Source organism: Lampetra fluviatilis, chromosome 10, assembly GCF_964198595.1.
Source record: "Lampetra fluviatilis chromosome 10, kcLamFluv1.1, whole genome shotgun sequence".
In the NCBI taxonomy this organism is placed as follows: domain Eukaryota; kingdom Metazoa; phylum Chordata; class Hyperoartia; order Petromyzontiformes; family Petromyzontidae; genus Lampetra; species Lampetra fluviatilis.
In genome coordinates this window covers 14,081,260-14,135,517 of record NC_136284.1, presented here as the reverse complement: position 1 = coordinate 14,135,517, position 54,258 = coordinate 14,081,260, and the positions used below count along the sequence as shown (strand labels likewise).

The following is a 54,258-nucleotide window of genomic DNA, read 5'->3' as shown; positions in this document are numbered from 1 at the left end:
AGAAAAATATCGGTAATCGCTTTATGCGCACTGTATGCCAGATTACCGTGACCGGTGGCAGTCCATGTAGCCTGCACACGCGTTCCTAATTTTACCACCTCCGATCAGATAACAGGCAAAGTTGGCACCCGAATGGTAATTTGAACTCCCCTTACCCTTCTGATCGCGTGCCAAGCGCTCCAACCATTGCACTCGAACACCAACCGAGCAGCAATTTGCCAAGTTTGTCACTCATTAGTGATAACAAACCGCGGTGCGTACAGGTGTAGAATTAGCAGATTCTTTATTAGGAATGCACACAACCATAGGCTTTACAAACTTAACAAAAGCAACAGAAAAAATAACTAAAATGGCATTTAACATACCATCATCTTTTGTATCAACATAGAGGCAGATAAAACAGAATTTTATATAAAACCCAAAAGTCACCTCTCTAAAATCTGAAAGCTTTCCCAAGATACATTATTGGTAGAGTCCACGTAACAAATATTCGTCTCTTTGTCTTAATCCAAGAAACTGCGCGGAGCATCGATTCCGAGTGATGACGATGACCTCACGCTCCCCTGGAATGGAGACGTTGGGCGACGTTTTCACCCAAAAACTGATCACCTTAAAATCCGGCCTCTTGTCTGGGAAGGCAGTGGCTAAATGCACTCATAAACTAGCACGTTACACAACAAAAATAAACTCCAGAAGTGCCCCAACAACATCATGACCCACGAACAAAACCGGCCCAGAGATCGATTTTGTAACTACACGAACGCGTCCCTTACCCCACACCCCCTATTTTGGTGTCCAAAGCAACTGCATTTGTGCTAAAACGTTATTACGGCAAATTCCACGTGATGCGTTTGCAATGCCTAAAGCAATCTGGTGATAACAACAAAAAATAGCCCGCGAAGCCCGACTAATATTCTCGCTGGCAAAAGGGCCCAGTCAACTGGTTCCGTTTCCTGTTCCACGTTTCATGATTTACCAAAACAAACTGCCGAGTGGTGCTGTGGTCAAAATACTTCACCTGCTAGTGTTAGGTGGTGGTGGTGGGGGGGGGAGACTTAGTCCATCTTTCCTCCAGCATCCATAAAATAAGAACCACTTCATGGAAAGTCAATCGTGGCCATGCTTTGGAGACCAGGCCACCCATCACCACCAGCAACTCCGGGCCACGGATCGAGGCGAGCGCCACCCCCATCCCTTGCTTGAGGGAGGGGGCGGGAGGGACACTTCGTTTTTTATTTCATCTCAATTGTGCTATCGGCAAAAAAACGAGTGAAAACAATTGTCCTTTACAGAGCTCCCTCTACACAGAAAATCCATGTCATATCATAGATCTTCGCTTGATATCCTTCAAGGGTCTATCTCATCCAAATCTCAAGATTGTGCTCTTGAGCTGTGTGGACAAGTGACTGATCTTCTATGGGGCTCAGGACCACTATTCTGCGGCTAAGGCATTTAAAATAGCAGGCGAGTTGAAGATAAGACATCTGCAGTGATTGGTGACTGGGGGATTCCACAGGCTCGCTATACATGAAGTGCCTTGTTCAATAACAGTTGTTTGCCGGGATGTGAACCCAGGATGTCGGCGGTGCCGACACTGTGCTCTGACCGGCATGAGCCCAACTACAACACTCGGACAACTCCGTGGCAAAATTCCCAATATGGTACTCATGTTAAACTTTACATATGTCCAGGAACATTAGGAGGCACACTGCCTGCATTTTTCGTCATTAGCATAACCACTGCAGGCAACAGATGACAGCTTGCAGATAGCATTAAAAGTGCAGAGGATATTATTGTACAATTACAACTTGTTTGGCATTTTCAGGAATGCAGTATCACATTGCACGAGCAATCCTGATGCCATTACCTGCCAAATATATCTATTACAAACAAGCTTTTGGAACGAAAGTCGTGCTTTCTGAATGCCAAATAAAGGCCAATTCAATGCTGCAGCGTGCAGCAGAAAACACTTCTGGTTGTGAATGCAGGTGTGCGTGTGCATCCTAATATTCGAAGGCCCCCACCCCCCTCCGCTGATTGAATACCATTCACAAGTGTCTACTGCATGTTTGATTTTGCCATGGGCGATTATGGTTTTTATAGTAGCAGGAGGGAGACCATTCATTTGGGTTGCAATCGTGGCCAGATCCGTCCTCTCGTCCTCGGTGGTCCGTCCAGTGCCCTCCTCACCACGCCTCCACTTCACCTGCTCGAGAGGGAGACACTCGTGAGAGCCCTGAAATAGTTGTGCGCGTTCCCTTCACCCGTCACGTCGATCTCGCACAACGAATGGACCGTGCAGCATAGAGAGGAGCAGCTCACATTTTGGATTTAGCTGCACTTTGCGTTTTGATCGTGGAAATGTTGTCACCGCTTCAGCTTCGGCAAAATATTTAAATGTCATACGGAATCTGGATATAAGCACACCTTATATTAGCACAGTTCTGGTAAGCAACATAGGCCTGCATTGCAGTGGTAGGGGAAGGCAAAAGGCCACACGTGGCCTTACTCCCAAAGGGTTGTGCTCATATTCAGCTTATGCTGTATTTCTATTGAACCTTTTTAACTTACTGGTATCGACATCTTCCTAACCTTTTATATCGATTGTAACAATGCCAAGAAAACAGTTGGCTCCCTCCATAATGTGTCCTCTGCTGTATCCAAAATAACTTGATGTTACTCAGATGTCCCAATGGGCTCCAATATGCATTGAACAAAATATCCATAATAACCATATCGAACTATATAACCATTGTGAAATCTTGGACAATATGTGAAAATTACCAACATATAGATCTTAGCAAATGTATGTATTTCGAACTTCTTTCGCACCGTATGTAGCCAACCCTGCCAATCGGAGGTAAATATTGCGCGCCAACGGATAGAGATACAAATATCTATTCTGAACCTTCCTAAAGACTAACACAGTGACTCTCCGTTGACTCTCTGTTGCTGAACCTATACGCTGCGCCGTCATGAGACTCCTCGCAATTATGCATCGATAATTTACAGATGCAGTCCAACTGCAGCATCGGCATCATCACAGAAAAAGTTGTTAGTACGGTTAAGAGTGTGTGATGCCACCAGCAGTAAAGACTGCATATGTAAAGTATTGGGCCTTGCCTGATTTCCTCATAGGTTTTGACATGTTAATAGCCAGTAATATCCACAAGACTCGGGTCATCGTCACAGCTTCGCGTGTAGCTATCAATGTTTCCTTCATTGTTTAAAGGAACTCGACTCGTCTCGATGACGAAAGGTTAAGAACGCATCAGAAAATGTAACAATTGCGAACGGAGTTGATGACACGAGGTCTTAATCCGACCGACGGTCATTAAGCAAAGAAATAAAAGCCCATTGGGATGAATGACCTATCTTCTGAGAGTAAAACTGCCTTTTATAGTGGGACTGTAATGCGAGTATTTAAATTCGTCGATTTGTTTTTCATAATGTACAGGTTGGAGCCGTCGTCGCCGTGCACAATGACCTCCTATTGTCAATTGTTTTCATGGATTTTGAAATAAAATGTTCAGCCAACAGCACACACACATATATATATATTTCAATATACCATTGGGTAACTGCAGAAACTGAATCACCAAACACTGCAAACCTCCCCAGGGGAACACACGCACCTGTACCTTCGAAGCTTAGCCACACCGTGGGCATTCCACAGCCACTCAAAGCTGCAGTAAAGCATGTGTATGTCATCCCCAATTACACAGTCATGAATTAAGGTGATGGAACGTCTTGCCAGAATTCCTTGAGCCAGTCAGGGCGATGCCTCACGTCAAGGAAAGACTCGTGAAGACGACGCCACAGAATTACCTCTGGAGTCAATTCAGTCGGTCTCTCTCACCCAACGCCAGACGGCACTCGCCCAAGCTTAAGAGTGTTCTTCTTTGCAATGTTGAGAGAGCCAATACCATGAAATTCGCTGCACTTGACAAACTGATTTCATTGCAAATAAGAACTTGGGGCGCCGCACTGGCGAATGGGTGCAAGCGTAGATCGGGAACCACCTCACCAGCATCATTAACACAGCTGTCTAATAGTACAGCGGGGTGACTGTTGCACACAATGGCGCTCATTTAGGGCAGAGAAGCAAACTAAATCTTATTGAAATGGGGCATTTGCCTAAGACATAGGCTAACTCCAGATTCTCTGTTATGAATGAAGAAGTCATCGAAATCAATTGTGCTGACATTTACATACCACGCCATTACTTAATCTCTCCGACTGCACCACACAGCTTTCGTAAGACAGTGTTAACGATGGTGGTGCGGCGCCGACTTTCATCCGAAATACTCATGGGAAATGAAGCCTGGATTTGAACCCAGGCATCTTGGCCATTATGAGCCCAGGTGAGCAGCACTGCAGTGAGAGTGCTTGACTCAAGAACTCAGAAGTCGGGTTTCAGTTCCTGATAGTGGAAGTCAACTCAGCCCATCATCTCGACAGGGTTGAGAAAATCACTACCACTTTGCGGGCAGTCAAACGTGGTCACCCCAATGTTGGAACTTTCCCCACCACGGGAATGCGGAAGTTCCACCATTGGCTCATGACCCACAGTGATGAGCACCGTCCCACGCGCATCTCATCCCCATGGCAGTGTTACCAGATTCTGGAGGAGGCTTTTGTCTTTTAATAGACAACAAGGAACCAATCTATTTCTCGTAGCGTTAATGTGGAAATCGCGCAGGAAAAATAAACCCACTGCATTTACAATTTACGATTCATCTGAACGAGTTAATCCTGCAAAGAAGGCATCGCTCTTTGTTAAAAGTGAAACAAATTAGACTAAACTTTGTACATAAACTAAAATTAAACTATTTATTTCCTAAAGTATTACAAATGACAAACTTTGCATTCTAACCAAAACAAATACAATCCAATTAATAACGTCATTTATTTATCCAGAAAGCCTCATAGAATGCCATACATTTTACATCGGGACCTTGCACTGGGATGCTTGGCCAATCCCACGGCAACGAGCGAGCGCTTTGCATGCAGAAGGGAACCACAGCACCTGGAAAAACCCCATGTGCACGGAGCGCAACACTGACGAGGCCCGCACAGATGGGTTCACAAACCAACTTGCTGTACTGCCGTCTCGAGGCTACCTCGTAGCCCAACAGGGTTTGGAGATTCACAAACCTACATAGACGACCAGCTCCCACCTCCGCAGCAATGTGCCACCGCGCCGTGCGTGGAAACTAAAATCAACACAACTTCCAACTCCGATCTGGTAACACTGACACCCCGCCACCTTGCAAAACGACAATCAGAACGATCGCTTGGGCTGATTGAATCGACGGGAACGTCGCACGCGAGATTGGAGCGATCGCTTCATTCGATTGGATCGACGGGAGCGCCGCGTGCGAACCAGCGAGCGAGTGGAGGGGCCGCTAGTAGCCGTCGTGAGGCAAGCCCTGGCGATCGGGCACGGCCTGGGACGCCGGATCGGCGGCGAACACGCTGCCGGGGGTGGGCGGCTCGGAGGGGCAGTTGGGCCCCGCGCGCGTCAGCTCGGACATGGCCCAGAACAGATCGCCGTCGGAGAACCTTCCCCCGCCGGCGGAGGGATAGGCCAAGCCGTGCTCGGAGCCAGCGTGGGAAGAGGGGTAGGGGGTGGCACCGGGGGGAGGGGCTGGAGCGTGGCTGGGGTAGCGTGCGGGGAGCAGGGTACCTGCGAGGGTTAAGATGAGCGGTTGAAGGGTTTTGAGGTTTTTACGTCGAGGTCAGGGAAATGGATGGGAGGACAAAAAAAGGCGAGAAACGAGGCGAGGCGCACGGTAGGGAGAGAGGGATGGGGAAGGAGACGACAAGCTCGTCGGTGGAAGGGGTTGGAGAACGTCGGTTGAGGACGAGCCAAGGAAGGAAGGACGTGGTTCAGGGACGACAAAGCAGAAGGGAGACAAGGAGAGGACATGGCAGAGGACAGGACAGGGGATTCGTGAGACGTTGGACGAGGGGAGCCGTGGGAGACGGGGCAGGGGACGAAGGCAAGGGAGCGACGTGCAGCGCAGGCGTTGTTAATGGGGGGTAAATGAAACAGATAATGAAGCAGAAGGACGATGAAGGGAAGAAAGCAGAGCAGGGCAAAGAGGCAAGGGGGTTAGGACAGCCACGGCCTCTCCACGCATTTCAAGGCCCCCACACCGAAGGCATGCGAGAGGCAGAGCAGCCACGGGTTAACGGGAAACGAGCTCTGTTAACATCTCGGTTGAGCGCATCGAAGCCAGTGGGGATTGGAAGGGAGTCGTCAGCGCGAGGAGCAAGCGTTGCACGAAGCTCTCTCGTTCGGGAAACAAGACGGCACGCTCGGCCGTCTTCCCCCATCGTCGTCGCCGATTCAACTGTGGGTTGTGACTGAAATGGCGCTCCGAGATCCATTGCTTAAGGGTGCTTTGTAAACGTAAATTGTTGTTATCACTAACTCCTGATTGATCGGTGCTCATTGTTTTAAACGTTCATAATCACTAAATAAAACATGTTTTTATCTCATTCTGTTTAAACCTAAACAATAAAAATGTAAAAGGCATTTAGAATGCAAGTTTGAACAATGCACCTTATACTAACAGGATTCTCAATGTAAAGGATCTGAATTCACAACCACAAATAGACGATCGGTGTGCAAATATACAAACGTGTGTGTGTAGGTAGCTTAGCTCTCTCACTGAAATCAATCCTTCAAATGTGAGCACAATTAAGAGATGTGTGGTTGCTTTGCCCTAATTAAAAGGTTGCAATCAACATACCTTCTTGATAATACTCAGGAGTCATCAAGTCGATTTCACCGCCCTGCAGAAACAGAAATCAGCTCTTGAGACAGGAATTGGCAACGGCTTTGGAAGGCGTTCATCATTCACCAGCGGATTGATCACGGCCGCCGATAGTGGCGATGAATATCATAATACACAGAACTAATAGAGGGTGGCTGAGTGATACTTTGTTCCTGATATGATGGAGCTCTCATGTTTGGCTCATCAAATGATGGATATGTCGAATGTGACTCTACATCCAAGATTCCGCAATATTTATTCAACATTAAAAACATTGAATATTTAGATATACAAGCACAATCGTGCACGATGCAGGACGCTCAACTCTGTTGATGGCCCTGGGCCAATGGTGGTGGTTCCTCATTTTTCTGATGGGGCAAATCACCGAGAACAATCCCTCTTGTCCGATTACACAAAGTGGTAGCTATTTTATAGAGCCCCAAAATATCGTGGGCTGACATTTTGATTGCAAGTTGAGTTCTCTAACCACAGCGTCATAGGTGCTCCTCGCTAACAGCACTTGCCCCCTACATTCTGCGAAGAGTACAGGGGGGAATCGTTGTCTTTGCTTTGTTTGGCCGAGCGGGGTCTCACTTCCTGCTGCCAGCTCTGGTTGTCCGGCCGGAAGAGCGAGCTGGACGAGAAGCGGTTCTGGAAGTCCTGCGGGTTGTCCTCAGAGAGGCGGAACAGCACGGCGGCCGCGTACGTGGCTACGGGGGACACGGCAGGGAGGACACGACGGGGAGAGGGGGGGGGGGCGAGAGTTAAAAGTACTTCACGCAAGATTGATTTGCATTGCTGCTCGTAAAACCTCAAGGAAAACTCACTTCTTTAGAACAGCTTTTTGTGTTTAGTGTGTTGTCCTTCCCCCGCACCTCCGATTAGCGCGGTTGGCTACGTACGGTGCGAAAGAAGTTCAACATAGATGCATACATTCGAGGAAATCCGTTACCAGAGGAGGTACACAGATCGCCGTTATCATCAATCGTCACGTGGCGTGGCAAACGTAAACCTCGTTGAGGACCCGACTGGAAGCAACAGGCCTTCTCTCTCCCACGGCGACTATGGACCTCGCTAAACGACGCTCGAGCGCAACGTGGGAAATGCGCGTTCACTGCGACTCCGAAGTCCAAGCGATCAAATTAATCGGCAACGAATGCACCGTCCATGCGACATGCTGGCGGCGTCACTGCAACACACATAGCGTCTACTGCCGCCTTGGGTCGGTCTAAACACTTCGCATTCAACTACAACACGTTTCAAAACGGTTTATTTTCTCTCCTGCCACACGAAAGAAGAATCATCAACAGCAGCCGCGATCTATGCACTGCTGGATCAAGTTCTCCACCCAGCCGTCAGTGGTAACACTCGTGCCTCATGGCAAGAAGCGCTCCGGCGGGTTCTATTCTCAACTCGGGCACCTTTCCGCACGTTGTGAGTTTGTTACGCGTCTCCTACCGACTCCCTCGTTGCGCGAGTGCAGCAGCTCGGTGAGGATGGGGTTGGGCCCCTCGGCGTCGATGGCGTCGGCCGCGTCCTTGTCCTGCGCCATCTCGCACAGCACGCCCGTCGCCACGCGCTGCACGTTCTCGTTCGGGGAGAAGAGGAGCTGCGCACGGGGACAAGGGGGAGCGGGGGGCGGCACGCGTTGGCTTCTGCTGCTGCTGCTGTACATGTCCACGTGTCGATGATGACGATGATGATGATGACAATGAGCCACTTCGTTGAGCTGCTATCATTTGTGGCCAGGTCGCTTCTGAAAACGAAGCTAATAACTCAGTGGGCTTTACCTGGTAAGATAGAGTTTAGTTTCATTTGCATACTTTGTTTAAGTGATCTGTTTACGGTTCCTACACCTTGCGCTCCTATCGTGTTTTTGTGTTGTTTGTTGTTGTAACGTTCTGACCTGCACCCCAACTGGACATCTGTGAAAAAGAGCTTTATAGCTCATCGGATTCTCAAGTATGAATAAATATTCTGATTCTGAATAGTACGGTTGGCGGTGGCACAAGGCAGTGGCACAAGGCTCGAAGGCAGAGATGAGTGCTACCCCATCAACAGAGTCGGCACGCATATCTACAAGGTAAAGGTGCTGTCCTACAATTGCCTTCTCGTGCCACTCCTGGCAGAAGGCCCTCCACCAACCGTGCTAATCGCACCTCCTCCGATTGCCACAGTTGGCTATATACGGTGCGAAATAAGTTCTACATACATACACACAAGGGAGACACAGACAACATGCACGGGCAGAGTGTGGGTGTTGATTGTTTCAGCGCTGACTGTCCGTTAATGTAATTCCCATATAAATCTGGAAGGATGGTAGAGATCATCTACAAAGCGCCAATGGAATAAGGAAGTAAAATTGCACGGAACAATGCGCGTAGGCGACAAGCACACATGAATTTTTATTCAAAGAAAAGCTATGACATTTGTGGTTTTGCCCCTTTGAAAGAGCGCTTGAAAATGTATGCAAGTTGAACTTCTTTCACAGCGTGCGTAGTCAACCTTGCTAATCGGAGGTGCCGGAAACTTGATTGGATAACATTGGGGTTGTACTGTGTGAATACTGGTGCCTGCCATGTGAATGTGGAATTTCCACTCCTGGCTCAAGACCAACACTGGAGACTCGTACCACCCGATGCTGAATTCAGCACAATCACAAGGCCATGAGAGTTCAGATTGGAAGGTCGCGAGATAAAACCGAACATTTGCTCGGTCAATAAAATAAGTACGCCTTTGAAGGAAATCAATAGTGGTTGTCCAATCAATAGATGTTCACCACTGACTCAGGACGGCCAATGGAGATGAGCACTACCCAATGCTCATTAGAGCACAGTGGCGACACTCTCACCATGTTTAAACCACATACCACCTCCCACACACATGCACAGCGCGAACACAATGCACCATTAGCTCCTCGTGGCCTTCCACAAATCAAGAAACTGCTTAAAAAGCAGGGTGCGCAGTGACCCAGTGACACAGGGCAGCCTTAACAAGTCCAACTCTAAATAGGCGGCTGTCTGTTGTTGACACTCTCACGCTTTGAAGTTTCCCATGAACTGCAGTGTGGAGGAGGGGGGGGGATTTTCGGGAGGGATTGGGGTTCGGTGAGCGAAGGGGGAGTTGTGGACGAGAAGTCTCGATGCTGACGGGCTTTGGGATGAGACTTGCGGAGTTGTAGCTGAGGATGCTGGGCACATTTTTAAGTTTGCATTCCAGAAATACATTACCCATGAGTCTATTGCATCAGAGTTAATTGTAAGCAAATGTACGAGTCGAACGTCACAGCGTTCCCCTGCTAGAACTAGCGTTGTTGAGTGGTGGGCATTACCATTGGCAGACCTGAGCCTGAAGCGGAAATTCCATATTGGCATGGCCGGGTCTGATGTATCTACTGGAGACCCAGTGTTGACTTAATTGTATAAAACCACACAGCAAATAACGCCCTTGTTGGCCAACTCTACTCGTGCGTGAAACAAAAGCGCCTCCCCGTCACAGCCTGGCATTACGAAAACGCCAAGAAAAAGGAATTTGTGGCCACGGAGGGCCGGCGGCGCACCCCCTGTGGACCAACGAAGCGAGCGGCCGCACCTGCACGAAGATGGGGATGACGTTGAGGCTGGTGATGAGCGAGCGGCTCGTGGGGTCTCGGGCGAGGATCTGCAGCGCGCCCGTGCAGCCCTCCACGATCTCATCCATCCGGATCCCGTCCTGCACAGAGGAGCGCACGCGGCCGTGAATGCCCACCGCCGCTCAAAAGCCACGCGCGAACGCGGGACGCTTCAAGGAATCGGCCTCCCCGTGCTCTTACGTGAAAATATACACGGGGCGTTCGATTCATAGACAAGCCACTGAAAAAGGTAAAAAGGCAAAGGTGCGGCCCTGCAGTTTCTTGCTCACGTTACATTTTAATTCAAAGCCTCCGCGTGTCTCCCATGAATCTCAATAGACTCATTACATCCTTAACGCTCTCCGAATAAACAATGATGAAGATGAGTGCTCACCACGGCCTGGGGGAAGAGTCCCCGATGCCGCTGTGTCTACTTCTGTCGAGAATGAAATTTAGACGATGGCGATGACGGTGATGATGACGGCGATGATGACGACGATACCGATGGGTGCTCACCACGGTCTGGGGGAGAGTCCCTGAGGCTGTGCGCATGTCCTGGTGAGCTCGAATCAGCAGCTGTGCGAGACGATGGACGACGCCCTCGTCGCGCATCGGAGCATGGTTTGCCGAGCTCAGCGCCAGGTTCCGGATCAGCCCCACATCGGCCTGCCGAGCCAACGCACAGGCGCACACACACACACGTCAACGCACAGACACGTGCATACACACTCGGGCACACACACACACACGTTAATGCACAGACACGTGCATACACACTCGGGCACACACACACACGTCAACGCACAGACACGTGCATACACACTGGGGCACACACACACACACGTCAACGCACAGACACGTGCATACACACTCGGGCACACACACACACGTTAATGCACAGATACGTGCATACACACTCGGGCACACACACACACACGTTAATGCACAGACACGTGCATACACACTCGGGTACACACACACACACGTTAATGCACAGACACGTGCAAACACACTCGGGCACACACACACACGTTAATGCACAGATACGTGCATACACACTCGGGCACACACACACGTTAATGCACAGACACGTGCGTACACACTCGGGTACACACACACACACGTAAACGCACAGACACGTGCATACACACTCGGGCACACACACACACACACGTTAATGCACAGACACGTGCAAACACACTCGGGTACACACACACACACGTAAACGCACAGACACGTGCGTACACACTCGGGCACACACACACGTAAACGCACAGACACGTGCAAACACACTCGGGCACACACACACACACGTTAATGCACAGACACGTGCAAACACACTCGGGCACACACACACACACACGTCAACGCACAGACACGTGCGTACACACTCGGGCACACAAATAAACGCACAGACACGTGCAAACACACTCGGGCACACACACACACACATAAACGCACAGACACGTGCAAACACACTCGGGCACACACACACACAGACGTAAACGCACAGACACGTGCAAACACACTCGGGCACACACACACACACACATAAACGCACATACACGTGCAAACACACTCGGGCACACATACACACACGTAAACGCACAGACACGTGCAAACACACTCGTGCACACACACACGCATGCGTACGTATGTATACGGACATACTGTACATACGTATACACAAGCGTGCGTATGCGTTCGACTGCAAATGTCTATCATCCTAATTATTTTTCTATTTGGTAATCAACGTTACAAGTGAATTTAAATTCACAACTCTCACAGTGAATGCAATGAGATCACATTCTTAGAAAACGGCCCCCAGAAGTTGATATCACAGAACTACCTCTGAAGCCTCTCCAATAGGCCCCTTATCGACACCAGGTAGCATATGTTATGTATGCCTTGAAAATAATGTTGTTTGCGTGGCTATAAAACTAAAATGTTTTCGTCATTATACTAAAAATAAGCTGAATGAAGTAACAAACGAAATTAAATATCACAGTTATTACTGGCGAATTATTGGTGACTGGGCTGAAACCATCAACTCAATACATGTATTTATCTTTGTTTAATCATGGGCAGCGAAAACACATGGCAGAATGTAATATATCAGCAGTGTCAGTGGTGCTCAAACACAGCAAATTAGCCCGTTGAGAAGTAATTCAATGATGGATTAATTAATTGGTTGAAGTCAATTCTTAAAACACATGCATTCAATGATGCTGGGAGATAATTAATTATTTACATGGTATGTCAATTAAATGCAACTGATATATTAATGTTACATTCTGTCGAATGGACAGGACATAACAGAACAACAACAAAAAAATGAGACCGTATAAAACAAGATATAAAAAAGAAGACATCAATTCGTAAACTCGAATGGTCGAATCAGTCGGGGCTGAATCGTTATATAGCTACTCCTGAGCCATTCCGTCACCTCTTTTCGCAGCTGTAAATCGCTGACAAAAACCCCTGTGGAGGTTTTTCATGGCTGCGCTGCTCCATCGCCCCGCCATGCATGCTCGGGGTTGAACCGGGGGGGGCGCGTGCCTTCGACATTTCTCTCCACACGCCGGGAGCTTCTTGAGTAGCTACATTTCATTTCAATTCTGGCCCTGAAGAAGCGCCCAACACGGGACGCTATTCGTCGGATGTCATCCCAGACAATGCGCGGCACAACCCGAAAAACACGCACATCGGAGCGTTGGCAAACCTCGTCGGCTTACAGCCACCGGCGGCTGAATCAAACCAACGCTCGCTCCGATCTCTGCTTCCGCACCTTGATCAGCGGCCAGTTGGAGGGCGGCTGCAGCAGCTTCACGACGAGGGGCAGCCCCATGCTGTCGCGCACGGCAGTCTGGGCCATGTCGGCGTCCTGGTGGCGGCTGGTCAGGTGACGCAGGGCACACACGGCCGGCTCCAGGATGTCCTCGTGCCCGCCCATGTGCTCCACGGTGTTCAGCAGAGCTTCGATGCCGCCCATCTGAAAAAGGGGTTCCGCAGTTACTCTCTCCTTTGGCTGCTACTCCGTCATTTGTCTCGACCATCGACGGTCATCCCTTTTCATCATAACGCAGTGGTTATCATGTTTGAAGGTGTTGTTCAGTTTTATATACGAGGAGTTAACTATGTAAAATGATTTTTCTCGATTTAAAGCTTTCGTGACTGCAGGGATTCATCTTCTTGGTTCTTTCGGTAAAGTCACGTAGAAGGGAAATAATAAAATAATAAAAATAAACCATAATAAAATACAATTATCACCGGTGTTCTTCATCTTAGGACGGCTGCTTGCGTTGTGGCCGAAACGTCGTGAGAATTGTATTTTATTATGTTTTATTTTTATTATTTTATTATTTCCCTTCTACATGACTTTACTGAAAGAACCAAGAATATGTAAAATTAACTTAATACAAGAGGCTAATGAGTCAGGCTGGTATGGCCAGCACGACACCGAGATGGCTGCCTTTGTCTCCCTAGTGCTACTCTCTGCACATGCATGCACGCACACAGATGCACACATACTTGGACGCACAAAGACCAAGATCCCCCATATAGCCTGAAGAGACTGTTGGGGCAAGTGCTGTTAGTGAGCACCTATGAAGGCTGGCACGGCACACGAGAAGATGGGTGGTCAGCACCACGCCCAGCTGCCTTTGTCTCCCGCGTGTCGATGTTTCCACATCGCACCAGGTACTTATTTCAGGCTGAGTTGACCGATTCAGATAATCGTCACTGGTTTTCACCGTGAGCGGGAATCGAACTCGGGCCGCCACGTTCGTAGCGCAGCGCGCTAATCGCTGCACTGCAGCTCCCCACTACTTGCGAGGCACACGCATGTAAACACACGCGCGTGAGACACATGTTACACGCAGACACCCACGTGCACACGCACGGACGCACGCGCACGCGTGTGTCCGGCCGTACCTGATAGACTGCGAGTTTGTTATTGGAGTTGTTGCAGGTGAGGTTGGAGAGCGTCCCAGCGGCGCACGTCACCAGACTCAAATCCCGAGAGCTCAGCGCTTCCACCAGCATGTGCAGCAGCTCCTGCATGTCCTCCTGCACAGGTGACAGCAGAAACACAGATTCCCAGTGTGGCCTTTAACCCTTTCCGATGACGCACGTGTACGTCTTCAGTTTTTCTTACGATTCGAGTCTCATGAAGTACGTCATCACAGAACTAAGACTACAACACTCTAGATTTAAGACCACAATGCAAAGCAGCTGCGTAAAGAGGTGACTGGGTGGCTAAAGAGTAGCTATACTAACCACCCGTCCCCACGGTTGAGGAGTTGCCGACATGAGAGTCTAATCCCCGTACGGACGAGACAACTTGCTCACCTGTTTTGTGGCCGCGTCGGACAGGTTCCTCAGGGTCCAAAAGCAGTTTTGCACGAGACGTGGGCTGGGGTTGTTCATGTGCAAAGCCAGGGCCTGCATGCCTCCTGCACGGACATAAATACACCCTCAGCAACGCCCGATGGAACCCCACACACGCACACGCAAATTCGACTACGCATCCACCATTCGGCACAGAGCTGCGGCGATGTAGCCGCGGTGCCTGCGCCAGGCCGGGTGCCCAGTGACACCATGGGAAGTGGCGAAGCCTCTCTGATAGGGAGGCCAACGGGACAGAGAGAAGTGATGTGGTCACGAATGTGAATAAGCTGAGCTGGCTGCACTAACAGTGACAGGCAGTCGCCGCGTTACCGTTGCGCGACGCTCTGCTCGCTGTTGTAAGCATTGCTCCAGCCACCGTACGTAGAATCTGGAGGCCGACTACTTATCGCCAGCTGCCAGTGGGCATAATCACAAGCCTCTACAAATCGTAATTTGAGCTGGTAATGTTGCTGTAATTGTGCTTATTATTGACCAGTGTCTGGTGTTTGGAAGCACCATCACTTGGACAGCTTCGCCTAGCGGTGCCGTAAGACTACAGCGAAAAGGAACGAGCAACAGAGAGAGCCAGAATAAAGATGGTACACGAGAGTTGACATGCAAATGGTGTAACGAGAGACGGAATCATTCAAAATCAGTGCCGCGCAAAGAAAGGAAGAGTAGAAATACATTCCGAAATGATCGTAAAGCGCCACGCCAGGTATTCATTTTAGTCCCAAGTCAACCTAGGGGAGGCCCAAGCTTGATGCACATACAAATGTCTACCGACATTATACATAACCGTGGATCACATCTGGATGTTTGGGCTTATAAGGCAATATCTCCCAAGTTAATGTAAACACACAGGCAGGAGTTTTTTTCTCCTGGCTGAAAGGCAGACCTTTGTCTCTGTTTGCACAAACGCTCGTGGTTTAAGATTTTGTGAGCACAATATCAGATAAAATACAGGGATTAGCATATCTAAACGCGGCAGCATTGAAATAAGAATACTGACACTTGGATGATCTAAAATAATTTTTAGTGGAGGAGAGGATGGGATCGATGTGGTTTTACTCTAAAAACTGGCCTTTGCATCATTATTCATTGTTGCTGTATTTTTCATAGTTACATTTGATCATCCCATGGGCAGACTGGCCCTTGCCATAGGAACCGGGAATTTAGACAACTTGCTCAGAGGACCCAAAGTATACACCAGCACTTCTCCATGCTTACGTGAGCACGGAGACACTTCAAATGTTAAAATCCCAAATGCATGACACAAACTTATCCGCCTTTACGAGTCAAGTTATTGTAAGCCGTCTTGGCAGGTCAACAGCAACGACATAAATAAAACAAATACGGAATAAATAATCAGACAACGGTCCGTTTCACTTGAACAAAAATAACATTTTAGACTTATCAACCCTTGGGTCCTTCCACCTCCGATTAGCGCGGTTGGCTAGATACGGTACGAAATAATTTCAGCAAACATACCTAGATTCTAGGACTAATGTTTTCTCACACCATTTGTTTAATCACAGGCTGGATGTGTTGTCCTTCTTATAGTCTCAGAAAAGACAACATGGGTTCAGGGTTCACGTTGCTCAAATAAGTACATCTGGATGAATCCCATTGATGGATTTCGATAGACACTATTGTATGTGTTTGCGTGATAAAAAAACCTAACCTCATTTGTTCATTAACTTATTCGTTGACGCTTCTGCAAGGTGGCAAGGTGTTCACGGCTGTGTTTTAACGGCTCTCTATTGTGTATTCGGGTTGTACCGCGTGTTGTTCAGCACGGTGTCCGACGTTTCGGATATGGTACCGAAGAATGCAGAGTACAACCCAAAAACACGTCGGGGAGCAATCGGTTGATGAACGGCGGCTGGCACCACAGTTTCTAGCTTCCAAGCGGCTCCGCGTGCCCTGTAACTTTGACGTAACTCCCAACAGCTGTTCAACTTCGTGTATGTGCAGAACTTCTTTCGCGCCGTACCTAGCCAACCGTGCTAATTGGAGGTGCGGACAAGGACAACAAACCAAACACAAACACACGCAACAAAGAGCGCGGTGCACGTGAACCCACCAACTCGTGCTCCCCCTCAACCCAACGGTTGGCTACGTACGTTGGGAAAGAAGTCCAACATACGCACACGCATACAACATACGTACACGCACACAACATACGTACACGCATTCAACATAAGTGAGCCGTGCGTGCACCCACCGGCCTCCACGATGGCTGGCTTGTTTTGGGGGCAAACGGACAGGACCTTGAGCACGCGGCTGGTGGACCACAGCAGCTTCTCGTAGGTGTGGGTCCGCAGGATCTGCACCAGCGCTGCCGGGCCACCGCTCGACAGGATGACCAGCTGCACGCCAACGCACACGGTCGCACAATCGTATGTTGAACTCCTCTCGCGCCGCACCTAGCCAACCGTGCCAATTGGACTCATCATCTACGCCGGCGGTCGTTAAAACGAGGAACCACTTTGGGGGCGATCAACGGCGGTTGTCTTACGGAGAGAATGGCCCCTGCCTGCCAAGGTGCAAATTCCAATGCTGGCTCATGGATGCCAAAAGATGAGCACGGATCCCATGCTCATTTGAATATTTTTTGACTTATCTTGGATTTTCTGGATGGGTGGTGCTATGGTTAGAGGAGTTGACTCCATTGAAAGGTTGGTAGTTGAAATCTTGGTTGTCGGTCAAAGAAGCCCAGCCATCATCACTTTAGTGTAAATAAAATCACCTTTTCGTAGCATTTTTACAGCGGTTGTCCTTATGGAGAGACTGGTTCCCGCCATGAGAATGTGGAATTTCCACCAATGCCTCAGGGCTTCCAATAGATATGAGCACCACCCCCTATGCTCGTTGAAGATTCACACATTTTAACTTTGACCAGACCTAAACACTACGGTCTAGATAGTGAAAAAAACTGCGGTTTTACACTATTTGTCTAGCTGTTACAGTGCATTCCGATCGTGCTGTAGGCCTTTAGACACACTCGTGAATCATCACGTCCATCCAAAACACCCCACGATAAAGAGTCAAATGTTTCTTTGTGGAATCGTCGCAAACCTTATCTAAGTTTTCTTCAAGGTTCTCATGTATAAAATCATTAAATTGTGCTGCATGCCTTGATGCCAAAGAGGTTTCCATTGTTGCTTTCATAACAATGATTTAATAATTGTCTTCTTCACCTTTATGAAACCACATTGGCTGTTTTGTGGACAGACTGGCTACATTCAGAGTAATGTGGGATATTTGCCACTGGATAAGGGCCAACGATGACTGTGAAAAATAACTTTATAGCGCATCGGATTCCTTCAGTAGATTATGATTCTGAGTGACGTGAACATTTCCAAATACTTGATTGAGTATGGTGATAAAACGTGGCTTTTGAAATATGTTTAGCATAATTGTTTCTGCTTAGCCACTGATAATTTCATGAAAGAACCATGACTGTTAAAAGCAGTAAAACACAATACTGTAATCAAGAATAGGCTAAACACTTTAAAAGCAGGGTCATTGTGCAGACATATTATTATTAATTTCAGCATCACGAGAGGGATGCTGATGGGCTGCATTTATGGCGAAGAGGGATTTGAAGTCGTGACCTTCTGATCGCAGGGTTGAGCACTCCAACCCAGCCGCGCACAACACAATGCATGTCTACACAAACGTGCTCTTATCACACGCGGGAACCCCAAACCAAAGGTCTCAACAGTCCTGCCCAGTGCTGTGACACGGAGACACAGTCAGTGTTCGGAGGGTGACTTTTGAAAAGTAATGAGTCACTGGTAACAGATTTCCTTGTATGTATTTCTGTTGAACTTCTTTCACACCGTATGTCGCCAACCGTGCTAATCGGAGGTGCGGGGGACAACAAACGAAACGCAAAAAGCAGTTCTAAAGAAAGGAGCTTTCCTTGAGGTTTGAAGCGTAGAAATGTAACCTTGCGCGAAGTAGTTTTAACGTAACGTCACCCGCTTACTTTAAAAATTCTCACAGAAAAGCACGAATTCAATGTCCGAAGTGAGGGCACCGGGGCTATGACTGTAGGCTCTGTAGCCGGGTCCGCATGCACTGGCTGCTGTTGTCCTCTCACTAACCCAAGCCTGCTGGCACATTCGCCGCTCCTGAAATTATTGTGCACGCGTTAAAAAAGACAATTATCTCAAAGAACAATCGACATGCACGTGATGCATGGTAATCTGTCGTTTTTGTCCATTGAATATGTTCGTCGTTTCAAATCGACGAACATATTCAATGGACAAAAACGAATCTTAGCCTTTAGGGTACGTGCCTCGAATCGTGCGTGCAATGATTATAATTAATACATATGTGGTGCACGTTCATTGGTTTCAGTGATCCTGCATCCACACGTGGCGATACAATCACCACAGCGTTAAAGAACAACAACCGATTATTAAATCCAATCGTGATCCCAAATCACCACAATTCAATGAATTATGAGAGGGGGGGAAATCCTTGCATGCCTAGAAATCTGATTACACATTTAAAAGAGTATTCATGTGGCCCCAGGGCCACTCGTCTTCCCCCAGTATCTTAGTTACCTTCCCCCTCCCCATATGAATCATGGCCCTGCACGTGGCCCCCACTTGGGTGGGGCAGCGAGTCCAATGGTGCTGCCGCGCCCAAGTCGGCTTGCCGTTCGCGGACTCTCCGTCCCCCTCCGTTTGCGATCGGCGTACTGTACCGCGCTCACGTTGCGGTGTTGCAATAAAAACATTAGAAAAGTAATCAAATGGTTTTACCAGTACCCAGCCCTTTGGTAATGTGGCCACATTGACTCGCTACTCTGAATCAAACGATATAGAAGATATACAGCTGCAGCCGCCGCGAGTGTGCCGCGAGTGGGCGGGCTGGCCACCTTGCTCTCCTGGTTTCCGAAGGCAAGGATCTGCAAGCAGTCGGTGGTGATGGCCAGGAACTTCTCGTTGTTGCGGTTGAGAAGGGCCACCATCTTCTGGAGGCCGCCAGCCAGACGGACGGCCATCTTGCTGCCCTCTTGGTTGAGCAGCAGGTGGTGCAGGGTGGTGATCGAGTAGAAGACCACCGACTCCACGGGAGAGCTGCACGCACAGCCGAGCCGCGATCGGTTTCAGATAACAGCGACGAGCACCGTTATCCGAGATTCCCTCATCCTCTAATTCCTATTGTACGTGAGATCCACGACTGCCACCACGATCCACGTGATTTTAAGTTGGATGCGGCTCGAATGCAGTGGTTGACCAACACCAACCAAATTCTACAAGCCTAGCCCACAGCACTTCAACATTTTGGAGGAGAGTGTTGCTGGATCGCATAGACTTGTGAAACTTCAAAAATAGCTGGGCTGTGAGGTCACCGGAAAATAGCAGCACAGCAAATTACTTCTTGAACACGTGATTGCATTGAACCCTTCAATGTTATTCCTGCACGCAAGTCTCCCATGAAGATGGGAATGGCCAAATATTCCAATGCAGGAATCTTCCAATAAAGTGTCTTTGAACACCTTTGAGGCTTTCTTAGATAAATATATGGCATTACAATCATGATTAGGACAAGCCATTCCTCTTATTATTTTCTTTGTCAATATCCATGTTTTTGATTCCATGTCACGGCAGGTAATGTTCAGTGATTTTAAAACTTTCTTATTTGGGCACACAGCAAGTGGGCTTGGGCAAGACGCGTCGCTAGAAGGGATGGTGGCCGCTGGGCGAGACTACCAATGGAATAGCAGGCGGGACAAACCAAAAAATATTATCAATGCACAAGTGGAGCAAAGTAATCAGTTCACGGGCAGAAAGAGACGGATTGATGCATCGCGGGGCCATTCGAGGTGGCGATGGCTTTGAGAGGCCTTCATTCAGTAGTGGATAGATCATGGCTGCTGCCGATGAAACTTCCCTCCTGCAAAACAGAGAGCCCCTCCCCCCCCTTCACCTGAGCATCTTGACGAGGGCGGGGATGCCGCCCGACTTGAAGATGGCGAGGCGGCCGGGCGTGTCGTGCGCCAGGTTGTGCAGCGTGCCGGCCGTGTGCGTGGCCGTGTCGATGTCGCTCGTGTTGTGCATGGTGCGCACGAGCGCCGCCACCAGCGCCGACGAGCCCACCATGGCGCGCTGCCCGCCGGCCTTCTGCGACAGCTGGTGGGCGATGAGGGCGGCCTGCCGCACCACCTCCTGCAGGCACGCCGGGCGGAGACGGTGGCGGCGGCGACGAGCGTGCGCAGTCCATCGATCGGTCACACGAAATAGATTTTATTATTTACGTTTCCTTAAATTCGCGGTTTTGTTTGACGTTTTTTTTACGTTGATGGCTTATAGCTCATTCATGTCATTGGCAACATGCCCATAGAGTGAACAAATGTCGGTGCGGGACTCACACAGTCAACAGTGCTACATTATTATATACAAGCTCGTTATGAGTTGCCGTGCAGCATTGTGGGTAAAACAAGAGGGCCCCGTAGTTTTGATGCGGTGCTCTTGTCAATAGCATTCGCAAACCAGCGGAATTTGTTCAACAAGCCTGACTCTGCTGGTGAGACCCTGAAGGCGGAAACAGGTCCAGAGTTTGCACGCTTAAGAAAATGCTGCTTCAAATAATATTGGTTGTGATTAAGTCAAACCAATTCACAAGCCCACTGAGACAAAGTGTGGCATCACTTGCAAGGGAGGCCTGGGCGCAAGTGCAATGGAAGTACGCGGTACAAAGAGTGCTGCAGTGAAGCGCACAAGCAACACAAAGGTAAAGAAGAACGGCAATGTAATGAGCAGAAACAAACAGCCGGATACCAGTAACAGAGACAGACTTACACAACGCTGCGGGATACACAGAACACAGTTGAATTTAAAGTATACCTACATAACAAAGCCAGATAAACATGTAACCACCAAATATCTATAACAGCCTCACACACACATCCCAGCCTGACACACAACAACACAACCTGACACCAACACAACAACACAGTCTGACAATACACAACGGCAACGGCACACCCGGGCTACACCGTAACACAACGGAGCTGTGTGTGGGCGCGCGTGCCTGGTCCTCGTCGTTCAGCAGCTTGGTGAGCTCGGGGATGGCGCGCGTGCCCAGGTCCGGGTCGTCCTGGTAGCTCAGCAGGTTGTCTACCGCGCTGCGCATGGCGTGGCCCGGCTCGCCCAGCCGGTGGCCGCTCGAGGGGCTGCTCGCCGCGTCCAGGTGGCCGCACGCAATCTGCAGGCCCTCCTCGTCCGGGAAGACGCCGCCGATGCCGCCGCCGCCGCGCACTTGGCGCGTCATCGAGTACGTCTCCACCTCTGCCGAAGCAGAGAAGCCGCGCGGTTCAAGCGTGGGACGCGCGCCCGGCACCGGAAGATCGCGAGTTCGAATCCCGATCGCCGCTTTGGAGAATGGCGCATTTGCGTCAATGTGTACACGTGCTTATTGAACTTTTTTTCGCAACGCACGCGGCGAAACCGCGTTGATCCGAGGTGCGAAATGAATGAGCGACCGTTCCGCCACCGCCTCCTCTCACCATGACGGCTGCTGAAGCCCTGCGGCTGCGGCTGCCCGAACGCAGGATCCCAGTCTTCCCCGTCGTCGTCGTCCATGTGCCGCATGGAGTGCACGCGCGTCCCCGCGCCCGATTGAATACCCGAGTCCATGTACGACTGCTGCTGCCACTGGGTCACCTTCGCCTTGCGCTCGGCCTCCATCTCAGTGTCTGTTGAGCCGTTCGGACACTGCGATTAAATTTGGTGGGAGTGGTGGCGACTGCCGTAGCTGTGATTATGGTCGTGGCTGTGATTATGGTCGTGGTTGTGATTATGGTCGTGGCTGTGGTCGTGGTTATGGTCGTGGTTGGGGCGCACGGGGTCACGTGCTCCGGATCTACGCAGCAACGGGCGGCACGAGATTCAATGTCATTTGGCAAGATACAAATGTTGCGAATCACGCACCATGTCGCTCAATCCCATCGGACCTTGGATGTTTAGCAGGGCTGAGCCTGGATAGCGTTTGGACGGGTGACCACCATGGACTATGCACAGGTGTGGTAGGCATTGTGGGCAGGTGAGGGCACTGCAGAGAAATCCCCAATAATCTTCACCAAGCTGCACCGGACTAGTGTGAAGAATAGTTGTCAAACAGCCCCCACAAATCACATGGCATTGGGGAGGTCTTCATACAGCAGTGGGTTAACAAATGGGTTGTAAATGTTTGTGTTAATTCATATGGCATTGATATTTCAGCTATTTTAGGTAATTGCTGCACATATATTATGGTGAGTAGTAAAGGGTAGGACAGGCCGAATAGTGTGCACCCCACACCCTATCCGCCTCTATTTCACAGACACCACAGCCTACGAATTCATTCAAGCCAGGCAAGATGTCTCGGCAAGGATGTTTGGTCAACTCAGGATATGGATCGTAAATTAAATGGAGGCATGTTCCAGGGAAATTCAATGAGGGCAAATATTTACAGTACCTTTATTATTAATATATAATAATCAAATTACAGCCTGCCTTTGGTAAAAGCTATCAAGCTTTTACATGCATGAGTCCAATTTGATATATGAATAGTATATTGTGTTACAGACCGATGGAATTGAATGTCCTCTGTGATTTATACGGTTATATTTAGTACCCAATCTCAAAGCACTTAACAGCCAAAATTATGTTTATGAAGTCAGACAAACCAATTAACCAATAAAACATTTAGGGTCAAATATGGCCCGGCCAGAAGCACAACATTACAGCACGGCATATCAAACATAATTCAAACACACGCAACATTTAAATCATATTCCCTTTTTTCCTGCAACACAAAGGAGTAGAAAATAAACCAGAAGTCAAAACCTGCCCAATTTAGGCACATCGTTAGCTTGAGGCGCACACACATGCTTGGATCAAGTCGCGGTAGCTGACGAGGCAATAACGCAGCGAGCGGAGCAAGGAGCTCCAACGGCCTTTAAAATGCAACGCCGCCGCACAGCACAGCGTGTGGTCTTTGCACACAGGACTTGAAAGACAGACGTCCCTTGTACCTGGGCATGAAAAGGGAACTCGCAAATGGCACCCGCTGGGATGGCTGCTGGGCCCGTGCCCTCGGCAAATCGCGCGGCCACACGCGCTTTAGCTTTTCGCTCTTTCAGCGGGGCAGCTGCGGGTTTTGTTTATGACCCCGACGTCAGGAACTCCGCAGTGATGAAAAGGCAACGGGTTTAAACATCAAATTTAAATTACGGGGGGGGGGGGGGGGGGAGAAACATGCGTGCGACGAACCTAACACGTCCGGTAGAGACCGAGTGCGCGTGCAAGTTGTTAGGTATTCACCAGAGGTGTGGACTCGAGTCATGTGACTTGGACTCGAGTCAGACTCGAGTCATGAATTTGATGACTTGCGACTCGACTTGGACTTGCATAACAATGACTTTGTCCCACCTATGAGATGTGGACTCGAGTCATGTGACTTGGACTCGAGTCAGACTCGAGTCATGAATTTGATGACTTGCGACTCGACTTGGACTTGCATAACAATGACTTTGTCCCACCTCTGGTATTCACGCCATTATGACATCGCATGGGTATGCGATGTCATAATGGCGAGTGTACAAGTGTGATGTTCTGTACATCGCACTTGTACACTCGCCTTAATGCCACGATATGAGCAGTGCTAGCTGAGTTACTCTTGAAAAGTAATGTGTTAGTGATGAATTAGGTTTGACAAGTAGCACAATGCAAAAGTGTATTTCGGACTTTACAAGTAAAATAAACACATTCCTGCGGAGGGAGCTGGTAGGAACATTGGGTTTCTCGGTCAATGGCCAGGGTCAACGGCGGCGTGGTGTATTCCGCAAATATGGCGGACTGTGAGGGAGGGCACAAGCCGGCGTGAGTAGGTTAAACGTTGAGTTTTATAAGGGCACTACGGGGCGACCAGCCCCTCCCCACCCAGCCCCACCCCTCCCACCCCCCACCCAGCCCCACCCTCCCCACCCAGCCCCTCCCCACCCCACCCTCCCCTCTCCACCCAGCCCCACCCCTCCCATTTTTGGATGCACGACGGACGGACACAATAATCCCCTGTGGGCTGGTGTAACCAGGAGGTTCCTACCAGTATAATTGTTTACCCGACTCTACCTAGGCTTCGCTGCAGGTTTGCTGCTGTGTGCAAGGTGGAAAAACTCACCAATAAATCATCACTCAAAATGACACAACGGACAACCACGGTGCACCATCTGCTGGGAAGAGCTCGTTAGAGATTCTGTAAGATTAACACAAGAGTTGGTCGATTGTGTTTCAATGTCAAAACCCGCAGCAAGTGACTTGCCGTTCATTGTTTGAACGTGCAAAATATGTACTCGGATGTTTATTTAGCTAGAAAGGCCAGTGAACAAAAAGGAAGAAAAAAAAACAGGCATGTTCATGGACTGTAATACTTTCCCAAACGTATTTGAACTCTTAAGTATTTCATTAGCGGTTATGACGATTCATTCCACGGTGAACAACGAGAATATCACACGGGCATGAAATCTGACGTCGCGAGATGATGTCATCGGGAGGAGAGGTAAGTGCATGACGTGTGATAATTGTCTGGGTCGACAAGGATGATCCTTTAAGTGATAGTTTAATGGTGCAGCTTTGGGCATCCCTTTCATTAATCTGGCCAGTTTGCGATCAGGTAAGTCCCTTAACGTCACGCAACTTTATACTAAAGCTGTGTGTATACTGAATCTTCTGTACGAGATGTATCATGACCCCGCGCTGAAGACAAACGGGCAGAACTAACGCGTTAACACTCTCAACCTAAGTTGTAAGGCGTTAAAACAAGCGCACGAGATCAGCTGCGTAATGTGCGCACATAATAGTCGAGTAACTTTCGTGCAAATGACCGCTTTAAATGATTGAAACGTGGTTTAAAGCAACACGAAGGGAAGGAAGTGCTATTTTGTAGCCGAGCTGCAAGCAAGGGGGAGTACAAGGGGGTGGTGGTGTGCATTAATTGGTGCGCACATCCAAGCCACAGCCTTAACGCACAATCCTGCAGGCAATCCACGGCTTTTATTCACCTCCAAAATCCCGCCTGCTGTGCTCGTACAGCGTGAAGGCCCGCCTGTGTGTCCCTCCCAGTAACAGACATTTAAATACTGAAATAAACTTTGGGGAAAATCAAGAAATGTACGTATTCATCATGTAGTTAAATGGATTCTTACTGCAGCACAAAAGGCTCAAAATAGTGGTAAATGTGCAGCCGCAGTAATTGCTTGCTCATGGCAGAAGGAGCTCCACTTGCAGAAGCTCCAGAGAGCTCGTCCAGAGGGTGTTTTTGGCCTACTCTTCCATGCTGGCCAGACATCTTAACAAAAACCGTGGAAGTACTCACGTTCACGTCGCCACACGCTCCCCCCCCCCCCCCCGACTAACTGCGGTGTTCATTTATACCGCTGCGTGGAAAGCACCCGGGTTAAAGAGACGTGTCTATTGTTTCAACTGCCATGCTAGGAGACGGAATCGAACGGCGATTGTAAATCGAATGTGCCAATCCACCATATCGCGGCAGCATCGCCTCCAAAGACGAGCCACAAAACTGAAATGAACGTGGACACTACTACCACTGTGAACCGAAACAAAGCGCCGTTTTAAATTTCCAAATTAAATCTTGGCAGAAATCCACTGCAACCTAAGCAAAGCATTACTACTTAGTCAAGGTGGACCACCTGTTTCGTTTTATAGCTTCTACTGTAAAATATCTCGGGTCAAAGTGCTTCCCCCCTGCTCAAACACACACTGCGGGAGGCATTCATCTCATCAATTCTGAGTTGGAGTAGGAAACTCCACATTCCTATGGAGACACCCACAATTCGCTGTGCGCAAAAGCGGCGCTCGCTCTCTTGCTCCGGGAGGGTCGATGGAATCGTCACCTCTGAAGATTCACAAACCACCTGGGCTTGTACAACATACAAGCCCAGAGCACAGATTTAATGAGTCGTTCTCGTTATCGGCATCGTATGACAGCAAACACAAAAGAAAACGGGAAGGAATAATACAAATTACGACTCAACTGTTGCCGTGACTCACCTGCACAGCCTCATCCATCACACCCACTACTCCACCACCCCACCCGACCCCACCCATTCGACTGTTTCGTGTTTTTTTTTCACTTTTTTGCTAAATATGCCACTCTGTGGGCAGCGCACCAATGGTCGTCTCATGGTGCCTTGCGCCCTGCCAAGTCATTTCTAATTTGTATCTCTGGAGAGGAGCTGCAAGCAGATGCAATACGCAATGTGGCCATGCTCGTTTAAGCAGGAAGTGAGTGACATGTCTTTCATTAATGTAACCCAATATCCATTGGTGGTTTTTATTATGAGATCAGAAAGACAATAACTATTTAAGCTTGGACTTGTGTTAATCGGTCAAATAAGTCCATATTCGCTCATCTGAACCATTCTGTATTTTATGCAAAGACGTATTGGCATTTGTGGATGACAAGGCTGAGACCACCAAACTTACTCCACCTTGGGAACTTGATTTCATTTTGACTTGAAGCAGGGAAATCTCAACATCGCTGGCTTTGTGCAATGGCAACAGATTCAACATCTGGTTCCTTGGCCAGCCACCCCAACATGACTACACCACCTGAGGCACCCCGAACAGAGACAGTAGAGACGTAAAACCAGTCTTTGCACACACGCACGGTAGCGATCACGCCCACGATCACCACGCCCACGTCTCTCAAGTCCGGACAAATTTCTCGATATGCCGGGCAAGCCAATTTGGTACCTGGGGCTTCGCAACGAAATGTAAAGTTAAAGTGCAGCGAGCATACACCTCCCCCTCCCCCAAGCAGAGCTCCACATCAGTTGAATTAGTGATCAGAGCCAGTACAGTATATGATGTATCCAACTGTGAATCATATCCAATTGCATGATTTATACTGAACATGGGGAAACACATGATAAATACCTCTTTTATGTATAACATGTTGGTGATGTCACTGAGAACAGGATTAACATATCACTTAACTTTTCTAAAAAGAGCACACGTAATGAAGAGTGCTAATTACGTCATACCTCTGAAGTACCGGTGAAGACGCTGGACACCCAGGTTGAGGCACACGTATATTTATTTCAGCTTATCGGTACAGGACAACACTAGAGGGGGTAGCGGCCCCCTCACCCGGATAACTGGAGATACCCCCTAGCTAATCTCACCTATCCCCAAGTCCTCCTCTAACGAGCTAGGGGAGGCTAACTGGCCCGACACTGGTGAGTCGGGCTACGGTCTCCGGAGTCCCAGGGTCTAACCCTGGTTCACGGAACCACGCCTCTGGCTCGCTCCTCTGCAGCCCTGACAAGGGCGGCGTCGAGGGGAGTCCAGGGCTCTAGCTAGAGGATCTTCACTCTTCCTCCTTCGTTCCCAGACTGAGCCCCGAGCTCTCTTTGTCCTCCCCCTTTATACCCCCCATCAGGATCCCAACCCCCCAGGCTGCCTGATGCGGACGTCGCTGCGGGCACCCCCCCCGTGTACTCCCGTAACTCCGCCCACTGTGTTTGTTACCCATTGGATCGTATGCACTTACAGCCCTCCCGTAACAGCCCTACATCACCCCCCCCATTACAGCTCGCAGCCGTCCCGGCTGCAACAATTCCAAATAAAGGAACAATTACCCCTCGACCCCGTGTGTGCCTCATTTTTTCAACAAAATGCAAATAGCAGAACAACAACAAGAACAACAACCATACCCCCGAAGGGAATGTCCGACGCACCCCCCCCCCCGCATAAATACGAAATCCGTAAGCACGTATGTACAACTAGCCAGGAACTCCCCCATCACACACAGCACACCCACGACACACAATGCACCCACAACACACACACCGCGCCCACACAACACAACACACTCAGTGTGCAAGGAGCACACCACCGACGCAGCATACAGTAACCATGACACGTGAAGGAAAATAAATAAGAAAAGTTTTTTTTTTTTTTCTTTTTCTTCCTGCTGTATATTATAAGAGTCTGCGCATTTTAGCGCGCGTCCTTGCCGCAGGCCCGTCACACGGGGCAACCCCGGACGGCGGACCATCCGGTGGCGGCTGTCCCATTCGAGGTGAGGTCGCGATTGAAGTCGCGCGACTGTCGGCATCACCTGTGGGGGTTCCAGGGCGTGAGCCCGTCATTCCCGGTACACCTGTGGGTGGGACAGCCGGCAACACATCAGGCGAGAGCAGCGACGGACCCTCCGAGTCGGTCGACCCCCCACATGCTTGGCCTCGCGTGCGTGGCGTGGGCCCCCGCACCGCAACAAACGGCTTCAGCCTAGAGGGGTGTACAAACCACCGGCGCCTCCCCCATTGGATTCGAACGCACTGAGGCCTCAAAACCTCAATAACCTCGACGGGGCCCCGCCACGGGCGTACGAGTTTAGAGGAGGTCGCGAGTGGTACCTGGGGACAGTGCAGCCATGCCCTGTCCCCCGGCTTCCACTGCAGCACGTGCGCGCGAGCCAGTCTGAGGCGCTCGTTCGCCTTCTGACGCCTGTCAGAATTTAGCCTCGCCGCATCCCGCGCCTCAGTCAGTTTGTCAAGGTTAAATTTAACGTGATCGTCCAATTTAGATTTGCCCAGCGGCACGTGGATCTGCAACTGTGCCCGAACAGGTGGGTCGGGTTCGCGGCCATACATAAGAAAGAAAGGTGAAAACCCCGTCGCAGCATGGGGAGCCAATCTGTATGCCGCTAGAACCCCTTGAATTTGTAAGTCCCAATCAGCCTGTGAGTCCGAAACTTGCTGCGACAACATAGACGTGATGGTGCGATGCAGACGCTCGACCATCCCGTCCGTTTGCGGGTGATAGGGGGAGGTTCGAATTTTTTTCGTTCCCAGGAGATCACAGACTTGTTTTAGGAGTTTCCCCGAAAAATTTCTACCCTGGTCGGTCAACAACCGCTCCGGGGCACCTTTGTCCATGACATAACCTTGGACAAAGGCGTCGACGATGGCTGCTGCCGACTGATTCGCCAGGGGCCAGGCCATAGGCCAGCGCGTAAAATATTCGACCCCAGTAAGCAAATATTTATTTCCCCTGGAGGTGGCGGGGAATGGCCCCAGAATATCCAGTGCGACCAGTTCATTTATTCTGGAGACCTGGATGGATTGTAAGGGCGGGTTCGACTCCCGTGCCGGTGGTTTGCGCTGCGCACACTGAGGGCATGCCGCCAACAGATCAGCAACATCCCTTGTCATACCCGGCCAAAAAAAATTCAGCTGAAGCAAGGCGAGTGTTTTCTGGGTACCTAGGTGGAGGAGGCGCTCATGAGCAGCCCACACCACCTTACCTCGTAGGCCAGAAGGGACCACCAGCCGGTGACGCTGGGATTTCCCGTCCCAATGCATAAGCAAGCCCGCATGGGTTTCCCATGCGTCGGCATGACCCGTCACACGCCCCCTCTCCCCGGCGCGACGACGCAACGCGAGGAGGGAGGCATCCTCCAACTGGAGGCGCCCCCATTCATCAACGGGCAATCCAAGCAGGGAATCTCTCCCCTGTTCGGCGATATCAATGGGGACTACCGTTTCATCGTCGGCGGCCGCCGCCAGGACCGGAACCATCACGTCCCCCACTGGCTTGCAACGCCCCGACCCCAGGAGACATGCGCATTCGGAGGCGGTTGGCATCCGTGACAGAGCGTCAGCGTTGGTGTGGCGAACGCCCTTACGATAAGTGGTTTCAAAACTGAAATCCTGGAGGACCTCCAGCCATCGGGACAATTGTCCCGATGGCTGTTGAACCTTCAGGGCGTACTGCAGTGCCGCATGATCTGTGCGGACGGTGAAATGCCGACCGTACAGATATGGGCGATACTGTTGGATGAAATAGACAATTGCCAACAGTTCCCTACGGGTGACACAATATCTTTGCTCCGTTGGAGACAACACCCGACTGCCGTACGCGACCACCCGTTCCACGCCGTCAACCACCTGGGAAAGCACGCCTCCAATACCCGTGTTGCTCGCGTCGGTGTCGAGCAAAAACGGCCTCGAAAAATCTGGGTAAATCAAGGGAGGAGCCTTCACCAGCGCGTCCCGAAGGGAGCAGAAAGCAGCTTCCTCATCCTGACCCCAGTGGAACCGAACCCCTTTAGATGTTAACGCGTGTAGGGGTTTGGCAATTGTTGCAAAATTAGCGACGAAGCGTCGGTAATATGATGCGAAGCCAATAAAACTCCTGACCTCTCCCACCGAGGTGGGAGTCGGCCAGGAGCTGACACACTGCGTTTTGGCGGGATCGGTAGCAATACCCGAGCGCCCTACGATGTGCCCCAAATAACGCACCGACTCGCGTAACAAATGGCATTTTTGGGGCTTAAATTTCAAATTAGCAGCCCGCATCTTTAGGAAAACCGCCCGCAACCTCTGGAGATGTTCATCAAAAGTTTTACCAAAGACAATAACGTCATCCAAATAAATCAGGCACGATTCCCATTGCAATCCAGCCAAAACCAATTCCATCAATCGCTGGAAAGTTGCCGGCGCTGAGTGTAAGCCCATCGGCAACCGGTTGAATTGGAACAGGCCGTGCGGTGTACGGAAAGCAGTTTTAGGCTTAGAATCATCGTCCAGAGGAAGCTGCCAGAATCCCGAAAGTAAATCTAGTGTGGAGAAGAATCGCGCTCCCGCCAAAGCGTCCAGCGATTCGTCCATCCGTGGGAGCGGGTATGCGTCGGCAACCGAAATTTTATTAAGGCGCCGAAAATCCACGCAAAACCGCAACGAGCCGTCCTGCTTTTTAACCAGGACGATCGGCGCTCCCCACGGGCTGGTGGAGGGAGAAATGATGTCGGCGGCTAACATGTCATCAACAGCCGATTTGACATGGTCCTTTTCGGCGGGACTTAACCGAAACGGATTTTGGCGAATTGGCGCGCTGTCACCCGTGTCAATATGGTGACGCAGCAGGTGAGTGCAACCCAAATCATATTTATCACGACTGAAAACGTCGGAAAATTCCCTCAGTAGCGTTCTAAGCTGTTGGCGCTCTGAATTTGTCAGGTCCGTCGATCCCGCACAAAGCGCGTCGATCCACCCTTCATCGCTGTCCGAATGTGGGAGCATCCGGGAAGCAGTGCCAACGTGGTTCGCGACAGGTTCCTCGCAGGGCATTGGCGTCGCGTGAGCGAGCACCGTCCCTTGAGGAACCACCACCGTCTGCGATCCCACATTTAGGACCGCGATGAAAGGGTCCCCGTCCCCTCTTACGACGGTCTGGGCCGGAATCAAATGAGGCCCATTAACCCCGGCCCTAGACGGTCCCAGCAAAACACCCTGATCCCCTATGCCCTTAGCGAAGGGCTTACGAAGTTTCAGAGGCACTAGCATTTGAGCTCCCGGCGGCACACGAACAGTTTCAACGACGAACGCCGGTACCGTCGCGAACGCCGACCGAGCCGCCGCAGGGGATGGCAGGAACGCCATGCGCCGCCCCGATGGAAGCTCAATGCATCCTTGGTCGATCAAAATACGAATGGGCATTTTACCTAAGAAATCCGTCCCCAGCAGGCACGGAACCGCCAGCGAGGAGGAAACGAAAATCGGCCCCGACAATTTGATGTCCCCAATAGAAATTTGCGCTCGAATCTGTCCCATGATGCCGAGAGAGCCCCCGTTAGCGGCATAGAATGGGACGTTAACCGGCAGTAAAGGCCGGCTTTGTACGGGCAGAATATTGTAAATTAATTCCGAAATGATTGTCGCCGATGCCCCCGTATCGACCAAGATGCGTACTTCTACCCCGTCAATGTGTCCGACTACGGCCGACGACCCTGACGACGCGGCTACCACGCGATGGGCCAACACGGACCACTGTTTGGGCTCGATTTGAGTCCCCGCAGTGATCCGCGTTGGCCCCTCGCAACGCGACATCGGCCCCCCGTTTGTTGTGGTGCGAGAGCGTGCAACGGGTAGGTGCTTTGGCCAAACATGTGTGGTGCCGCGACTCGCCGGGTCATGTTGCTGGAGCTTGGGAGGAGGAGGCCCGGCGTCCCGTCGAGCCGTCGTCCCGCGCTGTCGAGGAGAGCGGCACCCCGAGGCGACGTGGCCCCGGACGCCGCAGTTGAAACACCGCGGGAGCCCCGGTGGAGACGACGGGCGGTTGAAACGGCTTGACCCGTCCCGGGCCGACCGTACTTCTTGCGCCTGTTGCCGTCGATGGTCGACGGCGAAGAGCTCCTCCGTCGGAAGGGTGGCTGCAGCCACCGCACGCCCTGCCGATGCCCTGCTGGCTTTCCGCCGCAGGGACAGAAGGTTGGCGTGAAGGAGGCGCGCCGCCTGAAGAGAGGTCATCTCGGCGTCCTCCTGTGCGACGACAGCGATGTCCAGGTCGTCTGCCAGGAGGAGTATTTTCTCCGTGACCATCGCGTCCACGCCATCGTCGTCCATACGGGGAAAAGCCGTCTTAGCCAGCGCTAGGAGGCTCGTCCTGTATGCCAGGGGCGACTCCTTCTCACCCCGCTTGCGCTCGTAGAACCGCTCTCTGCATTCCGCTGAAGGTCCATAGACCCCGGCCAGCAGCTGTAGTGCCTTCGGCAGAGTAGACCGCTTCTCTTTCGGCGCCGATGTGAGGGCGGCGAGCGCGTCTGCGTCGAGGAGCGCCGGCAGCGCGCAGAGGGCTTCATCGTCGGACCACCTTGCCATTTCTTGGTGGGCGATGAAGCGTCGCTGGAAGCCGCCCCAGTCGCCCTCTGCACCAACAAATTCTTTCAGCGGAGGCAGCCGTTGTTGTAGCGCAGCGTTCGCCTTGGACGTCTGTAGGCTGCTATCCCCGGGACTCGGCTGTGCGTCGGCGCGAATGGCAGATGGAATCGCCTGTCGCGGATGTGATGACGCTCCCTCCGCTGGAGATGACGCAGCTGTCCCAGCGAGAGCGGTGTCGGACCCAAGGTTGAGCCCGGCCACGCCCTCCGCAGCTGCCGTGACGATGGCGGGAAATTCAAAGTTTGAGTTTTCAGAAATGGCGGGAAGGCGCTCAGGTTGACGACTCCCCTCGCCCCGTGGTGGACCACCAGCCCCCAGCCGCGTGATGTTTTCCAGCGTGGCGGCAGCGGCGTACAGTAGCTCCGCCAGTCTCTCGTGAGCCAGCCGTAGCGCGTCTGGCTGCGGCCCCTCTTCATGCCGATGCCCCGGTAGGAACGCGTCGGCCCCCGGCTGCGCCATGTCTTGGTGAGCCGCCTCGGGCTCAACGACTTCAGCAGTGTCCTCCTCCGGTACTCTGGCTCGAGCTGTCTGACGTGTTTCCATGTCCGTAGTACTTCTGACACCAGATGAAGTACCGGTGAAGACGCTGGACACCCAGGTTGAGGCACACGTATATTTATTTCAGCTTATCGGTACAGGACAACACTAGAGGGGGTAGCGGCCCCCTCACCCGGATAACTGGGGATACCCCCTAGCTAATCTCACCTATCCCCAAGTCCTCCTCTAACGAGCTAGGGGAGGCTAACTGGCCCGACACTGGTGAGTCGGGCTACGGTCTCCGGAGTCCCAGGGTCTAACCCTGGTTCACGGAACCACGCCTCTGGCTCGCTCCTCTGCAGCCCTGACAAGGGCGGCGTCGAGGGGAGTCCAGGGCTCTAGCTAGAGGATCTTCACTCTTCCTCCTTCGTTCCCAGACTGAGCCCCGAGCTCTCTTTGTCCTCCCCCTTTATACCCCCCATCAGGATCCCAACCCCCCAGGCTGCCTGATGCGGACGTCGCTGCGGGCACCCCCCCCGTGTACTCCCGTAACTCCGCCCACTGTGTTTGTTACCCATTGGATCGTATGCACTTACAGCCCTCCCGTAACAGCCCTACACCTCCATGGTTTAAGAGCAAAATAAACATCGCACTTTTGCTGCGCTAAAAAAAATGAAACTTTAGATTCGTCCTTGTTATTACCAACCTCTGATGAGCACGCTTGGCCTACGTACTGTGCGAAAGAAGTTCAACACACAGTGTGCGAGGTCACCTCGAACGCGGCATAGAAATTATCGCACAACACTACGAGCCCGCTGATCCGAGTTGGAGTGGGCCTGTCGTGCTCCCACCCGCACCCCATAAACGCACATCACCATCATCATCATCAGAAACGCGACGAAGGCCCAGCTGCAGAAATCTTCCTTGCAAGTCTTCTTGGTTCTTTCGGTAAAGTCACGTAGAAGGGAAGTAATAAAATAATAAAAATAAAACATAATTCAATTTTTTTATTATGTTGTATTTTTATTATTTAATAAAATTATTTTATTATGTTTTATTTTTATTATTTTATTACTTCCCTTCTACGTGACTTTACCGAAAGAACCAAGAAGATGAATCCCTGCAGTCACGAAAGCTTTAAATCGAAGCTTCCTTGCAAGGTCAGACCGAGCGCCACGAGCGATCTCGACGAACCCAACAAGTCCCTCGGCGGCCGACTGGACGGTGCCACCGTGGATTTCAGTTTTCAGTTTCATTTATTAGGTATAACCCTGTGAGCCATGCGGCTCTCAACTCGGGTGCAACCACAACAAACAGAAAAATCCAGGAAAAAACAGAATAATCTGCCAGTGGGTGGAGAAGGTTGCGAGCCACTCATCGCCCTGGCAGCGTGGTCCTCAAGCAGATACGCCCGGCGTGGTGGTCACGCAAACGAAATCCACGGCCGACGGGAGAGGGCCCTTCGTCCGGCAGCAGAGAGTCGGGGTGCGAGAGAGAGAGAGATGCACCGGGAGAGACGAGAGAGTACAATTGTGCTGTGATGTAATTGTGAGACTCCCCCCCCCAACACGATCTACAACTGCCATCTGTGCAAGGTTCCGTAACATTATAATTACTTTGTTTTATGCTTTCATGCCAATGGTAAAAGTGAGCTGTGTTGTAATTTGTTAAAAGTGAAATAAATACGCCAACGAGGTCAGCGTGTGCTCGGATCAGAAGGCAACCGCAAACATTAAAAAGTAGTGAAAGAATACAATACATTTGGATACAGAAAACAAAATCCCTTGTTAAAGGCATGTACGCACCAAGGTACACTGCTTGCATGTATAATACATCTTGTGTCTAACAGAGAAAGGTCCACCGCACAGAACAACAACAACACCACACGTGCCACCGCTTCGTGTCGGGCACAGTTAGTCTCGAGCAACATATGACATCTCTTTGGCTCTGAAATTTTTGTAAGAACTTTACTCAAAGTCTCAATTACTCTTTTAGAAAGAAAAAAAATCATCTAGTTTAGTCTATCTTCTTGGTTCTTTCGGTAAAGTCACGTAGAAGGGAAGTAATAAAAAAATAAAAATAAAACATAATAAAATAATTCTCACGACGTTTCAGCCACAACGCAAGCAGCCGTCCTCAGGTGAATACCAGGTCTGTCGAGGCGACAGCGTCTGAATGAAACAGCACCATGCTTGGAGCATATATTTAAGCTGGGTTGGAAGGGGGGGAAAGGGCGCCTTGCTCCAAGCATGGTGCTGTTTTATTCAGACGCTGTCGCCTCGACAGACCTGGTTTTCACCTGAGGACGGCTGCTTGCGTTGTGGCCAAAACGTCGTGAGAATTATTTTATTATGTTTTATTTTTATTATTTTATTACTCCCCTTCCACGTGACTTTACCGAAAGAACCAATAAGATGAATCCCTGCAGTCACGAAAGCTTTAAATCGAAATTTAGTTTAGTCTAATACCACCAGCAGGTTTTGTCTTCCAATGCTACCCTAACTTTACTGCCACACCCATCCCCCACAGGGGGAGCAGCAGCAAGATGAGATGCGTGAGCGATCACACAGGCATGCAGTATTTCCAGCCGGTCTGCTGCTGCTGCTGCTGTGATCGTGCTATCTGGACGCTTCTGGGCAAATGCCGCTTCTGTGTCAAGGCCCTTTCCGAGTCCAGTCTTCAAAACATTCTTATTATCACCGTCCAGCGAGCCCACGCACGCTGCATTTTACGATTCGGCGATTAAAGGCGATTCTTACACTCGCAGCGGTATAAATGGTTACCCCGCAGTTCGTTGATCGACAGATCTTGTATGGCGTGGCGAAGTGTGGGTACTCCCACCCGTATAGGCCCAGGTACACTCTGGAGGGGCTCTCTAGAGCTCCCTCTAGTGGACGACTTCCTGCCAGTATGTGTGTACGTTGAACTTCCTTCGCGCCGTACGTAGCGAAACATGCCGAGCGGATGTGTGCTTGCATGAACAATGCATTGCGGGGGCTGCACCTTGACCAATCACGCTCACAGGACACACATCGAAGCTGCAGAAGCGGCATGTGTTAAGAATTGTTACCAATTCACGCAAATGATGTGCAAATTCCGTGCAAGTGTTACATTTGGCAAATGAAACAAGCGAGACAGAACAAAGGAGACCAAACAGGGAGCATGAGATATATACGGATCAAATTTTAACTCTGGTGCCCTCCCCCCAAGCCTCAAATTATGACAATTCATCAAATCCCTGGGTGTGGGTCAATCACTTAAAGCCGACGACTCCCTATCACCCGCGAGGCAGAGATGTTTGTACAGCCTAGGACTTTGGCAAGGGCTGCGGTCCCTCGGAGCACATTTGTCGAGGTCGTGGGGCTTATAACAGCATTTGGATTGACGTAGTGCAGCGTCAAAATACGTGGCACAGAGGTGGGCTGGTGGGTCAGGGCACGGTAAAAATACGTGGCACAGAGGTGGGCTGGGTGGCTCAGTGCAGCGTCTAAATAAGTGACACAGAGGTGGGCTGGGTGGGTCAGTGCACGGTCAAAATACGTGGCACAGAGATGGGCTGGGTGGGTCAGTGCACGGTCTAAATACGTGGCACAGAGGTGGGCTGGGTGGCGCAGGGCACGGTCTAAATACGTGGCACAGAGGTGGGCTGGTGGCTCAGGGCAGCGTCAAAATATGTGACGAAGTGGCGGCTGGGGGGCTTAGTGCAGCGTAAAAATACATAAAACTAATAGTTTTTACAAGTAAGGTTCATTTAAAACAACAAAAATGAATATGCAAAGGGAGCAATGTTAGGGATCAATTAATTGTATGTTGAACTTATTTCGCACCGTACATAACCAACCCTGTACATGCCCAATTGTAAAAAGAAAAACTTTGTATAAACACAGCTAGCTTGTTCATGTGCTTGGTCGGCCTCTAAATTGTCCATTGTTCAGTTCCCTATGAGCTTTGTGAACAGTTCATATAATGCGTCAATGGAGGCTACTGGGTCTGTAGTTTTTCAAATCAATGTTGTCTCTCTTTGTGAATGAGGGGAATGATTTGGCTTGGGGAGCTCCTCACGGTGCCTGTGTCAGACAGCACCAAACCAGCAACACCCAGTTGACGAGTTCTGAATCTGTGCCATGGCGAGTGAGTAACCCAGGTTTCCCACTGTAGAGACGTGCATAACCTCGGCTTGGTCAACACTCGATTTTTATTTGCTCTCACTCTCATACCTACTAAAGTCACCCAGGAATGTCTGTCCTTAACGCTCGTGACGTCACTCCACATCGACCAGCCCCTCTCATTAATAATCATTATAAGGTGGCGTCATCCAAATGGACACCCCCCCCCCCCCATTCATAATAATTAGCGGCTGACGTCACTCCACATGGGGGGGGGCGAGGCGCCTCCTCCCCCCTCCTCGGCGTCAACTCACAACCCTCACTACAAAGGCAGAACCCTCACGTCACGTGATCTCCGTGACGCTGTTGAGACATCGAAGTAAAAAGGACGTCATGATGAACAAGGGATTATAACCTTAAAATTAAATAGGTCAGTGTCACCGCGCCCTGACAAATTGCACACGAATGGATGCAATGAATATCACGTCGCGGTCTGCTTTTCGCTTGCAAGTTTCAGATTTACTGCAATACACACGTCCTTGGAGGGCCAAAAGGCTAGTGACTAATATATACGGTTAACTATACGCAGTATAAATACCGTATTGTCACAAGATTGACATGTGGTGAACCACTCTGGACAAGGCACGTAACAGAGCATTGATTTAAAGATGAATATAACTTCTTATTCTCACGAAACATGCAACACATGGCATGTAGGAGCATCACTGCCTTACTTTCATGAGAATTATACGCTATTGGAACATTTAGGCTCATGAATAAGACAATTATACAAACGACACAATAATCCAGAAAAATATGAACGGGATGAAAAAAACGTGAAAAAACAAGCGACTCTTGAATCAAAAATCAACAATCCAGAATTATAATGCATCACACTTAATAATTCTGGACTGAGACACGATCTGTTATATGTTCCGCAACTCATCTTGTTGCGTAATGTTTAGAGATCCCTGGTGGTTGGAGAAGTCCAGTGGCACATCCACAGGCCTCCTAGCAACCGCTGAATTACACAGTCAGGAGCTAGGAGTGGGGAGCTGACTTTTTGAGGATTGTGCCAAACTGGGATCCCGTGGGTTTGCAGAGGAAAGTGGTTGCTAGTTGCTACCATGCTTGCTCTGCCTGGGCGTGAGTGTTTGCGAGTGTGTGAGTGCTGGGAGCGGTAGTGCAGTGGTTTGGGCACCGCACTAAAAACCGGGTGACCCAAGTTTGATTCCTGCTCATTGACAACACCGGTCGACTCAACTCCTACATTGACTCAGCCTCAAATGAGTACCTTGTGCGATGTGTGAACATCACCACGAGGAAGACGGAGGCACGTGGTGCTGCTGGCCACCCACCCCCTCGTGTGCTGCCCCTGCCTTCAAAGGTGCCACTCGCTAACGACACTTGCCCCAACAGTCTGATGTCTTTGCTGCCAAACTGAACCCTTCTAGACGCACTCTCTGACACATGCACGTTCAGTCCTTCACCAATCCGCTGCGGGATGAGGGCCTCCACATACCGTGGCGGTAATTTGACCACGCTTGCTCATGCTGGTCATTGTGGATTGGTGAAGCAGGGCAGCATGTAAATTTAGTACAGCGATGGAATGTTCTGCACTGTTCCTCTGCTGCCCACAATGTTAATCGTGACAAGGCGCGACTTAATTCAGGTTAACTGAAACTATGAGGATCAAATGTTTATATACATCAGTGGACTTTATTATATCAGACAAGGTACAAGGAAAACTAAACTGCACCCAATATGAGCAAGTGATACCATGTGACTGTCAAAAACAGGCTTCATTAAAATGCTGGACGGGCAAGGGTTTTCTAAAAAGTAGTGGCTACTATGTTTTGACTTTCAATTTCTTCTTCTTCTTAGATAAACCTAGGACCTATAAGAAGATACGAAACAATCCATGAAATGCACGAAAATGGCAGCAGTGACGACGGTGATTAAAAATGGCAGCTGGCGGTCATCCGCATGTGAAGCGGAGAGAGATTGTTGAATTGCCCACGGCTTAATTCACCCTGAAATCATGTTTTTTGCCAGAATTTCAGTCTCGTACAGTACCTCTCAATGGTACAAGAGTCACCACACAAAGGCGGTGGTCACTGCATCGCACGCGCTTTCAGATGCGCTTCTGCGGCCGTCTGGGATGCTATTCCTTCCGATATTAGGAAACCACTGGTGCCGTGCACTTTTAAATCATCTAGATTGAAAATCACATTTTTAGAACTGCTATTTATGTTTAGTTCGATGTCCTTCACGCGCACGGTTGGCTACGTACGGAGCGAAAGACGTTTCACACACGTGCATACAACAGGGAATGTCCATTTGGCTGCGAGGAATTTCCCACGTGTCCATTGGGCGATACACTTTACTTATGTACATACAAATGTAGCCCTCAAAGCTTGGGCCAGGCGTAATTAAATGAAAAACCATATTTACATAGGCACAGCTATAGTCCCCTGAGCCAGCCGTCCATTACGCACTGCTTTGAAGCCTACTCTTGATGTAGGGGCGTTCTGAGAAAAAGGGAATGTGGGCTCTTTTCTGAAAATATTTTTTTATTCATATCCTACAGCTGTGGCTAAAATTCGTTTGCGCTCGGTTCCTTGCTTGAAATAACACAGCCGGCTGGGGAAAGAAAAACTGGGGATCCATTTTCGGTGACAAAATTTGACAAGAATCCAAATGATACGAAAAACAGCGAGGCTCTGGCAAAGGGCGGCACCCTTTGCTTGTGCAACCGAGTGAGAGGTGTGACTCAACTGCACTTGACAGTCTTTAAGCTCTGCGGAAGACTGCTGCCAAAAAATACTTTATTTACGTGAATATTTCTGCGTCTTTATTTTAGCTCGCATTCCAATCAGCATGGCAACAACGGGCATCTTCGGGAGTAACTGGCCTCTGCCGTAAAAATGTGGAATCGTCACCACTGGAAAAATGCCACGAAAAGATGTTCGCACCACCTATGCCTCTTTGAGCATGACATCACTGAATCTATTTCATCTATAACATGGTCTATGGGTGACAGCACTTGGAAGAATGGACCCCCTGAGTATTGATTTGCTATAAACTGTTTAAACTGCTTTAAATCTTCAAATATCTATTGGCAACTGTAATACACAGATCATCATCCCTCCATAGTGAATAACATTCTCTCCATAGTGGCAAATATGGAGAGAATGGTCTCTGCCACAGGAACGTGGAATTTCCTAAACTATCTCACGGCTCACCAATGAGGACAATCACTGACCCAACGCTGGGTTGATGAGGAACACATTCATGAATATTTACATCAACAGTACAAAGTGGCAAATGTCAGAATATTGCAACGTGTAACAAAGAGGGAGAAAGTGTCAACCCTCAAGTGCCGACTTCGGTGAAGGAGGGTGTGTCATGGAACACAGTACAGTATGTTTTCAGTTGTAAATGTTTCGGTGCCATAGAAACTACGAGATATTGGCAAAACGCCACAATGTACCCCGTCCAGAGTGTCCCAATTATTCAGTCTACCTGTATGTTTCAACGTAATTACAGTTAACTCTTAATTGTCCGTGGGAGAATTATCCGAGTTGCGGATTAACCGTGCTTGTGAAATAAATCTGTCACACGTGTGCTGGTTAAATTATGAGCTGCTCCTAGCTTGATTCATTGCCCACGTGACCCCAAACATCGGCAAGTAAACCGATTACATTAGCAAACAAAAAGAGATGACACATTCTACATCTTCACCGCCATTCTCCTTGGAAAAACAATTAATATTTTTATCGCCAGATTTACCAGTGCTTTTCATTATCCATCTTTCTGCATCATCTGGGCCAACCCTCCCATCGCCATGACCCCACATCTGTGAGAGTGGACGGTGCGCAGATCCACAAAGACAAAAGGAGTCCCACTTTGCAGCAAGTCAACAGCGGTGTTGACAAGGAGAGGCCGCACGTTAGCAATGAGGCATTCATAGCACAGGTGGAGGCCTGCCAAACGAGGTGAGCACCACCAGAGACAAAGATCCCCCGTGTAGCCTGAACAGACTGTTGGGGCAAGTGCTGTTAGCGAGCACCTATGATGGCCGGCACGGCACACGAGGGGGTGGGTGGCCAGCACCACGCCCGACCGCCTTCGTCTCCCCAGTGGCGATGTTTACACACCGCACCAGGTGCTCATTTGAGTCTGAGTCGACCTAAGGGAGGCCCGGGAATGGTTCAGATACCGTAATCGTCACCGGACTCGGGTGGCTGGGCTTGGTAGCGCAGACCGCTGCTACACGACCGCTCCACGCAAGGTGAGCAACCACCCCACACTCAGGCAGGCAGGCAGACACACATTTTGACTTCTCACACGCGTTCCAAGCCGACACACACAGTGACCATTCACGGTGCACGACTAAGTTCACTCCGCTACGTTTCTCTGCAAGATTGCGATCGTCTGCATAAAGCGCGCGGCGTTAAAAAGAAAGAATGAAACCTCCTTTACCAGTGGCGAAATATAGTAACAGGTTTTTACCCTTTCAACTGGTACAAAAACTGACACCTTTATACAAGGCATCATGTTTGCAATAACCACAACACAAGCAGTCAAAATGCAAACAAAAAGAAACAACTCTGATGATGATAATGAGTCAAGCCCACTGCGGCAGCCTGTGCCACTCACCGCAATAGATACTCTATCGCGAAACGGCACACTTCACGAAGGTTATGTATGGGGTGGCGGCAAAAACTAGGAGCCTTGCAGATGTCGTTCATTGTAACGGTGTATAGGTTGGCAACACGCAGGTATGATACTCGGGTCAAAAGGAGGTAAAGGTGCAGCCCTGCAATTTCTCACACGTGCCGTTGCTTGGCAGAAGGGGCCTCGCGAGAGAGTCTCTGGACAACTCTTGCACGTCGCTGGGCAAATGTCTCGGAGAAAGTGGGAGCACAAACACTGTTGATACCCCCCCCACACACACACAGCGCACGCATGCTGCCCGGTCGTCTCAAGGGCTGTCCATAAATGACGTCACGCGATTTTGGACGGTTTTTGACCCCCCCCCCCTTCGTCACACGGCGTCACAAAAAGTCAGATCCCCCCCCTCAAATATGACGTCACGAAGCTCTGCCCCCGCCCCCCAAAAATAAATAAAACGTGCTTCAAATCGCTTAAAACTATTGTCATTGTAGTGCGTATTTAATGTGGCGCTGCACTCTGATTTTGTAGGAGAAAACATTTATTAAAAAGTCAATTTAATTAATTAGAATGTGTTGTCCATATTTATTTAAAGTTGCGCATTTTGATGTGACGTCTCATTTCTCAACCCCCCCCCCCCCTCGTCACACATCGTCACAAATGTCTGACCACCCCCCCACCCCTAGGTGCGTGACGTCATTTATGGACGGCCCCTTAGTTGCAGCTGTACCCCTCATAGACCCCGCTGGGTAGACGGAGAATTGAAGAGGCTTGCCCGATTGGGTCAACTTGCTGCACCAGGAGATGGAATCGCACAGGAGGTCTCTGATTGTATAGAGTGCAGTGTACAGCTCTCGCATCGAGGCTGGATGGTCTCGATCAAGGGCGACAATTCCACATTACCATGGTGGAAGCAGGTCCCTCCCATATGACCACTTCTTCTTTCGCATGGCTGATGTAGACCACAATTTTACATTCAGGTGGTCAAACCAGACAACCGAGTCAGGGAGCAACGAAATCGCTGCGACGCCTCCTTCGTATTCGTTGATTTTGGCATTGTAGACACATCGCACAAAATGACACTCATTGCATCCACTTCAATAGATTTAGTGGGTTGAGTCGACCCCTGGCAAGGATTTTCAGCTTCTGTTTTTTTTTTGACAATACAGTACTTAGCCAAGCAATCTGAAGGTGTGAATAATATATGAGAGGCATAGTACTCTACGGTACCGGAGAAGAATGAGTTTCGCTGCACTTCTGTCACCCACAATGTGTAGCCCTGCATGCATTGGATATTAATATCGAAATATTTAGACAATTTAATTCATTACATATTTAGCCAGTGATAGGGCCACTCAGTTATACACTACTATTGGCTGACGATGGCATAACAGAATCTACACCCACCCACAACACCCACACTACTCAACTATGAGCAATGCGACCTGGTGAGGCTGTTCAACAATCGTAACTCACATGTTACTCAAACAGCTCAACCATGCACTTTGAACCTCACGAAGAGCCCTCACTGCATGCCTTGTGCGAGATGTTTTTTTTACACTTGCATGAGATATTTCATACTCGGCCCAAGCAAACAGCCTATACAGTACTATATAAACTGTCTTGACAGTCGTCAACTGCCTTATTTGTACAATATTTTAAAGGTAAATCACTTGCACACATTCTGTAGTACAGTGCTAGATATGTTTGTAAACATACTTTTTCAGGATTCTGTATGAATGAAATGCTGAGCGGTATTAATCACAGATCCTTCCGATATTGGGAAGCCAATGGAGCTATGCACTTTTAAATCTAGATGTAAACTAATTTCTTTAGAACTACTTTTTGTGTGTAGTATGTTGTCCATCCCCTGCATCTCCGATTTAGCACGGTTGGCTACGTACGGTGCGAAAAAAGTTGAACACACATACATGCACGTCTTTGTATTAAATAGTGAAGAATTATATATGTTAAGCAACGTTATCACTGCATTGAAATCGACTGCTCCTCATATGTAATGCATGAAGTCATTTATATGAATGTTTAGGAGCCCAATGCGAGCATTAAATCACGTGTCACAATCAATGGTTTTCGTTGTTTTATGTAATGGGGCCACTAAATTCACCACCACGACGTTACAAGAAATACATGGTATTTGAATCAACCACATTACTGAATCACGAAAATGAATTTGATCGCAAAAGTGGAGGAAATTATTACCCCCTATTATTTTTAAATCAAAAATGTGTACTCGGGTTGTTAAAACTGTTTTTTTTATGATTACTATTTATGGTAACCTCATAAAAAACGGTACGTACGGTGACTGGTTTTCCGTACGCATACAAATAAATGTCTATGGCAATGAGCACAACGTAGTGTTGTGTTCAGCGCATTTCAAACAATGGCAAAGTCTATTTACAACTCCCACCTCTGTCCACGCAGAAGCATAAATGGGGGTTACACCACAGAGAGTCGATCGGCAGGTCACCGTGTGGTCGGGTAAAATGTGGGTATGCCCACCTCTCCCAAGACTTCTGATCGGTGTGAAAAAGTAGACCAAATACACTTTTGAGCAAACCTCAAGTGCAAGCCTTCTTCTGTCAACAGTGATATAAAAAATCGAGAACTTGCAGCAAGAAAGATGTACCACACGGTGTTTGCATGTATGTAAAACTTATTTTGCACCGTATATAGCCAACCACACTAATCAGAGGTGCGGTGTTTGGGGCTGCCGTACTGTTTGTGTGTTTGCATGTGCCAATCAGTCCATTCATTCCTAACGTTCTGGTTTACCGGTTATCGTTTAACAACCCTAATTCGTACACATACACTCGGTTGAACTTTTTGTATGGGATGCTTCGCATTCCTAAGGTCACAAAAGTCTGGATCGTACCAGAAACGCAAAAAAACACACGACAGCAAGAGTGGGTATCCATCTCAGACGAGCTGAAAGAGAGCCGACCCAGATGGCTAAGGGCCATGTCATAATCGATGAAATCCACATCAGAAGAAAGGTAATACACATGGAAGTACTACGGCAGACGCCGAGAGGCGAGCCTAGAAAGTGGTGTTTCTCAGTGGTGAACCGGGATGTGAAGGACATTGGAATCGGATGTGGAGATGATGGCCCTCTCACGGGCGGGGGTAAAATACCAGAAAGAAGCTTTCCGAAATTCCACAGCCCACGTTATCAGGCATCCCTGCGTAAACATGTGACTTTGGCACAAGCTACGGGAGAGAACGGAAAATCATTCACGGACAAAAATGTGCATTGGAAAAATGGGATGCAAAATTGCCAATTGTTAAGCAACATCTGTTCAAATGTCGTGTGTGCCTTGCGACAAACGATTCACTCGATTACAGGAAAACAATTATAAGATTTTGGCAATGAAAACACAACAAAGGCACACTAGAAATGCATCGTATAAGTAAGGTATTAAATGTACCTTAACACCATGCTACAGACAGCCACAAGTCTTGAATTCCACAGATTCAAGCATAAAAGCAGCATTGCTGTTATTTATGTCCCGAGTACTGAAATACTTTATTCATGTTTATTTTAGTGACATGTTTACCTTTTCTCTATTTTGCACTCCTATTGTTTTATGTAATGGTTTCCATTGTCATTTGGTGACCCGCCCCTACTGGACGCCTGTGAAATAGAGCTTCATAGCTCATCGGATTCCTCTGGTCTCAATAAAGATTCCTATTCTGATCAAAATTCTAGTCACATCGGTTGGGAAACCACTTATATTTTCATCTTTTTTTGGCAGAGACCTGGGTAAATCTGGTTCGAAAGTAATGTTTTTTTTAAATATTTACATCGTGGGTACTGCACTTTTAATTTTAGAATTGGCACGAAGACACCCGCACACAAGGACCAATATTTGTGAATTTACATCGTAAAACTTGTGACGCACGCATTTTCGCCAAGCGGGACAAAAATTGGAGCGCAGCTCGGGAAGGCAGGATTCCCAGCTCAGAGTCACTCAAAGACATCGCACAGTCTTTAACACGATTATTTCAAACTAAGCACTTTGGTTATTCCAGTAACAGACAAAAAACATGACCACGCAGCAGCGGGAATCAAACCGTTGACCAAAGGAAGCAGTGGCCCAGGAATTGTTTTTAACAAAGCGTACTTGAAACACAACACCAAAGGGTGCGACTGAACACCCGATATACCTGAAAAATGTATTTACAATGCACGACGATACCCAGCTCATAGTCCCTCCACATAACACAAAGCTGTCATTCTACACATGAGCGACACTTTGGGGCCAGGCTTGCTTCACTTTGAGAGAACGTAAAGTTGCGAAGGCCTTTCACATGGATGGTCGCGACGGGACTGATCGATGTATCTATTGCCGGTTAAAAACATGTTTCCTGAGCTAAAACATCCCATGTCTTACGGTGTGACTTACAAGCACTGTGCGCTAATTCATGCAAAATGCCACTCCCCACATAACAACCGCCACTGGCGGTCCATAAAAAATACACCTTGAGGTACACACACACACCTATCTGCAATGCGTAAGCAACACAGTACTCTAATACTTCTTTCGTATGGATAAATACTGATATACGCGCTGTATTGCGGTGGCTGGGTGGATCAGGGGTCAGAGCATTGACCCCCGAACTTCTCACATCCTGGGTTTGATACCAACCGTGAGTCTCAAGATGTAGTGGTCTATGGCTCCAACAACAACAACAAAACAATCGCGTTCATTAGTTTTATGACAATGTTGCACAACCATATTGCTTGCCATGTGTCCAACGTGTCCCTCTGTGGCACAGCGTGCGGGGAAAGTGTGCTGCCCAGTGCAGAGTCAATGCGACTCGTGGAGACACCCAAATTTAGAGTTCAATAACGACGTGGTGCCATTCACTACTCAAGAGTTTCAAATGGACGATGCAAAACGTGCACACACTGAGTACAACACACCTGGCACGACTCCCACAACACCACACACAAGATACTGGTGGGTCTTTGTAGCATTAATACAGCAGATGACGTAAAACCAGCAGATGATGTATACCCAGCGGATGACGTAAACCCAGCAGATGACGTAAACCCAGTATGTCCATGAAATGTGGTATCTGTTCGTCCAAGGAAACGCAGACCGAATGATTCCGCATGCACACCTGCGACAACACAATTCTCCGCGTACTATATTATTATCTATGTAGAGGTACAAGCTGTGGATTTGGTTTATACGGAGAGACGAGCCCGATAGATCGTGGAATGCCAACGTAGAGACACTGCACGTGTTTAGAGAGGTAGGCAGACGGACGAGAGAATGGCGTCAGCCTCATCCAGCAGTAGAATGGTGATGTGGGGGAGGCCCTCATCCAGAAGTGGATAGATCATGTATCACGATAATAATTTAGATGATAGTGGAAAACTAATTATGTAGACCTCAAAATTAAAACACCGACATTACAGTATTGAACACTTGAGGATAACACAGTATAAACACACAATATAGTACTGTGTGACATTGTATGCACTGTACAGAGGCGTGTCCACCCTAAGGCGTGACACGCCGCGGTACAGTGTGTATACACCTTGCAAGGGACACGTTGGACCATCAACATCATAGTGTACGAACCCTACACACCACACACACACAGACAGACACACCACCCACACACACACTCACCCACACACTCACCCACACACACAGACAGACACACCACCCACACACACCACACACACAGACAGATACCACACACACACCACCCACACACACACTCACCCACACACACTCACCACACACACAGACAGACATACCACCCACACACACCCACTCACCCACACACTCCACTCTCACCCACACACACTCACCCACACACACACTCACCCACACACACACTCACCCACACACTCACCCACACACTCACCCACACACACACTCACCCACCCACACACACACCACACACTCACCCACATACTCACTCACATACTCACCCACTCACTCACCCACACTCACACACACATTCACCCACACACCACTCACCCACACACACACTCACCCACACACACACTCACCCACCCTCACCCACACACTCACCCCCACACACACACGCCACACACACACACACGGTGTGTACGACTGTGGGTGACACACACACTCGAGAAATGGTTAGCCTGTTCCGCGTACACCCCTTAAAGCACTCACCTCCTCAGTTGTTGTCGAGACAAAGTGTGTCGGGATCTTTCACCCACCTGACGTAACAAACAAGGTTTGGATGCACCTTGATAAAACACAATACCCTGTCCACCTTGACATTCACAGGAGGAGTGTGGAGAGAGCTTGTAGTATGCAGGCAGTGGGTGAGTGTGTGTGGGTGGGTGTGTGTGTGAGTGTGGGTGAGTGTGGAAGTGTGTGGGTGTGTGTGGGTGAGTGGGTGGGTGGGTGAGTGGGTGGGTGAGTGGGTGGGTGAGTGGGTGGGTGAGTGTGGGTGAGTGAGTGTGGGTGGGTGTGTGTGGGTGAGTGTGTGGGTGAGTGAGTGGGTGAGTGTGTGGGTGAGTGTGTGTGTGTGAGCGTCGTGGTGACGTCACCGCCACTTAGTGGCGAATGGCGGTTGTTGTTGTTGTTGTTGTGAGTGTATGGGTGAGTGTGTGTGAGTATGTGTGAGTGTGTGGGGAGTGTGTGGGTGAGTGTGTGAGTGTGTGGGTGGGTGAGTGTGTGGGTGGGTGTGTGTGTGAGTGGGTGAGTGTGTGTGTGGGTGAGTGTGTGGGTGAGTGTGTGGGTGAGTGTGTGGGTGAGTGTGTGTGTGTGGGTGAGTGGGTGAGTGTGTGTGAGTGTGTGTGAGTGTGGGTGAGTGTGTGAGTGTGGGTGAGTGTGTGTGTGAGTGAGTGTGTGGGTGAGTGTGGGTGAGTGTGTGTGGGTGAGTGTATGAGTGTGGGAGAGTGTGTGTGTGAGTGAGTGTGTGTGGGTGAGTGTGTGTGTGTGTGAGTGTGTGTGTGTGAGTGTGTGGGTGAGTGTGTGAGTGAGTGTGTGGGTGAGTGTGTGTGAGTGTGTGTGTGAGTGTGCGTGAGTGAGTGTGTGAGTGTGAGTGAGTGTGTGTGTGAGTGAGTGTGTGTGTGAGTGTGTGTGTGTGAGTGTGTGGGTGAGTGTGTGAGTGAGTGTGTGGGTGAGTGTGTGTGAGTGAGTGTGTGAGTGTGAGTGAGTGTGTGTGTGAGTGTGTGTGTGTGTGAGTGTGTGGCTGAGTGTGTGAGTGTGTGTGTGAGTGTGTGTGTGAGTGTGTGAGTGTGTGGGTGAGTGTGTGAGTGTGTGGGTGAGTGTGTGTGTGTGAGTGTGTGAGTGTGTGGGTGAGTGTGTGAGTGAGTGTGTGGGTGAGTGTGTGTGGGTGAGTGTGTGTGTGAGTGTGTGGGTGAGTGTGTGAGTGAGTGTGTGGGTGAGTGTGTGTGGGTGAGTGTGTGTGGGTGAGTGTGTGTGTGAGTGTGTGTGGGTGAGTGTGTGAGTGTTTGGTGTGTGGAGCTCGACTCACGCGCTGCTGCCCACCTCGTGCCCCCAGGTGAGTGCGGCGCTGAGCGTCGCGCGCCACCACCTCGGGGCGTGGCCTCGCGGGGGGCGTGGCCACGCGAGGGTGCGGTGGGCGGGGCTTCACAGGGCAACGCCCCCTGTCATACCCACTCCCTCCCACCCTCAACAACCGCAGTCGGTCATTTTTTTGTTATTTTTAACTCAACACATTCGTCAATGACACTTGCGTGTGTGGCCTTAAATGAAAAAAATAAAGTAAACGATATGCGACGTTTCGGGCAATGGCCCTTCTTCACATCACACCGAGAGGCCATGTTGCCAGATCAGAATACTGAGTTAATTCTAGATTTGAAGCTTTCGTGACTGCAAGGATTAATTCTCTTTACCTACGTGACTTTACCGAAAGAACTAAGAGAATGCATACTGAGTTAATCTGTGGACGTGTCAGCGAATGTCTTCTTCCTGTGTGCAATACCACGTGATGTTATTATAAATGCAATCCTAATTATAACAATTCTCTGTTCATGTTTTATAATCCAGCAAAGCCACGTTGAGTCCCAAGACACTTTCTTTCATCTGCGCTGTTGTTTGGCCACTTGTTATTATACTGGAATGAGTGTTGCGTTATGCGAGGCAGGAAACCGGGGGCCCTGGAGAAATCCCATACTCTCAAGAGGAACACAGCAATCCCATACATTCAAGGGTCTTCACACAGGGATCACAAACCCACTTGCTTTCAAATCTGGATTGCTGAGCAGAGGGCCCAAAAAGGTCCCAAAATGCCAAGTGGCCAGGAGCAAACGGCGCTCCTGAAGTTGTTCTTGATAAGTGTGAAATGCACGTCTTAAACCTGAGCAGGGTTACAGCGGGAACGTAGGACAAGAGGTAATTCTAGAGTCTTGCAGTGCGAGAGAAGAAGTGGAGAGATTATAGGTACTTTGACCTAACATTCCAGTGTGGTGGTTTTACACAGTAAAGACACATGCTTGTAAAAAATAACTGGAAAACTACTGCCAGATGCTACAAATTGACAGCATGCTCTGTGTTATCTGTCAACGCTCCGTGCACCTGTTCTTTTGAACATTGGTCACTGTACGTATTTTAACCAGGCTTAAACAAAACCTGCTTAGCATACGGGGGGGGTTTGGTCAATGGCAAGACTGGCAGTCGTGAAAACGACATCCACAACCAAAGGCACCGTGACAAGCCACCGTGACGTGCTTTCCCGTGGCGAATAAAATCGCGGGCAGCCTTCGGTAAAAGTCCGGCATCTCTGTCACGTTTCCACACGTGCGCCTGTGTTGTGCGTGCTTAGACACTACAAAGTAAAGGTGCAGCCCTGAAAGTACTTGCCACTGCTGGAGGAAAGGATCACTCAAAAGCCCCTCTCTCTCTCTCGAGACACTTTCTTTCATCTGCGCTCGAGAGAGAGAGTATGTTGGCCTACTCTCCCACACTGGCCAGATTTCTTGTAAGTGTGAGTACCCACACTCTACCCCACCACGTATGACACTGCCACCAATCGACAAAGTGTGGTGTGCCCATTCATACTGCTCGGTAAACGGAGGTGGAGGGGTTTAGGAAACTTGCACACCATTGTTTCAACTGCCGTGCTGGGAGGTCACATCGAACCGGTGACCTCTGGATTGCAAGTTCAGTGTGTTGACCATTACACCTTGGTGGTATCCCTGTGAAACTACCTGGCAAATGAGGATACATCTTGTAAAACATATATGAAAGCTGGCTCAACAGCGCACGCATTGACCACCAGGCTATCCAAGCACTAAGCCGAAAGTGGACTTTTTCAAATTCGGCAAGCAGCATCCATATTTGACAGTATCCTCCTGAACCACGAGCGGAGGACACATTGACGGAAACTTCATTTGCGGTGAACTGAGACATTGCAGGGTCGTATTGCTATCTTGCAGTTTTATGTGTGTGTGTACACCCATCGGACGTGTGTGCGTGTGATTTAACTAGCACCGTAGGGTACATGCTATCCTCATAAACACGCGGGGTGAGAGATGGAGCAGAATGTACAATAGATCAAAGTCGATCGTGACTGCAGGAATTCGTATTCTTGGGTCTTTCGGTAAAGTCACGTAGATAGGTTCAATGAAAATAAAAAATAACAAAAACGACGACGTTTCGATCGCAACACAAGCCCCCCTTTTCCTGAAGACGACCACTTGTGTTGCGATCGAAACGTCGTAGTTTTTGTTATTTTTTGTTATTTTCTTTGAACCTATCTACGTGACTTTACTGAAAGACCCAAGAATATGATTATTATTATTATTCGGTTTAGCTGTTAATATCTATTTGGTTAAAGTTTAAATTTCAAGTTAAAGCTTTCGTTACTGCAGGGATTCATATTCTTGGTTCTTTCGGTAAAGTCACGTAGAAGGGAAATAATAAAATAATAAAAATATCAAACAATACAAATTATCACGACGTTTCGACTGCAACACGAGCAATCATCATCAGGTGTGAAATCCACAGCAAGAAAATTTGAAAGTTTCTTTCACATTGACTGCCGTGTTTTGTCACACCCCCATCTCTCCCGCTCGTGTAAATATGGCCAAGCTGCAGGGTTAGATCCAGCTTCGTCATCCAGTTTGATTTGTAAAGACAAACCGAAACACGCAAATCCAAAAAGTACGGACATGTTAAATGACACAGATTTCACTGACTGCGTCACTTTTATTTCTGAAGTCAATTATACATTTTAGAACGTATGACAGTGGAGTGGATGAAACATTGGTTCATGAAACATGTATTGTTTGCAGCTAAAATATTCTAGCAAAAGGGCAAGAACAGCTGCCCTGGGAAAAAAAAACCCCAGGAAAGTCTCTGTGAGGGCTATAACTTAAGATGCGTCACACTGTGCCAGCGGCTAAAGCGAGCGCGCCCTGTCTCCCACACCCCGTCTCCCACACCCGGGTAGAAATGACGCTTAAGAAGAGGCTGATTATGCGAACAAACGAGACAGTCACACAAACGTGTGAGCAATACTGCTGGCTGAAATACTCACACCACGACAACTGCTGAAGTTATGACAGTACTGTACTGTTTATTTGAGGATGAAGAAGAAACACGGTTCACAGATTTGTTTTTGGTTTCATGAGTGCAAGCCAGATAAGAGAAAGGGCAGGCGTTGGACAACGTGCGAATATACTATTGGAACCTCCTTTGCCGGTAGCAAAATATGATAATTGTTTTGTTTACCCTTTTATCTGGCAACAAAACTGATACCTTTTTTTTACAAGGAGTCATGTTTGCATTGACCACAATACCTGTGGTCGGAGTGCAAACAAAAAAACACAACTCTGATAATGTATGCACTGTCCTTGAAATTGATTGGTCCACACCCGAGACAGCTTTTCTTAGAGCCTAGTCTCACATGGTGTTGGACCAGATGACGCCAAAAGGCGTGTTGCCAGATTAAAGGGTAAAAAAAACACTTGATGCAGCTAATTCGGCTGTGACGGTCCCACCTGATGACGGAGACTTGTGTTGCCTCCGAAACGTCGTGATTTTTGTTTTATTTTATTTTATTTTCATTAATTTTGATGTTTTTGATGTTTTACCTACGTGACTTTACCGAAAAAACCTAAGAATATAAAAAATCGACAATGTTTATATTGTGGTGCCTCAAGCAAATGCAGGGACCTACACGAACAACAGTGATTACTGAGTGGGTACGATTCCGAAACGAATAGATTATCTCACACGCACGCTCTGTCAGAGTGAGAATCTATTTTTTTCGACGTGTCGTAACGCCCCGAGTAATGAGCATAACTCTCCACTGGACTCAGACCATTGTAATTCAAGGCTTAACTTTTAAGCAGCTTCTGCACTGGTTAGATGAATTAAAGAGAAAATACCGTACGGTAATAATAATAAAAAGAAGTACAATTATTTCTTAAGCAATGCTCACAAAGCCTCAGGACTCGATGCACACATTTTCCTT

General features: G+C 49.2%; 1 protein-coding gene across 4 annotated transcripts; it reads right to left on the bottom strand.

Annotated features, from left to right (window-relative positions):
* Positions 1 to 266: 266 nt before the first annotated feature.
* LOC144934607 (catenin beta-1-like) lies at positions 267 to 50,369 on the bottom strand. 4 transcript variants are annotated; one of them, XM_078860602.1, is made up of 16 exons: positions 50,293 to 50,369; positions 22,316 to 22,504; positions 21,841 to 22,097; positions 20,737 to 20,975; positions 19,682 to 19,883; positions 17,012 to 17,156; positions 14,746 to 14,849; positions 14,329 to 14,463; positions 13,184 to 13,387; positions 10,912 to 11,061; positions 10,377 to 10,496; positions 8,244 to 8,394; positions 7,380 to 7,495; positions 6,762 to 6,804; positions 5,387 to 5,689; positions 267 to 2,206 (listed from the first exon to the last, which is right to left on the bottom strand). In XM_078860602.1, the coding sequence occupies exons 2-15, from the start codon at positions 22,494 to 22,496 to the stop codon at positions 5,409 to 5,411; spliced, it is 2,328 nt and encodes a 775-aa protein (XP_078716728.1). In that variant the 5' UTR covers positions 22,497 to 22,504; positions 50,293 to 50,369; the 3' UTR covers positions 267 to 2,206; positions 5,387 to 5,408. The 4 variants fall into 4 exon arrangements, with proteins under 4 accessions (XP_078716728.1, XP_078716729.1, XP_078716726.1 ...); XM_078860603.1 differs by adding an exon at positions 48,978 to 49,024 and having other exon boundaries at positions 267 to 5,689; positions 50,293 to 50,310; XM_078860600.1 differs by having other exon boundaries at positions 267 to 5,689.
* Positions 50,370 to 54,258: the final 3,889 nt, after the last annotated feature.

Excerpts from the sequence above, each read along its gene's own strand:
- LOC144934607 (XM_078860600.1), bottom strand. The coding sequence starts at position 22,496 with ATGGAGGCCGAGCGCAAGGCGAAGGTGACCCAGTGGCAGCAGCAGTCG. Across the intron at positions 14,850-17,011 it reads GCCAGCCATCGTGGAGGCCG|GAGGCATGCAGGCCCTGGCT; the intron begins GTGGGTGCACGC and ends ATGTCCGTGCAG. Across the intron at positions 11,062-13,183 it reads CCAACTGGCCGCTGATCAAG|GCCGATGTGGGGCTGATCCG; the intron begins GTGCGGAAGCAG and ends TTGGCTCGGCAG.